General features: G+C 46.2%; 4 protein-coding genes across 4 annotated transcripts in view; 2 read left to right on the forward strand and 2 right to left on the reverse strand.

Annotated features, from left to right (window-relative positions):
* INPP5J (inositol polyphosphate-5-phosphatase J) overlaps positions 1–987 on the forward strand; it is a 9,250-nt gene extending 8,263 nt beyond the window's left edge. Inside the window, 3 exon segments of the mRNA XM_045534499.1 lie at positions 1–77; positions 220–279; positions 281–987. The exon segment at positions 1–77 is cut by the window's left edge and continues 28 nt beyond it. Of these exon segments, the coding sequence (XP_045390455.1) occupies positions 1–77; positions 220–279; positions 281–727 (584 nt within the window). The 3' untranslated portion in view covers positions 728–987.
* A 124-nt stretch (positions 988–1,111) lies between these two features.
* On the reverse strand, positions 1,112–6,713 carry PLA2G3 (phospholipase A2 group III). The gene is made up of 7 exons (XM_045534500.1): positions 6,062–6,713; positions 4,908–5,040; positions 4,471–4,605; positions 3,864–4,171; positions 3,055–3,184; positions 2,826–2,942; positions 1,112–2,209 (listed from the first exon to the last, which is right to left on the reverse strand). Exons 1-7 carry the CDS (start codon positions 6,573–6,575, stop codon positions 2,005–2,007), a joined length of 1,542 nt encoding a protein of 513 aa, XP_045390456.1. The 5' UTR covers positions 6,576–6,713; the 3' UTR covers positions 1,112–2,004.
* Positions 6,714–24,389: 17,676 nt separating this feature from the next.
* RNF185 (ring finger protein 185) lies at positions 24,390–60,292 on the forward strand. The gene is made up of 7 exons (XM_045534501.1): positions 24,390–24,512; positions 44,151–44,374; positions 47,311–47,329; positions 49,734–49,846; positions 51,267–51,321; positions 55,400–55,517; positions 57,781–60,292. The coding sequence occupies exons 2-7, from the start codon at positions 44,199–44,201 to the stop codon at positions 57,876–57,878; spliced, it is 579 nt and encodes a 192-aa protein (XP_045390457.1). The 5' UTR covers positions 24,390–24,512; positions 44,151–44,198; the 3' UTR covers positions 57,879–60,292.
* On the reverse strand, positions 30,546–31,866 carry LOC123625861 (calmodulin-regulated spectrin-associated protein 1-like). The gene has a single exon (XM_045534502.1). The coding sequence runs from the start codon at positions 31,688–31,690 to the stop codon at positions 31,160–31,162; it is 531 nt and encodes a 176-aa protein (XP_045390458.1). The 5' UTR covers positions 31,691–31,866; the 3' UTR covers positions 30,546–31,159.
* Positions 60,293–60,948: the final 656 nt, after the last annotated feature.

Raw genomic sequence — 60,948 nt, forward strand, 5'->3', positions numbered from 1 at the left:
AGGGCCATGGAGACTTTATCCTGGGCTACTACAGCCACAACCACAGCATCCTCATTGGCGTCACTGAACCCTTCCAGGTAAGCAGGCCAGACTGCAGGGTCTGCAGGGGGTGCCAAAAGACCGTGTTCAAATGCCACAGCCTCTACTATTGCTCGGTTCCAAGAGGCCCCAGTGGCTGGGTTGGGAAGTGGGGTGCCCCAGTGACCAGCATTCCCCCAGATCTCGCTGCCTACCTCGGAGTCGGCCAGCAGCAGCACAGACAGCTCGGGCACCAGCTCGGGAGGGTGAGGACGACAGCACTCTGGAGCTGCTCGCACCCAAGTCCCGCAGCCCCAGTCCTGGCAAGTCCAAGGGACACCGTAGCCGCAGCCCAGGACTGGCCCGATTCCCCAGTCTTGCCCTACGGCCCTCATCTCGGGAACGCCGCGGTGCCAGCCGTAGCCCCTCACCCCAGAGCCGCCACCTGCCCCGGGTGGCTCCTAATAGGAGCAGTGATGGCGGCAGCCGGGCCAGTAGTGAGGAGGGGCCCTCTGCGCTGCCTGGCTCTTGGGCCTTCCAACCAGCTGTGCCTCGAAGCCTGGGCCTGCTGCCTGCCTTGCGCTTGGAGCCTGTAGACCCTGGTGGCGGTGGCTCCTGGGGACCAGATCAGGAGGCCCCGGCCCCCGACAGCCTGTCTCCCAGCCCCCAGGGCCGGCAGGGGCTAGAGGAAGGGGGCCTGGGGCCCTGAGGGCGGAGCAGGTAGATGGGCCCAGGTGGCCCCCGCTCTGCCTCAATCTTTCGCAAACCCACCTGCCTCTCTCCTGCTGCCGCTCCAGCTGTGTCTGCACCTGCCACTTTGTCCTGGCTAGGGGTGGCCAACTAGGGTCCCCCAGAACTCAGTCCTGGCACCTCAACTGTGACAATCAGCAAAGCCCTGCCGGGCCCCCATCTGGGATGGTGTCCCCAATCCTGGAGGTCATCCATTAGGAATTAAATTCTCCAGCCTCACTGCCGGCTCCTTCCTAACTTGTAAGCAGTCTGGGGGAGGGAGAACCAGATGCAGGAACTAAAGAGGTGAGATAACGACAGACTGACATCACCAGGTACCACTGTATATGTTATACACGCCATCTTCTTTACTCTGCACCACAACCCTGTGGGTTCCGTGCTATTCTTAGACCCATTTCACAGGTGAGCAAACGGAGGCCCCTAAGAGGATTACATCAGCCTCTCAAGATCAGACACCAAAGCACAGTTTGGCTATATGTTGGAGAGAGCGAATGTTTACTAGGTTCTAAGCACCATGTATGTATTGGTTCACTTAATTTTCAATAACCCTATGAGGTAGCTGTTGTTTACAACTCCCTTTTTCAGAGGAGGAAACTGAGGTTCAGGGTGGTAGAGGGAGGTCCCTGCCCAAGGCACAGAGGAGAGTTGAATTTAGGTTTGGGGCAGAAAGAGTGGGCCAGGGCTGGGCCAGGAAGGCCACAGCAGCTGTTAAAAGAAGGGGCCCCCCTGGGAAGAGGGGAGCTGGGAAGCCCTCTCCGATGCCCATCCCTATCCTGGATTCAGACACAGGCATTTCTATGACACCCGTAATTCCCCACTTGCTGCCGCAGGCCTCGGAAGCCATGCTGTGGGGCTCCCCTAGGGAGTTCTTGATACATGTATTGATTTTGCAACACCGACATACGTGTGCCTCCCACTGGTACCTTCCCAGGGCTGTTGTAATAAATTACCCTCTCCCTGTTCCCATCTGTACGTGAAGTTCCCTGGCAAGGCCCAAGGACGTCAGAGTGAACCTCCTGAACACCACAGGCAGGCACAGAGGGCTTGTGTCACCAACTCAAGGTTCAGCATTTGGGCTTCGGGGTCCCCCCAATTCAGCCTCCTGGTTGTCCGTAAGAGCCTCTGCCATGCTTTGGTCTAACCCATGGAGAGGAGGCCGAGATGCCCAGGGCCTGGCAAAGCCACAAGCAAGGTCCAGGCGGGAGGCCAGGAGAGCTGGAACCGAGGTCACTGGCTTCAGGATGTCTGCTGCCCATCAGGTCTCTGAGATGCCTGGGTTAGCTGCACGCACTGGTTGTAGAATGACACAGGCGTCCCCGGGTGCTCCAAAGGCCATGCCTGCCCCTCAGCTGTGCCTTTATCCTGGAGCTGGAGTCGCCTCTGCTGATGCCTCCGCAAATGCCGAGCTGACACCTTGATGGCCCTGTGGTCTCTGGAACAGCTGTGTGGAGAGAGGAGTGGGGCAGGGGATCAGGGCTGGCAAGGACCCCACCCTCCTCTGAACACAGGTGGCCAAGGCCAGAGCCACCAGCGAGGTAGGGAGGGTTGCGTTACAAATAAACTGGGCTGGTACCAGGAGGCCTGGTTTCTGCCACTAGCCCGTCTGGGCCTCAGTTTCCTCACCTGTGAAATGGGTAAGTTAGCAAGGGGCTGGCTTTGAGAATGGAAATACAGATGAGATCGTGGATTAGGAGTAAGAGTGAAGCAAGCGTTTTATTAATATTGCGTGCTGGGCAGGGCGTGAGCTCTGTGTGTCACCCCGTCTCCTGGGCTCCTAAGGCCTTTTTGCAGATAAAGAAATGGAAGCTTGGAAAGGTGAAATCAACTTGTGAAAGTCACACAGGAACAGGAATTAAATGACAGAGCCAAGGCACAGCCCACATAGGCCAACTGCAGAGCTGGCCCTGGGGCACTGTGAGTAGAGGGATGATGACAATGGAGCTCAGAGGCCCCCTGACCCCTTGCCCTAGCCCCTTGGCCCAGGCACCCAAAGAGAGCATAGACTCCCCACCCCTTGGGAAAAGGCCCCCATCCCTCCTGGCTCTACTGCTACTTACTCTTTCCCCTCGGCACAGTCGAGTGGAGGGGCCAGCTTGAAGCAGGTCGTGCCCAGCTGCTCCCAAAGCCTATTGGTGGCCGCAGGTGGACTGTGGAGCCTCAGGAAGCGTGCGAGACTGGGGGCAGAGGCAGGCTCAGGCTGGGCTAGGCCCTGGCCACCCAGGTGCCCTTCCCACTGCCTGGCAGCAGGCAGCCCAGCCCAGCGCCAGGGGTCCAGGGAGGCCTCACCGGCGCGTGCAGTTGCAGTGGAAGAGGGGTTCAGGGGCGCTGTTGAACAGTTGGAACTTGGTTTCCTGGGGCCCGATCCGGTGCTCACACTGGTCTAGGCGGCGGAAGCTGCGGCAGGCCCGGCGGGCACCTGGGGGCAGGTGCAGTGGTGAGGGGAGCCCAGCCCACCGGAGAGACCCCGTTGATGGCCGCCATCATCCAGGAGAAACACTGGCACATGTGCTCAGTCACACAAACACAGTCTCCCTCTGTCTCATGTTTTTGGTGCTGTCAGCTCTGCTCGTATGGGAGTGTCTGCCACATGCACATATAGCTTTTCCCACTGTGGGGGAAGCTCAGTGTTGAGGGTGGTCAGGAAAGGCTTCCTGGAGGCAGAGGCTGCTAAACTGAGGCTGGGAGAGGAGAGTGCTGCAGGCAGAAGGAACAGCATGTGCAAAGGCCCAGAGGCAGGAGGAGAGTGCAGGCTGCTTTTGAGGAACCGAGTGAAGTTTGTGAAACCAGAGTTTCAACTGGGGGAATAGAACCTATGGGGCCAAGACTTGAGGGCCTGTGGGTATTGGGACGTCACTGGTTGAGGTGAAGAAGAGTCGTGGGGTTGGGGAGCTTAGTGGGCAGTGACAGGGTCAAATGTGTGTATTACGAAAATCCCTTGCTGCAGTGTGATTTGACGGGACAGGTTGGGAGATCCCAGGAGGCATTTGGAGCAGGGAAGGCGACAGCACACAGGCCCCGCCCCCACCCCGCACACGCACAGAGGCAGGGACACCCCCCTCCTATCAACAACCCCCAAGGTCAAGTTTTGCTCTCACCCTGAGGTTTTAGGCCACCCCGTAGGCCCTGAAGGCCTGGATGGGAGACCCCCAGCTGGGCTGTGGCGGCCTCATCAGGCCTGGGGGAGGCCAGGGGGACCTGGAGGGCTGTGGCGTTGGCTTTGCTGGGGAGCTTGGGCCCTTTCCGCTGTGGCGGCCACTTCCGAGGACGCTGGTTCCGTTGAGCCTTGGTGGGGGCTGGGCTCTGGGGACTGGGAGTCGGGGAGGTGGCCGGGGAGCTCCAGGAGGCATTGTAGTGGGTCCTGGGCTGGAGGCGAGCCAGGGGCACTGAGCCATATGTCCTACACCTGGGGGTGGCAGTTGGTGGCAATTGGTGATTTGGAATCCCCCCTTCCAGAAGCCCTCAGGGTTGTCTCCATGGAGATCAAGGTTCTGCCAGTCCCATCCCCCATCCCACTGGGTTGTGTGGGGCGGGGGCACCCAGGGAGGGTGTGCATTCTGGGCCCTGCCCTGAGGAGAGAATGAGCAAGACAAGCCATCATTCCCTGGAGGACAGACAGACAGACAGGCCTCCCTCACCAGGCTTGGAGCCCGAGCTCCCCCTCTGGCTGGGAAGGCACTCGAGCGAGGGTGGGCAGCCACGTACCCGCCCCACCAGTACCACGCCACACACGCCTCCTGCTGCTCCAGCACGAAGCAGGGGATCTCCAGCACGTTGAAGAAGGCCATGCCCACGATGTCCGAGATGGAGTCGCGCTGGTTCCTCAGGCATTGCTGGAACCTGGCCCAGAGCAGGCACTCAGGTCCCTGGCCACGGAAGGCCGTCTGGCTTCTCTCCCGGCCCACCCTGCCCCTACCTGCCGGTGGTTTGGGGTCCAAGAGTCCCTTCTCCTCTCAGGCCTCCGCTTTCCTACCTGCGCCGTGGGATCCAGGCTGGCTGATCTTTAAGATTCTCTGGAATCCCAGTGTCTACACCCGGGAACTGGGTAACTCCACCCTGTCCCTGAGCACCCAGCCCTCCCTGCCTGTGGTCAACCTGGTATCACAGTCGCAGTGGGAGATGGTGTGGAATCGGTAGTTAACCTGGTATCACAGTCGCAGTGGGAGATGGTGTGGAATCGGTAGTTTCGGATGCCGTAGTTGTACTGCAAAGGTGAGATGTTCTGTGGGCAGCTGTCGTGTTCCCGGCAGCAGAGATCGGGGCCCTGGAAGACCCCTGCAGGGAGGGGAAGGGACACCAGCTCAGTGGGGTCCTGGGCACTTTGCACCAGCTATGCCCACCTGGTATGAAGAGGGCAGAAACCTGATTCTCACCCAGCCCTGACACAAACTCCCTGGGGGGACCTCAGGGCAGTTGCTCCCCTACTGTGGGACTCACAATTTCAAAGCTTGAAGAAAGGACTGAGGTTGCAGCCCCTGTTGGGCTCTAAGTGCCAGGCAGCCCACCCATGAGCACATGGAAAGGTCTGCAGGGGAATTGGAGTCTCCCTCCAGGGTTCCCAAGCTCATGCCCCAGATAAAATTCCAAAGTTGTGAAAGTGTGCATCATGGAATGGAAACAGGCAGGGTGCACCCTTTCTCACCTGCACAGTGAGGCATTTCCAGGATGCCAACCTCCTCTGCCTCAGGTGCCAAGTCCTCCCCCAGCCCTCCACACACATGCACAGACAGCTGTACTGACAGTGCAAAACAGTCATCTATGTTTATCACCATCCAAGCAAGAGCACCCTTTACGGAGCATTTCCCACGTGCCTGGCGCATCCCACACCCAAGCTCACAGCAGCCCTGCCAAAGAAGTATCGCCTTCATTTTTACAGGTAAGGAAATTGAGGTTCAGAGAGGGTAAGTGAGTTGCTCAGCTTGGATGTGCCAAGTTGGGATTTGAACCCAGGCGTTTGGTCTCAGCACCCATTACACTGGCCACTCTGTGCCCATAGAGCCACCTCTTGGGTAGAGCCTTCTTGGCTCAGCCAACCCTGGACCCACCCCAGCCTGCCCCCTCCCTCAGATGGTGATCAGTGAGGACTCCCAGGTCTGAGTAAGACCTTCCCCTGCCATGACATCATTTAAGCATCCCATGATGAAACTCATGTTTACCCCCATTTTACAGATAAGGAAATTGAGGTTCAGAGTGGTTAAATCACCCCCCCCAAAGACACAAGCCTGGAAGAGTAAGGGCCTGGGCTGAAGTCTGTTCTTCCCCCACCAGAACCCCAGCCCACAGCCCTGTGGCTTACCCAGCTCCGAGGAGTTCCCAGCGGAGTTGCCAACTCCACACCACAGCGTGCCAGGCACGGTCCAGCCTCTCTTCACGCGCAGGTGGCCTCTGCCGGGTGCTCCACTCTGCCCTGCTGCTCGTTTCTTCCTGGCCCCTGCCGGCCCCTCCCCCGGCCCTCGGCAGGCCTTCCACTGGCTCTGAAGGCTGGCCAGTGCTCTCTGCAGCTCGGGTCCAGGGGAGTGGATGAAGGAGCCCTGGGTGGTCCCATGAGCACAGAGGGCACTGAAGGCTGTAGTGAGCTCAGGTTCATCCTGCCGGCTACACGCCTGCAGCCTCCTGTGCGCATCCCAGCGGGCATGGAACAGGGCCAGTCCCTGAGCATCCTTGCCCAGGAAGCTCAGGGACCCCAGGGGGTTGCCAGGGATGGGCTTGGCCAAGTGGCAGGAGGTGCTGTCCCAGGGGAGGGCAGGGGAGCCCCCCAGAGCCACTCCCAGGAAGCCCAGCATCCCCAACAGCACTGCCAGAACCCCCATTCTGCCCTGGCCCAGCCCAGTCAGACAAAGCCCCCGGGATGCCTGCCCCTGGTGGCCCCACACGGCGGCAGCTGAGCAGTGGAGGAGCGGGGTGGAGCGGAAGCAGTGCCCAGCAGGCCCAGTGTGGCCGGGCCAATGAATGGAGCTGCGGGAGGAGGAGGAAAGAGGCTGGAGTATGGGGTGATCTTGGGCTTGTAACCGAATCCACCGGCCGGGCAGGCTGCTGATTGGCTGAGGAGTGCGCTTGCCGGGGCCCACACCCCCACTCACCCTGCCCTTCCCAGCGCTCTCCAGTCACCTGCTGCCAGCCCCGCCTGGATGGGGACAGTGGGAGCCAAAGCCTGAGGCCACCGGGTGGGGTCCAGGCAGGGGTCTGCATCTCCCGGGGAAGGAAGAGGGTTCAGGGCTTTGGAGGAGGCCCCCAGAAACCATCCCTCTCACCCTTTACCCGCCGGTGGCTGCCGCAACCACCTGCATCAGCCTGGCAGGGGGCCACGCACCTCCGCCAGGGCTGGAAGAAGGAGGTGGGGCAGGGCTGGGCTCTGAGGCTACCACGCTGGAGCTCCCAAGTCTTCTGGGAAAGGGAGTGCCCATCCACAGGCCACCTAGGGTGCCACCCCCACCCCAGTCTTGATTCTTAGAAAGGCTCTTGGCATACTCAGGGGACTGGGCTCCAGGGCTCCCCACTTCCTGGGACTCCAAGCCTGGCCCCGCAGCAACCCTCCTGGGCTGACAGACAGGGAGACCGTGGGAATAGGCTTGAGAGCAGCCTAGGGCAGGCCCTATGCTCTGGATTTGACGGAACTGTGGGCCCCAGAGTAGCAGAGTGGCACAGGAGGCTAGGTGTGCAACTGCCTCTATCCCTGGACTGTGGCCACCTGGGGTACACAGCAGGCATCATGTGTCTCCCAATCAGGGAAGGACTATTCTTGCTCCTGTATCCCAAAGCCCAGGTTCCAGCCACATGGTGAAGCTGGGGTGCTTATACCCATAATGCAGATGAATAAACTGAGGCTCAATGAGGGTGGGAAAGCCTCAGGTGACAGGCCCTAGTGGGAGAGGCTTACGGGCAGGGAGTGCAGCTCTGGGGCGTGGCTAGGAGTCAGGGCTGGCCAGGACAGTGACTTGTCAGTTGTCCATCTACCCATCAGCCTGCTGCTTCCCCAACATCCCCCTCACCCCAGTCTCCATCTGAGCCTCTTCCAGGAGGCTTAGTCCCAGTAAGACAGAGCCAGGGACAGAGCTGAGGACAGAGAGTCGCTGTGCAGGGGAGGGTCATAGCTGGGGACAGTGAAGAGAAGGGAAAGAAGGTAGTGCTAGCCCAGGGGCCAAACCCCTTCTCTCCAGAGGCTGGGGAAGGGGGTGTGGAGTAGAGCACATGGTGCCAGGGTTGGAGGGGTGGAGAGACCTGGGGTCCCCCAAGGCAAGGACACAGCTGAACAAAGGTGAGGCCCTCTGGGAAGAATTCTGATGTTTGAAAAGCCATCATTCTGGTACTTTCTCTCTCTCGTAGTAGGAACTGCCACCCAGCTCTGCCCCCTTTTCCATATTACAAAGCCGGTCCCTGCCTGTCACCTGAGGAGGCTGGGAGGTTTCACAGCAGGAACCCAGCTCTCAAGGTCAGACAGACCCAGCTTGGGTGTCAGTGTCGTGTGACACCAGGCTGGGAAGTCTTGACATCTCTGAGCCTTGGTTTCCTCCTCTGTTTGATGGGCACAACTGTAGTAGTCATCTGCCTGGGATATCTGGTAAGACATCTGAGCATCTAAAACACTGTCACTAAAACCACAGGGTACCCCTGGGCAGGAAGCAGTTTACGTAGGAGAAAGCAAGACCCAAGGTTTTCAGGCCTCAGCGTGTGTAACGCCTGCGAGCTCAGCCTGGTCAGGGTCTGTGGGACTAGAGGCTAGGCCACTGCCTGGCTGTGGAACTTCAGGCTTGTCCTTGCCCCTCTCTGGGCCTCAGTTTCCTCCTCTGTACTGTGAGAAGTTCAGTGGCGTTGACCTCTGAGGTCTCTTCCTGTCTAGGCCCAAAGGGAGGCAGGCTGGAGCCTGCCTGGGCCTCGAGGGAGGGTGTCACTGGGTTTCTGTTCATACTCCACCCGGGAGCCACGTCAGTCGGGCTACAGGACAGGCTGGGTGCCCTGCCTGCCACCGGAGTGCCCCTCAGAGGCCTCATATCGGAGGATCGAGGGGACCAAACCAGCAGGGCAGGACAGGGTGGGCCCTGCAGGTGGAAGGGGCCTGTCTGGGTGGGGCAGGGTGCATGGTGGGTGCCAATGGGGAGTAGGGGTGGGGGTCTGTGGGAAAAGGCGTTCCCTCCTTCCTCCCTGCCTGATTGTCTACCCCTGTCTGCCGCCATCGGTCCCCATCCTTGTTTGTCTCCTTTGGCTTCTCTCTCATCTCTGTCTCTTGGTCTCTTTTTGTCTCTGGCTCTGATTTGCACAATTTCTCTCTGTCTCCTCCATTACCTCCTTATCTGCATCTCCCTCTCTAACGCCTTGTTTTTCCTTTTTTTTTTTTAACTTGAGATAGGATCTTGCTCTATCACCCAGGCTGGAGTGCAGTGGCGTGATCATAGCTCACTGCAGCCTCCAACTCCTGGGCTCAAGTGATCCTCCTGCCTCAGCCTCCCGAGTAACAGGGACTACATGACACCTGGCTAACTTTTTACTGTTTTATAGAGACGGGGTCTCGCTATGTTAACTCGGCTGGTCTTGAACTCCTGGCCTCAAGCAATTCTCCTGCCTCGGCCTCCCAAAGTTCTGGGATTACAAGTGTGAGCCACCGCGCTCAGCCCCGATTTCTTTCTTAATTTCTCTTTCTTGCCGCCTCATTTTCTCTCCCTTTCTCTTAGTTTTCCTCTGTCTTTCTGTTTCTCTGTGTCTTTTGGTTTCTCTCCTCCCTTTCTTCTTTCCCCTCTCTCTCTCAGTCCCTTCATCAATCATCGTTTCCTCTGTCCTGTGTTTTTTTGTCTGTATCTCTCTTCCTCTCTCCTTTTGTGTTTCCACCTCTCCCTCTCTCCTAATTCCTCCCTCTTCCTCCCTTCTCTGTCTGCTCTCCCTGCACACCCTGACCCCAGGCCCAGGACCTCAGCAGCCGGTGTGTCCCGCCCTTTCCCACTGCTGGTTTCCCAGCCATGACCTCATCTGAGGCTCTCAACCCCTGCCCTTCCCTGGGGAGACAGGCAGGGTGGGGCTTCTCACCCTGTCATGGATGGAGGTGGATGGAGTGAGGCCCAAGAAGAGGCCTGACTGGCTGGGAGTCACCCAGCAGACGAAGAGAGAAGCCAGGTCTGACTTCCATGCCTGTGTGTGGGGCCTCCCCCAGGGCCTGGGAGACTCTCAGCTCCCAGGGCCTTCCTCCCCACTGGCCTGAAGGGAACCTTCCATCTGCCCCTTGGAGCCAGCACTCCCAGCCTTACCCGGAGGGCTCTCTGCATCCCTCTGTGCCTGGAGAATGGGGCAGGCAGTGCCTAGCTCCAGAGCATTCTGTGTTCATACAAAAACAAATTGTCTATAGAAGGAACAGGATTGAGGTTAAAAACAAAAACAAAAACAAAAAAGCAAAATTGTTACTGAGTCTATGTGCCAGGCACAGGTTGAGACCTCCTACAGAGCATGCTCAGAGAGAGGGGCAGGGAGGAGGAACAGAGCGCTCAAGACGGGGAAGAAGAGGGAACCCATCCCCTGGGGGGGACTGGGGTCTGGCTGCCAGAGAGGGGTCGGTTAGGTCCTCCAGGAGGCTGCTGGTAAGACGGAGTTAGAAGTACAAGAGATTTATTGGAGGAAATGCCTGTGAAAGATAAAGGGAGAGGGGCCGGGCGCGGTGGCTCACGCCTTAATCCTAGCACTCTGGGAAGCCCAGGTGGGAGGATCCCTTGAGCCCAGGAGTTTGAGTTTACAGTAAGCTATGACGATGCCACTGCACTCTAGCCAGGGTGACAGAGCACGACTCTGTCTCAAAAAAAAAAAAAAAAAAATGAAAAAGAGAGAGAGAGAGGAAGCAGGACTGGGCAGGGAAAGACTTCAGACCATATTTCGGGTGTGACATCTATGGAGGGAGAGGAAGAGGAAGGAGGGGTGGGGGAGAGCTGCAAGTTGCAGAGCTGCTCTGAGAAAGTCTGGGCTGCTAGCAAGGAGCTCTGATGCAAAGATTGCCCATAGAAAGGGTCTGAGGAGACATTTCTCAAAGGAAAATATGCAAATCGCTAATAGGTGTATGAAAAAATGCTCAACATTGTTAGTCATCAGAGAAATGCAAATCAAAACTCCAATGAGATATCATCTCACCCCAGTTAAAATGGCTTTTATCCAAAAGACAGGAAATAATGAATGCTGGGGAGGATGGGGAGAAAGAGGAGCCCTCCCACACTGTTGGTGGCAATGTAAATGAATGCAACCCCTATGGAGAACAGCATGGAAGTTCTTCAAAAAACTAAAAATAGAACTAACATATGACCCAGCGATCCCACTGCTGGGTACATATCCAAAGGATGGGAGGGACTTCAGTACATCAAAAGATATCTGCACCCCCATGTTTATTGCAGCACTATTCACAACAGGCAAGATACGGAATCAACCTAAGTGTCCATCAATGGATGAATAGATTAAAAAATTGTGGTGCATATGCACAATGGAATATTATGTAGTCACAAAAAAGAACGAAGTCCTGCCATTTGCAATACCACGGATGGAACTGGAAAACATTGTGTTAAGTGAAATAAGCCAAGCACAGAAAGACAAATCTTGCATTTTCTCACTTATATGTGGGACCTAAATATTAAAAGCAATTGATCTCATGGAGATAGAGAGTAGAATGACAGTTGTCAGAGGCTGGGAAGGGTAGTGGGGACAGGGGGATAAAGTGGGGACAGTTAATGGGTACAAAAACACAGATAGTTCGAATGAATAATATTTGATAGCACAACAAAGTGACTATAATCAACAATAAGTTAGGGCATACTTTAAAATAACTAAAAGAGTGAAATTGGAATGTTCCTAACACAAAGAAATGTTTGTTAAATGCCTGAGGTGTTGGATACCCCAATTACCCTGATTTGATTAATTCACATTGTATGCCTGTATCAAAACATAACATGTACCCTATAAAGGTATATAACTATTATGTACCCATAACAATAAACAATTAAAAAAGAAAAACACAAAGATTGCCCTTAGAAGAGCCCTAGTTGGGCAGAAATGGCCAGGCCCTGGTGCCCCAGCTGGGCCCAGTCACTGGCTGGGGGCTTCCCAGGAAGATAGTGGCCTACACTCCACTGCTGCGGCAGATCCTGAAGGTGCTACAGCTGGAGGCCATCAGCTACCTGCTGCCACATCTGGGAACTTACCCATCCTTTCAGCTGAGGCAGCCCCCACTGCAGACCAGGAGATCCCAGGGCTACGGAGTGGGAATCTGTGGGTACAGAACCATGTCTGTAGGATTTCCAGGGAGGAGTTCAGGCCCTACACACCTGCCATCAACTAAGCCCAGCCCTAGGTCTGAGAGAATAAATAAGAGACCCAACTTGTGTCTAAAACTAAACATCTCAGTGGATGGGAAGAAACTCCATTAGATTCAATTCAAATAGCTTGTTAACCTAGAATAGAAGAGAGGGAGAGGGAGAGTCAGAGAGACTGTTAATACAAAAACCATTCCACCTCACTGAGCAACACGAGAAGGTGTGGTGATTTGAAACGATGTGCCCAAATTCTTTGACATCCCTCACTTCAAATAGTGGAGCCTAATACCTCTACCTTGAGTATGAGCTGTGCTTAGTAACTTGCATCTAACAAATGAAATGGGGGAAATGGTGTAACTTCTGAGACTAAGTCATAAAAGGTATTGTGTCCATCTCCTTGGTGTCTCTTTCTCATCACTTTCTCTGGGGAAGCTGGCTCATGTGTCACAAGGACATTCAAGCAGCCCTAGGAAGACGCCCATGTAGTGAGGGAAGGACTCAGGAAGACTTCCTGTCAACATCCTTGTGAGTGAGCCCAGAGTACTTGGAAGCAGACCCTTAAACCGCAGTCAAGCCTTCAGATGAGTATAGCCCCACCTGACTTTTTTTTTTTTTGTAACAGCTTTTTTTTTTTTTTAGACAGTCTCACCCTGTTGCCCAAGCTAGAGTGCCATGGCGTCAGCCTAGCTCACAGCAACCTCAAACTCCTGGGTCAAGCATCCTCCTGCCTCAGCCTCCCGAGGAGCTGGGACTATAAGCACACACCACTATGCCTGGCTAATTTTTTTTATTTTTAATAGAGACAGGGTCTTGATCTTGCTCAGGCTGGTCTCGAACTCTTGAGCTCAAGTGATCCTCCCGCCTTGGCCTCCTAGAGTGCTAGGATTACAGGCGTGAGCCACCACATGCAGCCTGTAACAGCTTTTTTGAGATATAATTTACATACCATACAATTCACCCATTTAAAGTATACAATTCAATGGTTTTTAGTATGTCCATAGGTTTACACCCATCATCATTATCTAATTCCAGGACATTTTCATCATCCCCAAAAGAAATCCTGTGCCCAGTAACTGTCATACGGCCCTTGTCCCCTTACCCCCATTCTGCTGCTAGTAACCACTAATGTTTAAGTCTCTATAGAGTTGCCTATTCAATACATTTCATATACATAGAATCATACAATATGCAGTCTGTTGTGATTGGCTTATTTCACTTAGCATAATGTTTGCAAGGTTCATCTGTGTTGTATTTGTACTTCATTCCTTTTTATGACTGGATACTATTCCATTGTGTGAATATACCACATTTTGTTTATCCATTCATCAGCTAATGGACATTTGGGTTGTTTCCACTTTTTGGCTATTATGAATAATGCTGCTGCTATGCACATTCATGTACAATTTTGTACATATTATTTTATTTCTCTTGGGTGTATATATATACTTAGGAGTGAAATTGCTGGGTCATGTGCTAACTCTGTGTTTAGCATTCTGAGGAATTGCCAGACAGATTTGGAAAGTGGCTGCACCATTTTACATTATCCCCAGGAGTGTATGAAAGTTTGGATATCTCCACATCCTTGCCAACATTAGTTATTACTGTTTGTCTTTGCAGTCATTCTATTTTTGAAGTGTTATCTCATTGTGGTTTTTACTTGCATTCCCTGATAGCTAATGATATTAAGCATCTTTTCACGTGCTTATCAGCTTTTTGTATACAGGTTGAGTATCCCTTATCTGAAATGCTTGGGACCAGAAGTGTTTTCAGATTTTGGATTTTTTCAGATTTGGTGATATTTGCACTATATTTACCGGTTGGGCATCCTTAATCTGAAAATCCAAAATCCGAAATGTTTCAGTGAGCATTTCCTTTGAGCATCATGTTGTTACTCAAAACGTTTTGGATTTTAGATTTTTGGATCAGGGATACTCAACTTGTATCTTTATAATCATAGAATCAGCCCAACCTGGTTCAACTTTGTGTAATAAAATGGTGAGATGTTTTTCAGTTACCATGAACCCCTCAGGTTGCAGGTCATGTAAACTGAGCATGCCCGGATGAAGCAAGTGTGCCCAATTTGTGACCCTGGAGCCACCGGGAACTAAAATGTCAACCATAGGCAGAACCAAAGTGCTTCAGTTGAGAAACAGGGACTGAATTATTAATAAGAAGCGAGCCTCAGCATCAGCTCATGGCATGATCCCATCAGTGATCCTAATTACCTTCTGTCTACAAAACATGCCCCAGACTCCAGCTTGGGGTGACAGATTTGAGCATTGCCTCCTGTCTCCTTGCTAGTCAACTCACAATAAAGCGTTTTTCCCCCTCCTCAAAAGCCAGTGCCATAGTATTGGCTTCTCTGCATGTCAGACAGCAAGCCCATTGCTTGCTTGGTAACATCTACTTTGGAGAAATATGGCTGACATCATTACTGTAACCTCATGAACCCAGAGCCAGAACCACTGAGCTAAGCTATTCCTTAATTCCTAACCTTCAGAAGTTGTGTGAGATAATGTTTGTTATTTTGAGACACCAAATTTGGGGATTTTTTTTTTTTACACAGGAATAGATAACTAACATAGAAACATTCCATCAAAATCAGGAACATGGGCTGGGCGTGGTGGTTCACACCTGTAATCTTAGCACTCTGGGAGGCTGAGGCGGGTGGATCGTTTGAGCTCAGGAGTTCAAGACCAGCCTGAGCAAGAGCAAGACCCCGTCTCTACTAAAAAATAGAAGGAAATTAGCTGGACAACTGAAAATATATAGAAAAAACTAGCTGGGCATAGTGATGCATGCCTGTAGTCCCAGCTACTTGGGAGGCTGAGGCAGAAGGATTGCTTGAGCCCAGGAGTTTGAGGTTGCTGTGAGCTAGGCTGCCACCACAGGCAATAGAGGTAGACTCTGTCTCAAAAAAAAAAAAAATCAGGAGCATGTCATGGGTGCCTACTATTAATGCTACAGAAAGTCCCAGCCAATGCAATAACACAAGAAAAAGAAACACAAATTGTTGAGTTTGGAAAGGAAGAAACAAAATTCTCATTGTTTGTAGATTAATTTTCTACCTAGAAACTCCAGGTGTAGCCAGTACTGAGGGAGTAGGGAAAGCAGAATGGCAGAATGGAATAAGCCCAGGACAGGCACAAATTTGAGTCCTAGCTTTCCCCTTACTTTCTGTGTGATCCTGGGAGAGTCCTTTTGACTCTTTAGGCCTCCTTGGTAAAGCAGAGATAATAATAGCGCATATGCCATGAAGAGTAATGTGAGTATAAGTAAAGTGTTTCAGTGACTGACACATAGTAGCATTTGACAAATGGGATCTTCATTTAAGGAGGGGACTTGAGGACAAGATGGCAATGTGACTGGTTTGATGCCTAGTTCCCCAGGCTGTAGAAGATGGATTCCTACCATTTCCCGGATGACTCCAGCCTGCTAGTGGGGTCCTAAGGGGCCCAGGAGATCCCTATTCACACCCTGGATTGAATCCAGGTTCCACTTCCCCTCACCAGGCAGCCTTGGGCAAGTCACTTACTTTGGCTGAATCTCCATTATGTATTCTACCGATTGGGATGCTCACACCTACCTTTGTTACATCTCAGAGGTGTGGTGAGGATCAGAGGAGGGGAAAGGAGCTCACTGAGGGGAAAGCCTCACAGTACACCAGGAACTGGAGGGAAATCCAGTAGAAATGAGGAGCAGAAGGGGCCCTGAGGGTTCTATCAAGCTGAGTGACAGGGCCACAAAGGGCCTTGAGGTATGGGACAGAATGATGCTGAGTGCAAGATTCAAACCCTTCTTGTTCAGAAGCACTTGACATTTACAATCCCACAATGCCCCAGTAGTAGGGTTGCCAGATAAAATAGAGATGCCCAGTTACATTTGAATTTCAGAAAACAATAATTTTAATGTAAGCGTATGTCCCAAACATTGCAATTATTTTTTGGTTATGTGAAATCCTAATTTAACTGGGTGTCTTGTGTTTTTTTGGATTTTTTTTAAGACAGAGACTCCCTCTGTCTGTTGCCTGGGCTAGAGTGCTGTGGTGTCAGCCTAGCTCACAGCAACCTCAAACTCCTGGGCTCAAGCAATCCTTCTGCCTCAGCCTCCCGAGTAGCTGGGACTACAGGCATGCACCACCGTGCCTAGCTAATTTTTTCTATATATTTTTAGTTGGCCAGATAATTTCTTTCTATTTTTAATAGAACTGGTCTCGAACTCCTGAGCTCAAACAATCCACCCGCCTCCGCCTTCCAGAGTGCTAGGATTACAGGCGTGAGCCACTACACCCAGCCGGTGTCTTGTGTTTTTATTTGCTACATCTGGCAACCCTACTCCCTGTGGGTAAGGTGAGGACCTGCAGCACAGAGACCCCTCACCCCATTTCACAATGGAGGCACAGGAAGATCAGACTTGCCCAAAGCTCTGCTACTTATCCATGTTTTCATTCTACACGGAGCTCCTTGGCTGAGATTTAAACCTGGGCTGTTAGTGTTGGCTCTAACTCAGGGACACATAGTTCACATACCCTCTTTCCCCACATTGCCCTGGGCCTTGGGGCCCTTGAAAGGCCCTGGGGGTCTAACTCAACAAAACAAAGAGGGTGGGTGGGTAGGGAGAATCAAGAGGCTCAGCAGCAGGTCTGACTACAAGATTTGGCTCCTGGTAGACTAAATAATAATGCTGATGGCCAGGTGCAGTGGCTCACACCTGTAATCCTAGCACTCAAGAAGGCCGAGGCAGGAGGATCGTTTGAGGCCAGGGGTTCGAAACCAGCCTGAGCAAGAGTGAGATCGCGTCTCTATTGAAAATAGAAATATTGGCTGGGTGTCGTAGTGCGTGTTGTCCCAGCTACTCAGGAGGCTGAGGCAGGAGGATCACTTGAGCCCAGGAGTTTGAGGTTGCAGTGAGCTATGATGACACCACTGCATTCTACCCAGGGCCAGAGAGTGAGATTCTGTCTCAAAAAACAATAATAATAATACCAGTAATAATGCAGTCATTTCTACAGCCAAGGATTCAAGTTCTCAAGCGCAGTTTTATCTGTGAATTTGCCCAAGGTTAATGGCAGAGGGGAGCTGGAATTAGGACCAGTCTCTGAGGCTCCTGACACTCAGACCTCTCCTTGCTGCTGTGGCGTCTGGACAAGAGTGCTCCGAGAGCAGCCTCTTCATGCCCAGAACAGGGTGATGGGAACAGGAAGTCCGTGGGAAAGCGAGGTAGGCCAAGTCCTGCTGAGCACCTGGAGTTTGATGTAGCCTCTGCTGCCACTTAGTGGACACTCAATGTCGGCACCTCCTTGAGAAACTCCTGGACAAGGTGATCTTTGCCTCTTTCTGGTCCCTGTGCCTGCCTAGTCCTTCTTGTCTGGGTTCTATCCCTCTGAGTTGCTATGTCAACCTCAACAAGCCCTTTGTTTCTCTGGATCTCAGTTTTTTCTCTTAGAATAGAGACTCTCCAAATGGCAGGAGGCCCAATCTTTCTAAAACACAAAGCCAGGTCCTCCACTGTCTAAATCCGTTCCCCAACCCCTCTGCTCCTTAGGCCCTGCAGGATCTGAGCCCAGCTGACCTCCCCTACTCCCCAATTCACTATTCCAACTACACAGAGCTACGTTCATATCCTCGGTTAACAGGCTCTCTCAGGGCCTTTGCACATGCTGTTCCCTTTGCCTAAAATACTCTTCCCCCTCCTTTGCCTGACTTGTTCCTACTCATCCTTAAGATGTTTGCTTAGCCATCCCCTCCAAGAAGCCCCTGTCACTACTCCCATGTCCCCACACCAGGATGGGTGAATATATTTTAGGTCTCCGCTGAGGATTGGATGAGGTTTCAAGAGGGGATATGACTCTGGAAGAGGTCAAATGTCAGGCCAGGAAGCTGAGGGGAGCACTGCAGATAGCCATGGGCTCAGGGTTCAAACTGGCCTGATTTCCCATCCCACTCTGCCCTGGTTGGGCAGTGGGTGGGACTGTCAGTCCATGATTTCACCTCTGCGAGTTCCTATATTACAGATGCATAAATCAGATTACATCTATACCAGCACTGAACAGAACTCTAATGTGAGCCACAAATGTAATTTAAAATTTTCTAGCCATAGTTTAAAACATGAAAGAAACAGGTGAAATTAATTTTTTTTTTTAAGAGACAGGGTCTTACTTTCTCACCCAGGCTGGAACTCCTGGGCTCAAGTGATTCTCCTGCCTCAGCCTCCCAAAGTACTGGGATTACAGGCGTGAGCCACCACACCTGATCTGAAATTAATATTTATAGTATATTTGATGGAATCCAATGTTTAAAACATTATGTCAACATGTAATCAATATTTTATAATTATTAACAACCCATTTGATATCCTTTTTTCATACTAAGTTTTTGAAATCCTGTGTGTATTTTATACTTACTGTGCATTTCAATTTAGATTCTACATTTCAAGCACTCAGGCACATGAGGCTAAACACCACTGTATTGAACAACACAGTTCTATATGTTGATTTGTGTAGTGGTTACATGGGTGTGTATTTATGTAAAAATGTGTGCACCCGAACACCTAAGACGGTGCCCTTTTTGGTATGCAAATTCTATCTAGCCTTGGGGAAAAAAGAGTGATTCCCAGGTTTCTGGCCTGAACATGGGTAGACAAAGGGATGGAGAAGCCCTGGAAAAGTCTTCAGTCACCCATCTGGGAGCTGTGTAGACCTTGGCTTGTGTAGAGCCTGGTGACCTGGTGCTGATGCCTGGGCCTTCGTCCTCTTTGAAGCCTGAGAGAGTGTCACAATGTCACCCACACTTCTCTCCTGGAGCCCACAGTCCTAGGCTCTGCGCTTTCATGCTGTGGCCATTCTCTCTAGCTAAGATTACCAGGTTTAGCAAAAAATTAAAGTCACTGAGTTCATTTTGAATTTGCTGTTTATCTGAAATGCAGATTTAACTGGGAGTCCTGTATTTTATCTGGCAATCCTCCTTCTGGCCTATCCTCTGTGACTTGGAAGCACTGAACCTGGCTCTGCTTCCTTGCTGTGTGATTTTAACCACATTTCCTCACCTCTCTGAGCTTCAGTTTCCTTCTCTGTGAAATGGCCAATAATTCTTTCCTCAGTGAGCTGTTAAGAGGATTCACTGAGGGAAAATATAAAAGAAAGGACCTCCCCATGATTCCTGGCACATAGTAGGCCCTGAGCAAACATTTGCTTCTTCCTTCCTGGTCTCCCAGAGGTGCAGGGCAGATACGCTGTACAGTGAGTGCCCTGCCTCTCTCCCCACGTTGCCCAGGGATTGGACCCCATGATTTCCCAGTGCCCTTTCATATTCTCCTTCCCTTTCCTAATTTTTCCTTTCCTTAGTTTCCTGAACTTTTGTCCATGACTCATCTTTCTGGGACTATCACCAAATCCTCTGGGAAGAGTCTAACCTTTAGGAATAGTGTCCTCCTGACCCAGCTCTCAGAAGGTTCCAGAATATGACCCTGATATCACCTGGTGGCCATGTCTCAAAACAAACAGTACTGCCAGACCCGAACCTGAAAGTTCAGGCTTTATCCCACCCCTGACCGGCAGGGCCACTGTGCAGACCTCTGGGCCAGGCCCCAGTGGGAGGCAGAAGAAATGGACCCTGAGCTGTCCTGGGGCAGGGGTCTTGATGGAAGGGGTGCAGGGGGCTTCAGCCTGACCCCAGGATCCACACGCAGAGCATGAGAAGAGCCTGGCTCAGGGGCTGGGTGACATGTCTGAGGGCACATAACAAAGATTTGCTCATTGGCCCCAGATCTAGTGACTAACCAGGCCATACTCCTAACCTGCCCACCTCCTCCGTGGAAGGGTTGGGGTTTAGGAGAATTAGGCAGTGCTTTCTCGGCTTATTCTTACTGTTGTCTGCACACATGGTCTTCGTCTCTGAGCCTCCTGTACCCATGAGGAGAGACTAATGTGGGGTGGGGATGGGGGACAGGCCAGGCCCAGGGAAACTTCTCCTCCATGCCAGGTGAGGAGGCTGGAGGAGAAAGTGATGCTACCTCCTCCCCACCTGCCAGAGCTGGGTAGTTCCTGGAATGCCGAAATCCTCTCTCCCTGCATTGAAGAGATGATAAAATTGAGGCCCAGAGAAGGGCAGGGACCTGTGAGTCCTAAAAGATCAAATAGGCCAGAAGGTCCCCAGACTCCTTGCCTCGTCACCTGGCAGGTAAACACCTGAGGCCTCAGGTCCTTAATGACACCCTTCTCCCACCCGATAACTTACCCTTTTCTACTCTTCAACTTTGCTGGTCCCCAAAACCCCATTGGCTCAGACCCCTCCTTCCCCTGAGGCTCTACAATGGCCTCCTATTTGTGTAGTGTTTCCAATCTCCATCCCTTCCCTCTTTCCTCCGGAGAGAATCTGAATGCCTCTGCATGCCTCCCTCCTCCACCGCCCCAGTCCCTTCCTTCCTCTCCAGCCCCATCCCTCCCTCCATCCCTTCACAGACCCTACTCTCTGTGCCTGGGAAGTGAAGCAGCATTTTAACAGGAGCAGATTTTACAGGCAAATTCCAATCTTGAGCCTGATTCCTACCAGCTGTGTAGCCTTGGGCATGTTGTTTAACTTCTATGGTCCTCTAGCTCCTCATCTATAAAAATACTTTCCTCACAAATGCTGGGGTGAGGATTAAATTACATGAAGCCCTTAGCACAGCGTGTAGCACATTATAAACATTTAATACATATGGGGCTGGGTGTAATGGCTCACACCTATAATCCCAGCACTTTGGGAGCCCAAGGTGGGAGGATCATTTGAGGCCAGGAGTTCAAGACCAGCCTGGGCAACATAGTTAGACCCTGTCTCAATCAAAAAATAATTTTTAAAAAATTAGCCAGGCTTGGTGGCATGAGCCTGTAGTCCCAGCTACCTGGAAGGCTGAGATGGGAGGATAACTTGAGCCCAGGGATTCAAGGCTACAGTGAGCTATGATCACACCACTGCATTCCAGCCTGGGCAACAGAGTGAGCCCCTGTCTCCAAATAAATACTACTAGGATTATTACTCTTTTATTATTATTAAAATAATAATAATACTGGGATGCTCAGAGCAAGCAGAGGGAGAAATCAGAACATTTCTATTTTTAAAATTCTTTCCCACTAGAATATTTTTTATTCAGAACAATTTGTCGTAGGCATCAAATAATTTTTAATCTATGCTGGGTACTAGCAGGATAAGTGCCAACATTATCAACAGAGCTTGCAGGGACTATAAGTGCCTTAGTGTGCTAAAGCAGAGAAGATGCTGCTTGATATATTTTTGAAGTTGAAGTGCTTCCAAGTTTGGTAGTTCCAATTCTGTTATTTCTTAGGAAAGTTTTTTTAATAACAAGAACATGAAGAAATAATCAGTGCTGGTTCCCTAATGCTAGAGTTTCAGGAACTTGCTTTCCAGAAAAGACCACAAGAATGACCTCATTGCTGACCAAGGAAAAGAAAAGTTGAACTCTCTCCTTAAGTCTGCCTTATGAACCCAGCAAAAAGAGCAGAGTGGAATATATAATCAGTGAGCTGATGGCTTCAACACCTTTTCAGACCTTTTTCCTCATATCTTTTCATAATGATGACACTCTGTGACTTTTTCAAAGGAGGTAGTAGCTCAAGTAGCAATTTTTTAAAGGTATATTGAAAGATCACTCTGTGCTGAGCCTGTTGCAAGTATCCTCACAACCTTCTGAGGTAGGAATACATTGGAACATAGCTGTAGTTAACCAAGTTGGGTTTACTGCTTGTTATAGGGTGGGTGTGGGGGAATGCAAATAATGAGTAGCAATAGGGCATCTCAATAACAGAGTGTTACACATATGGAAATAAAACTCATTGGAAATCAAGCAGATGGGGTGGGGGAAGAGGGGATGAGTAAATTCACACCTACTGGGTACAATGCACACTATCTAGATGATGGGCACACTTATAAATTTGACTCAAACTGTACAAAAGCAATTTATGTAACCGAAACGTTTGTACCGCCTAATACTCTGAAATAAAATTAAAAAAATAAGATGATAGAAAAAAATAACAGTGTTATAAAGGACACATAGAATTTGGGCTTGCATTAGGTGATTTGGGGAAGGGTTTAAGGAAGTGGGGCTTTGCTTTGGATTAGATGCAGTTTGTGAGTGAATATCTTCATGAATCTTATCTAGAAAGAAGGGAGAGTAGACTGAGGCTAAAGCTGTAATCTCTCCTTTTTTTTTTTTTTTTAAGAGACAGGGTCTCACTCTGTCACTCAGGCTGGAATGCAGTGGTGCGATCATAGCTCACTGCAGTCTCAAACTCCTGGGCTCAAGCCATCCTCCTGCCTCAGCGTCCTGAGTAGCTAGGACTACAGACACAAGCCATTATGTCCGGCTACTGTTTTTTGGTTTTGGTGGGGTTTTTTTTTTCTTGGTAGAGACAGGGTCTCACTATGTCACCCAGGCTGATCTCAAACGCCTGGCCTCAGGCAATCCTCCCACCACCACCTCCCAGAGTGCTGGGATTACAGGTGTGAGCCATCACACCTGGCTTAAAGCAATAATCTCTATATGAGCCAGAACAAGGAAATGTTTGGTCATTTTGGGGGTTTGGACAATGTTCATGTTTTGTCTGAGTGCTGACATGTTTACAGAGGGGTATTGTTATTGTCTTGATCCATCATGGTCACAGGATGGCCTTGTTTGATATTGTTCTGTGAAATTTTTATGTTCAACAGGAGAACACCAAGGTCTACCTGTGAGTGCCAGCTCCTGGATGTCAGGGACTGCTTTTCTCTTTCTCAGAGCATGGACTCAAATCCAGGTTTGTGTGACCGGAAACATCCCCCACGTTACTTCCTGTTCACAGGAACCTGAGAAGGTGGCTGGCAGACCCTAGTCTGAGTTTATTTCATCTACTATGTTCACCTCCTATTCAGGCCCAATCCCTAACAATCCTTGGGATAATTGTAGGCACTTAATAAATGTTTGTTGAATGAATGGAACAATGGAAATGGCTGTCAAAAACTCCAGAGAATGACGGCCTGGGTGCAAATTGCAGCTCTACCACCTATTAGTATATGATTTGATACAATGTATATATTAACAGCTTATCCACAATTCATATTCAAATTCCATTTACTTGACCCAATACCATCCACTATGGCTATTCTGTCACCACCACCACCCCAGTCTAGGGCCCAATTTAGAATTGCATACTACATTTTGTTGTCCTGCTTCTTTTGTCTTTCTTTCTTTTTTTTTTTTTAATTTTTTAGAGATGGGAGTCTTGCTATGTTGCCCAGGCTGGTCTCCAACTCCTGGCCTCAAGTGATCCTCCCACCTCAGCCTTCCAAGTAGCAGGGACTACACACAGCATGAGATACTAGGCCCAGCTTTTCCTCTTCTTTAAGCTGGAATGGTTCCTCAGCTTTTCTCAAATTTTCATGACAAAGAGTTATTTTGTAGAGTGTTCCTCATTTGGTGTTATCTAATGCTTCCTCATGAGATTTGGACCATGCACTTTTGACTGAAATACCACAGAAGAGATGTTGTGTCCTCGAAACATCTTTTTGTTTGTTTGTTTTAGAGACATGGTCTCACTCTGTTGCCTGGGCTGGCCGGAGTGCAGTGGCTTTATCATAGCTCACTGCAGCCTTCAATCCCTGGGCTTAAGAGATCCAGGCGTTAGCCTGCCTGCAGGCCCTCAATGCACCTTATTAGGAATAACATGATTTTGACCCAGTATTGGTGATGTTAACTTTGATTCCCTTATTCGGCTACGTTACACCTCTGTAACATTACTATTTTCCCTTTGTAGTCACAAGTAATTTATGGGAGACACTTTTACTGTGTAAACGTCCTATTTCTATAGTTTTACCAGTCATTAGTGATTTTCTGACTCCATCATGTTTATTAGTTGTCGTTCTACTAAAAGGAAGAATTTCCCTTCTCCTCATTTATTTATTCACGTGTTTATGTCAGTAAAGACCCATGGATTACTACTGTATTCAATTAGTTATATTCTATTACTCTCATGTTGGTATTTCGATGCTGAAATTTCCCCAATTTGGCCAGTGGGATCTCCTTCAAGTTAGTTCCTGTGTCCTTTGACACATTCCCATCACTCTTATTACCATCATTCTTACATTCCGGTGCAACCTGCTATGTTCCAAGTTTATCCGGTATTTTCCGGCGTCAAACTTTTCTTCCAGAAGCCCCGACCCCAAGCTCTTTGAAAAGCCCCCACACAGACCCCAAGTTTCTCCGCTTCCTGTCCGCAGGCGGAACCTTAGAGCTCCGGACCCTGGCCGGAACAGTGCAGCGGTGCAGCCTCTTCCGGTTGAGGCCGGAAGTCCCTCCGAGAGGGGCGGCTCTGCGTCAGGTGACTGGAGTCCGCGTAGGAGGGGCAGAAGGTCTTGCCCAATAGATTGACCTGACTGTAGGACTGGCCAGTAGGTCCACAGATCGATAGGCTGGGCGCCCCGGGCAGCGTTAACTGAGCGGAGGCAGGTATGTGAGGGGCTGAGGGGGCGGCAGGGGTCGAGGTTGGGGAACGGGGGCGGGAGACCGAGTTCTGCCTTTCCCAGGGTGCACGGGCTACGACGCTTGAGGGGACCCAGAGACAACAAGCTTGTCCTTGTCCCGGGGCCCTCCGCTTCAGAAGAGAGGTCGGGCTGGCGTTGTGGTCTTCCGTCCCATGATTACAGGCTGGGGCAACTGAGGCCTTGAGAAAGGAAAGAGCTCATCCTAATTCCCTTTCCGTCCGTAGTACGGGGCCGCCTCTCTCTTGCGGGAGTGTGTTTAACGTGTTTGCCCTAAGTGGAGAGGCAGAGGCCGGGGAGCATGGTGAACAGATTTGGGCTGAGAGTAAGAGACCCCGCTTTGAGACTTTGTCACCTACAGCCAATCGTAGGTTCTGGGCCAAAACCTTTCCTCGTGCTGGGCCTCAATTTCCTTGTTTGCAAACCGGGGCAGTGTTGCTTAAAATGTGGTTCTCACACCATCTGCTTTGAAATCCCGTAGAATGCCGGTTTTACAGTGGGGGACTCATATCAGACATACCTGAGTTAGAATGTGGGTAGGAACCTGGGAAACTGCGTTTTGAATTTATGCCTTGGAGGTCCTGTACATGCTGATGTTTGAAGCCCATTGATCCTAAATGCCTTCCTGCTGTGAGTACTAGATATCCATTCTTCATTCTGAGGCAGCTGGAGCCAGTTCAGGAACTTTGAAAGAACTGGAAGGTTTAGCCCAGAAAAGAGCACTGGAAAGCACCTGTTTTCAAAAACTGAAAAAATTGTTATGGCGCAGAGGCCTTCCACTTCATCTTTGGGACTGAAGGAGGCAGAACTAGGACTAACAGGTAGATTCTACAGGAAGACAAGATTTTTACTTAATAGAAGAATCGTTCGAGGTGACCAGTGATGGAATGGATTGCCTCCAAAGGAATGCCTGTCGAGGGAGGTGTACAGGTATTAGATGAAGTCCTTTCCAACTTGAAAGTCTCTAAGTAGTTATTCTGAATATCTGTGGTGCTGACTGTGCTCTCAGAGTAAATGTGACTTTTCATTTTTCTGCTCTCTTTTCTTGACATTTCCATACCCTTAGCCTACATCTCCTGTAAGTGAGGCCAACACATCTGACCTTATGTAATCTTTTCCTGGTTGTCATGTGCACCATCCTTCTTTTGGAGGACTTTGGAATGACCCAACATCTGGTAGAGGTGCCTTAGATGTTTGTTGAATGAATAAGTAAACAGGACCCCACCCCCTGGGTTAGTAGCTTTTTTCTTAGAACAATTTGGAAATGCCTCTGAAGAATTTTCTGTTGGATCAGGAGAAGCCAGTGAATTCCTTGGATCATAGAATTGAGAAGTCTCAGTTGGGAGGGCACCTTGAGGTTGTTCAGGCCTGCTTTCTCCCTGTAACATAAACCCCTCTTTAATCCTCTCTCCAGCCATGTGTGTATAGATGTAAGAGAATTTTGCAGACTGTAGCCTAGCTTTCCATCCAGCATATAAAACCAGTCCTCTTTTGGATTTGACTTGCCAATTCATCCTCAATTGCATATAATCTGCAGATGATGCAACTAGCATATCTTTAGTTTTCTAATCAAACATCAAATTTCTATGTTTTGTGCTTTATAAAACTCTAAATCACTTTTCAACACCTGTTAGAATGCTTAAGAATGCTTGTGTTGTCTTATGGAGCAGAGGTTCCATATTATGACCCAATTTTGTTTACTTATTCTCTTCCCCCCCAAAATGGTTAGGGTTGATTTTTTTTGCTGTTGTTGTTGTTTTGGAGACAGGGTCTCGCTCTGTTGACTGGGATAGAGTGCAGTGGTATCATCATAGCTCACTACAATCTCACACTCTTGGGCTCAAGTGATCCTCCTGCCTCAACCTCCTAGTAGCTGGGACTATAGGCATGCACCACCACGCCAGCTAATTTTTCCACTTTATGTAGAGATGGAGTCTTGCTCTTCAGTCTGGTCTCGAACTCCTGACCTCAAGTGATCCTCCCCTCCTTGGCCTCCCAAAGTGCTAGGATTACAGGCGTGAGCCATCATGCCCGGACCCCAAACTCTCTGTTTATCTACTTGTTTGTGTTTCCTAAGATTTAAAAAAAAAAGTTGTGAAATGCTTATTCAGGTGTTGAATAAAATGATCTTAATTTGTTGGAGTTTTAAAAACTTCTCAATCTGAAAATTTCCTTTTAAAGAAGTACATGAATTGGCATTTTCATAAGTATGTTTTTCCGGCCACTGGTCTGCCTGAAAAAAAGGGTTTGATGGTAAAAATAAGTTTGGGGAAAGCTACATACTGTCATCCTTTCTTGGAGCTTCTCAGTATATATTAAGAGTACTACGTTAAAGGCACTGCAAGGCCTTGCAATAAAGAAATGTGCTTTACAAGCCAAGATAATAACTTGTTTCATTTGTTTAATCTGACATTGCCAAACTTATTTGATGTGAAACCTTTTTTTTTGTTTGTTTTATTTAATTGAAGCATGCGTTGGCAAATTCTGACCTAGAGCAAGGGTCTGCATATTATAGTCCATGCTTGTTTTTGCATGGCCTGTGACCTAAGAATGGTTTTCACATTCATAAAGGTGGGGAATAAATTAAAAGAAGAACAGTATTTCATGACATGTGGCAATTATAGGAAAATCAAATTTCAGTGTCCATGTTAGCCACACCCATTATTTACATAGTGTCTTTGGCTGCTTTATTGCTACAGCAATGGAGTTGAGTAGTTGCCACAAAGATCATATGGTCCACAAAACCTAAAGTATTTACTATATGGCCCTTTACAGAAAAAATTTGCCAACCCCTGGACTTGCATCATGTATGTTGTTTATTAACTTTTTATTTTAAAATAATTTTAGACTTGGAAAGAAACTTGTAAAAATAATACACAAACTTCCTGTACACCCTTCACCTAACTTCCCCTAATGTTAACACTGTACATAACTATATTGAAATTATCTAAACGAGAAATTTAACGTTGATATAATACTACTAACTAATCTGGAGACTTTATTCAAATTATGCCATTTGTCCCACTTACAACCTTTTTCTGTCCCAAGACCAATCCAGGATCCCACATCACATTTAGTTGTCAGGTCTCCTTAGTCTCTTCCAAACTGGGACAGTTCCTTAATCTTTTTTTGTCTTTCATGACTGTAAACTTTTGAAGAGGACTGGCCAATTATTTTGTAGAATGTCTCTCAATTTTCTTTTCTTTTTTTTAGATATAATTCACATACCATAAAATTCACCGTTTTAAAGTGTACAGTTCAATGATTTTTAGTATATTCACACAATTTTACACTCATCACTGCTAATTCTGGAGCATTTTATTACCCCAAAAAGAAACCCTGTACATGGTAGCAGTCACTGTCTATTCTCTCTTCCCATCTCCTGGCAACCACTAATCTCCTTTCTGTCTCTGGATTTGCCTATTCTGGACATTTAATATAAATGGAGTCATACAATATGTGGCCTTTTGTGTCTGGCATCTTTTATTAAGCATAATGTTTTCAAGGTTCATCCATGTTGTACCATATATCAGTGCTTCATTCCTTTTTATTGCTCAATAACATTTCATTGTAAGGACATACCACATTTTGTTTATCCATCAGTTTATTCATTAGTTGATTGACGTTTAGGTTGTTTCCACTTTTTGGTAATTATGAATTACCAAACATGAACATTCATGTGCAAGTACAAGTTATTTGAACATATTTTCAGTTCTTTTGGATGTATATCTAGGAGTGGAATTTCTGGGTCATATGAAAACTCTATTTTTAACTTTTTGAGGACCTGCTAAAATATTTTCCATAGCAGCCACACTATTTTACATTGCCACTGACAATTTATGAGGGTTCCAGTTTCTCTACATCCTCAACAACACTAATTGCCCATTTAAAAAAATTTTATCTGTCATAGTGGTTATGAAGTGGTATCTTGCTGTAGTTTTGATTTGCATTTCCCTAATGACTAGTGATGTTGAACATCTTTTCATGGGCTTATTGGCCACCTGTGTATCTTATTTGGATAATTGTCTATTCAGATCCTTTGCCCATTTTGTAATTGTGTTATTTTTCATCATGTACAATTTTGAATATAAATATTCAAAAAGTTTGCAGACCCCCTGAAGCCCCTTGAAGTAACTCAGAGTGAGCTGAATTGCAGAATCTGAGGCAATGTCAGTAACTCCCTTATCTGAATGTAGTTGGGTTTGGACATGCTGAAGCACAAAATAAGTTGTCCATTTGAGGCTTCTGATCATGCAGAGTTGGAGTGGCCATGGTCAAGTGAAAGGGATACTACTCGTGTCCAGAAACTACAGCATCATCCAGGATATGATAAGACCACTTGGGAACCCTTCTGTTTCGGAACTACTCTGGTGTTTGATTATAGGCAGGGAGTAGAGGAGTCAGTCATTGGTGGTTTGGAATGCTCGGGATAGTCTTTGGCAGCTAGCTGCTCGTGACTATAGAACTTCTAGAGCACCAGGCCTATCTTGACTCCCCAGCATTTGGCTGTAACCAGACTATCTTGGACATGTACTTTAAAACAAACAAAAACCCTAATAATTTAAATTGTGAAAGTAATATATGCTCATTTTAGACATTTTGGAAAATACAGAAAAACTTCCCTCTCCCTCACCGTAATCATCCCTAGCTCCAATATCTAAGGAGAGCCTTTGTTGGGGTTGCTATATTTCCTTCTTGTTTCCCACCACCACTGGGCACATTTTTAATGGTTGAATCATTCACCGTGTACAGTTGCATATCTTACTTTTTCCTATTAACGTTGCAATGTTAATGTCTCCATGTTTGCAAAACTCTTCTGTAAGCTTTACTTCTTTTGAGACAGGGTCTCACTCTATTGTCCAGGCTAGAGTGCAGTGGTGTCATCATAGCTCACTGCAGCCTCAAACTCCTGGGCTCAAGCGATCCTACTACCTCAGCCTCTCGAGTAGCTGGGACTACAGGTGTGCACACCTAGCTAATTTTTCTATTTTTTTATAAAGATGGAGTCTCACTCCTGCTCAGGCTAGTTTTAAGTCTTATTGTGTAGACATAATGTGTATAACATGCACTCAGCATGTTCTTAGTAAACTGTAGTTTTGATATTTTATAAGGAGCACAGATTTTCTTTAAAAAAATTTTTATTGCGGTAAAATATACATAACATAAAATACCATTTTAACCATTTTTAAGGGTACAATTCAGTGGCATTAAGTACATTCACAATATTGTATAACTATCACCACTGTCTATTTCCAGAACTTTTTCATCACTCCAAACAGAAATTCTGTACCCATTAAGCAATAACTCCTTGTTCTCCCCTCCCCTCAGCTCCTGGTTAACCTCTAATCCACTTTCTATCTCTATGAATTTGCCTACTCTAGATATTTCTAAAAAGGGAATCACACCATATGTGACCTTTTGTGGTATTATAGGAGTTTTTCCCAATTTTTTTATTGTAGTAAAATACACGTAAAATTTGCCATCTTAACCATTTTTAAGTGTACAGGTCAGTGGTTTTAAGTACATTCATATTTTTGTGGAAACATCACCACCATCTATCTCCAGAACTGTTTCATTTTGCAAAACCAAAACTTTACACCCACTAAACAACAATTTCCTATTCTCTCTTCCCCCAGCTTCTGCCAGCCACCATTCTGCTTTCTATCTCTCTGATTTGACCACTCTAAGTATCTCATATAAGTGGAATCATACAGTATTTGTCTTTTTGTGACTGGCTTATTTCACTTAGCATAGTATCCTCAAGGTTCATCCACGTTGTAGCATATGTCAGAATTTCCTTCCTCTTCTGTTGCCCAGGCTAGAGTGCCAGGGCATCAGCGTAGCTCACAGCAACCTCAAACTCCTGGGCTCAAGCAATCCTTCTGCCTCAGCCTCCCGAGTAGATGGGACTACACACATGCACCACCATGCCCGTCTGATTTTTTCTATATATATTTTTTAGTTGTCCAGCTAATTTCTTTCTTTTTTTTTTTTTTGCTTTCAGTGAACTGGTATTTTCAGTAAACTTTTTCTGAGCAGCAGGGAACAAGAATTTTTTCAGAAATCTTAGACTTGGATATAAATGTTGGCAGTAGACACAATCAATAAATATCATACAACTTCTCAAATGAAAAAGATTTCCCACTATAAATTCCTTCGCTAAACACATTCAAACACCCGACCCAGCGTGAGTCTGTCCTACACTCGCAGGGGCTACAGCCGGCCGGCACGAGGGTGCTGGGTGATGTGCAAAGGGGCAAGGTGAGAGGCAGGAAAGCAGAGTGGATTGCATTCAACTCGTACTGACAGAGAACTTCAAGTAAGGGAGGCTGGCGGCCCAGGGGTCTCGCCCATGGGAGCCTCTCCTCGGGGGCCTCAGTGGTGAGCGGCGACCGCAGCAGCAGAAACCACTGGGAACACGGCGTTTGTTCCTCCATCCTCACGCCGCCTGGCAGCCCTGCGTGAGCTGGGAGCTAAGAGAGGGGTTTTCCTTATTGTCTAGAAGCCTCTTTGCAAAAGGTCTGTTGTGACTTTGCACACTTCGTACCCAAATGGATGAAAATAATAAATAAGAATCCCGCGGGCAGGCCCTTCAGACACTTGGCCGTGTCTGTGTCATTTACGAGTCTGGGTCTTCTTTGGCACCGCGGGCCACTTGGGCTGCCACAAGTGGTTGTGGATCGTGAGCGCATCCACGCTGACGGACATGGTTTTGGCAGGGATCAAGTTAAACTGTTTTCGGTCTGAGCTGTATTTATACAGCTTGTCAATCATCTTCTTGGTGATGTTCTTTGGCCCCGTGCCAGTAAGTTTGTAGATTTCTTCAGTGTCGGGGTAGTAGCAGTAAAGCGCCCTGAACTGGCAGCCAGCGTCGCGGAACAGTATGATGATGTAGTGGTTGGCGTCACACTTCTCCAGCTCCTCCAATATTGAATTCTTGTGCGGTTCATTCACTTTTCCAGCCAGACAGCAATGGGATATCGCATTGTGAATGATAGGCTTGTTTGATTTGCTACTGGGTTCCTTAAAGAGCTTGGGACCTGTGTACTCTGCCACGGAGGCCAGGGAGGAGGCTGCAGAGGCGGTCTCCCAGTCTCGGTCCGTGCTCCTGCTGGGATTGCGGCTTAGTATGGGCAAGGCCTCCATCGACTCAACTCGCTGGGAAGGTGTGCCCCCCGAGTGAACGCTCTCTGGTTCCGTCGTCGCCGCGGAGGCCAAGGACAGGCTGGACCCAGAATGAGTCTGGCTCAGGTTGTCAGGCGTTGAAGAGCACTTGGTTCCCGAGTCACTACACGACTCTTCCCGGCGGACTGACTTTGGCCGTGGCCAAAGTCTCGTTCTTGCTCAGGCTGGTCTCGAACTCCTGACCTCGAGCAATCCTCCCACCTCAGCCTCCCAGAGTGCTAGGATTACAGGCATGAGCCACCACGCCCCGGCCTTTTTTTTTTTTTAAAGAGATAGGATCTCATTATATTGCCTAGGCTGGTCTCAAACTCCTGAGCTTAAGGGATCCTCCCACCTCAGCCTCTTGAGTAACTGGGACTACAGGCACACACCACGACTGCACCCAACTTGAATTCTCTTCCTTTTTAAGGCTGAATAATATTCCATTGTAAGTATTTGCCTCGTTTTGCTTATCCATTCATCTGTTGATGGACACTTGTATCGCTTCCATGTTTTAGCTTTTGTGAATAATGCTGCTGTAAACATGCATGTACAGTTACCTGTTTGAGACCTTGCTTTCAGTTCTCTAGGTGCATACCCAGAAGTAGAACTACTGGATCACATGGTAATTCTGTTTTTAATTTTTTGAGGAACCTCCATGCTAATTTCCACAGCAGCTGCACCATTTTACATTCCTATCAACAGTACACAAGGATTCCATTTCTCTACGTCCTCACCAAAACTTGTTTTTTTTTTTTTTTTCATTATAACCATCCTAATGGGTGTGAGGTATTTCACTGTGCTTTTGATTTGCATTTCCCTGATGAATAGTGATGTTGAGCACCTTTCCATGTGCTTTTTGGCCAGTGATATATCTTCTTTGGAGAAATGTCTATTCAAGTCCTTTGCCAGCCTTTGGGTTTTTGTTGTTGAGTTTTAGAAGTTCTCTATATATTTTGGATTTTAATCCTTTATCAGATATATAATATGATTTGCAAATAATTTCTCCCATCCTATGGGTTGCTGTTTTACTCTGTTTATAGTGTCCATTGATGTACAGAATTTTAAAGTTTTTATGAAATCCAATTCATCTTTTTTTCTTCTGTTATCTGTGCCTTGGTGTCATTCCAAGAAATCATTGCCAGAAATGTAGTTTTTAAAGTAGGGACCAAGTGGCTTCTGGTTTAAAATTCTCAGAGATGGCCCTAACTGCTACCTGGCTGTCATTACCCTTCTCTACTCTTTACATCTGCTAGAGATGACATGGGTCTGTCCTCATTTCATTGGCCATTGGGAACAAAGCACCTGAGTGGTGGGTCCTTGTCCCCCAGCTAGCCTAGGGACATACAGAAATCAAAAGCAGCACTTCTATGGTCATTGAGCTAGGTTGTACCTGCTTCTGTGGAAATGGCCTAGGGGACCAGCTGGCCATTCCACCCTGGGAACCAGTCACGAGGTTGATTCCCAACATAGTCTTTATACCATTTGACTGTTTAATATCCACTCTCCCAATTGCTCCTCAGAAGTGCCTTGTGATGTAGGTATGGTGGGGGGGGGGGGTTTAAAGATGGACAGCTCTCGGAATACAGAAGTGGATCCTGGGCAAAGCCCAAGAAAGTGTCTTGTTTTTTCTTAACACTGTCATATCCATTGAGGCAACTCTCAGTATGAGAAGCTTTTTTTTTTTTAAAGGTTAAATTCTGACTTGAGGGCGGAACCAGAACCTTCTGTGATTTATTTTTATCATTAAGCATAGTAGTTTGCATTCTCTAAATGTTTGCCAAACTCTACTGTCAATAAACATAATTAATGGAGGTGGCTCAGGACACAAGCCTGATTTGTAAAAGTTGATATTATATATTATTCAAAATGGTGTCATTTTGGTTTTATTATTTTTAACACAATCGGTCCTTCTCAGGACCCCCTATTGAAAGAAGTGAGATTGTTGTTTTGTCAAGTATATGCTGGGTGTTATTAAACTCTTAATTTTCTTCTTAATTGGTTAAATCTTGTCAACCTCATTCATTTTTTTATAGTCTACCTTCAGAATATTTTAGAGGTCTTTAGTTCAACCTCAGGTGAAATCCGGATGAATGAGATTTTTATAGAATCAGAATTAATGAGGTTTCTCTGATTGCAAGAAAACAAAAGTGAAACCCTTATTTTGTAAACTTTTGTCATAACAGAGGGAGGGCAGGAACAATTATCCCCATTTGCTGGTGAAGACGCTGGGCTAGTGAGTGGCAGAGCTGAGCCTCAGACTAAGTCCTCTGGCTCCAGATTGTCCCTTCCACTGTGTTATACTAGAAATCCACAACCCTTAGCTAGAGGTTGTCCAATCTGAAGAGCTTTTCTTTAATATAATATTTTCCTCAGCTATATTGGTTTGAATTGAAATTGGCAAATCCCATCATTCATTCACATAAATTTATCAAACATCTACTTCCTATCAGGCACTGTGCTATTGGCCCTAGGAGGTAACTCACTAGAGTGGGCGGTAGTTTAATGAATAATTAATCTTTTGTGTGAGTAGTGTTATTTCTAATAGAGGTGGGTACCCATCCAGGAAAACTTGAACCTTCTGGTTGCAGATCCCTGATTTTGTTTTTTTCATTTGCTTAAGAGTTTTGGGCAATATTTTTTTTTTAAAGTACTAACTCTAAAACAGTTTTGTAACATTTCTAGTTCTGACAAACATAATCACTGAAGAATGTTTTGGTCTTGTAAAACTGATTTTCTACAACTTCAGTTGGCTAGATTGATTCATATTGAGTTGTGGGGTTCTAAGTGCTCCTGGGCATCAGCTCCATCAATCAATACACATTTATGAGGTGCCTGGCCCTGTGCTGAGTAAGGCACCTGGAAGCTGGGTCTGGGCTTGAGGAGACACACAAGAACAGATCACAGAGGTTAAGCACTTTGCCTTGGGGTTGGGAAGCTTTGCCTCTGACTGGTTCTGTGACCATGGGCAAATGATCTGACTACTCTGAGTCTTAATTTAACATCTTGAGGGATGCTAATGATGATATAGTAGTGTTTACCTTGAGGCGGACAGTAAAGTTTAAAAGAGATAATTCATGTAAAGGGCTGAGCAAAGTATTAGCTGATGTTATTCATAGTGATAAAAAATATAACAAGTGCCCCTGATTTCAACACTTTTGGGGAAAATCTGATTTTGTCTGGATCAAACTGAGTGTGTCCCATTCTAGATTTCCTTTCGTGGCATAAACATCCACAGTGCTGATGTCTCATCTACTCTGCCTTCAAGGAACGATGCTTATTCAGAAAGAGAAGTTGTGACTCATTCATTGAACAAATTAACCAAGTGCTTGCTGATTGCATGGCTCTGTGGGGAATGTAAAGAAGGAACACACTTTCAGTGAACTCAGAGAGAGCCCTTACAAGGGAGTGGGGTTAACATTTCTTGAGCACTTAACTATGTGCCAGCCCCTTACTGTTTTTGTCTCTTTAATTCTTAGAACTGTCTTGTGAAGAAGGTAATAGCCCCATTTTCACAGATCAGTGAAACAAAGGCTCAGAGAGAAAATAGCTTGTCTGAAGTCACAGAATAAGTGGCAGAGCTGAGATTTGAACTCAGAGCTATCAGATTCCTCTGTGCCATGCTAGTTTTTAAGGATGAAAGTCCATAAAAAGTTAAGGAACAGTTTAAGGTAATGATACAAGGATGACAAAGACCAGTCTCCTGGATGACCCTTAAAAGTTTGTGCCAGTGGTAGTCCAGATCCCATTTCACCCTTTTTTTTTTTTTTTTTTCATGAAACCTGGTAATCTTTAAGAAAAATCATTGATGCATAAAACTCAGCAAATGAACAAAACACCCTTTGGATTCAGAAATAGTGGAAGAAAATATGAAAAAATAGGAACAGCTGACCCTAGAATCCCTACTCAAATATGTGTTATAGTTGGAAATTGCTGTATCTCTAGGGCCTAGCATAGTGTGTGGAACATAATGGATCTTAATAGCTAATTAGTAAGTGAATTAGTGAATTTAAAGTATTTTCCCCAGGCTGCCAAAATTACACCATATTTGTCATTTGATTTGGCATACATTCTCTTTTGAAAACATCCATGTCATTGTCAAGGGTGTGGGGAAACAAACAGTCTTATGTATTTCTCATGGGAATGTAAATTGGCACATCATTTCTGGAGGGTGTTTGGCACTATCAAATTTACAAATATAGATACAATTTAACCCTGCAGTTCTACTTCTAGGATTTATCCTAAAGGTATATCCTAGCATCATTGGTCTCTAAGGTGGGAAACAGGGAGACTGGGTGCCAGAGATGGGAGAGAGACATTGCAATCTATATCCTTTTATACCTTTTGAATTTGAGCCATGTAAATGCGTTACTTATTAAAAAACTAAATCATTAACATTTTAAAATGCTAAAATTTTTGAGATAGTCTCTACTCTAAGGATCAATCACACCTAATCAAATTGCTTTCCTTTTTGAACTCTACTGAAGATATGGGACCTTTAACATTTTTCCTTATTTTTTCTGAGTATTAACAGAGTACTCAGCCTGAGCAACAATAGTGAAATCCTGTCTTTTTAAAAAAAGTTTTTTTTTTTTTAAATTAGCTCGGTGTGGTGGTGCATGCCTGTAGTCCTAGCTGCATGGGAGGCCGAGGCAGGAGGATTGCTTGAGTACAGGAGTTTGAGGTTGCAGTGATCTGTGGTCACGCCACTTCACTCTAGCCTGGGCAACAGAGTGAGATCCTATCTCTTAAAAAAACTGGCCAGGCACAGTGGTTCACACCTGTAATCCTAACACTTGGAAGACTGAGGATTGCTTTGAGGCCAGGAGTTTAAGACTAGCCTGGGCAATATAGTGAGACCTGGTCTCTACAAAAAATTAAAACAAAACAAAACACAGTGCTGACTATGGAAAAAGTAAGAAGTAGAGGTAAGTTTTTAAAAATGCTTAAGAAATTTATCCATAATTCCATAGTCCAGAGACCACTACAGTTAATATTTTTGGCCTCTTTTTTTCCTTTTTAACTTGTTGATATCATATAATATGTTCAATTTTGTATATAATTTTGCATCCTGCTTTTTTCACTTAAAATTATGTCATATAATTAAGATTCCTATGTGAGCAAAATCTATGGAAACATTATTTTTAATGGCTGTGTAATCTATCATGTGGATGTACCAGTTTACTTAGCCAGGGAGTGGGAGCTGGATGAGTAGAGAAAGAGACGTTAAAATCATGGAGCCCTTTGGAAAGTTAGTGGTCTGGTTGAGGTGTCCCAATAGGGAGTATAAGCTAGGCAGGCCAGGGCTAAAGGGCACTAGGAATCTTTTCTTCCTACTTCAGTCCTGGCCCTTGTTGCCTTACCATCCCTATATGTGCCCTGGCCCCCAGCTGCACTGAATTCAGCACAGTGAATTGTCCTCTTGTCCCATGGGCTGTGTCTACATTGTCCCCATCATCCCCTGCCCTCAAGTACTGTATACACACCTCTGTCAGTGCCCAGTACACTGGGTTGCCTTGTTGGTTTACTTGTCTGCAGACCTTTAGACTGAAACCTTTTATCTATGTATTATCAGTGCCTGGCAAATAATAGAATCTTTAATAAATCTTTGAAGGTAGGAGTGGAGTTGGTTGAGTAAATAGAGAGATTAGAGAGTACCAGAGAAAAGGACCAGTGTAGCCCCAAGGAAAAGAGGCCAGTCCTCTCATCCTTCTCTGTTCTTCTGGTCCTGAAAGGCCCTTCATGCCCTTGGTCCTATAATTGAGGGCGAGGTCTCTGTGGGCTAGCCCAGACACCATTTAGACTCTAAAATTTTAGAACTGATTTCTTTGTGTACCAAGTTCCAATCAACTTACATTTCTTCCCACTCCAACATTCTGTGAGTGTGATGTAGACATTCTTGGAATGCAGGTCCCGTCTCTGCCTGCATGTGGCATAGCAGCAGTCTAATGAGTGGCGCAGACAGTCTCAGGTATGCCAAGGTTCCTGGCAGAAAGCTTCTGTATGAATAAGCATGTGCCCACAGGAGCACCTCTGCTGGGATCGTGCCAGTTATTTATCACTCAAATTTGTAATCTTCATAACTAAGATCAACATTTCTAGGTGCGTCTGTGCATCCTGGTCCAGGAATTCTTAAAGATGTAGAGAAGACAGATTATGAATTCCTTCAGTTCTCTAGAACCTGAGAACTGAACACAAGAATGCTACGAAGAGATTTCCTCATGTGGTCAAGTTTCCTGGTGGTTCCTGCAGGAATATTCAACTCGTGTTCCCTCACTTGCTCAGTTCCTGTGAGGTGGGCCAGGGCAAATATTAGTAGATCAAAGGCCAGTTCTGGAAAGGTAATAGGTGTGAGGGTTTTGGGTAAGTCAACTTAAGCTTCCAGGCTCTGCGTTCATAAGAAATCATTAAGTACTGCAAATCTGCTTTAGTCCCAGCACCACATATGTCACCTTGGATGTCTCAAAGTTAGGAATGTTTATCAAAACTAGGTGTAAACTTATTAAATGATCAGCTGTGTCCCAGAAGGTCCAAATGCTAGGTGTTCTGAGATCTGAGCAGACTTGTCCCCTACTCCCCAAGTTTATCTGACCTCACTTATAGTCCCTGTGGATTGTAGATGGGGTTGTACATTTTGAAGGGCAAGCCCTGAGGTTACTGTCTCTCTCAGACACTATTTTTTGTGCTGATATTGCTTTATGCTTTTAGTAGAATTCTGTCCTGTTCTAGAGCTTGGTTTCTGAAGCTGTTCATCAGAGAATCATCTAGGGTGGTGGTGGTGGGGACACATTAAAAATATATAGATTCTTAGGCCCAATCCAGGTCCAGATCTATTTAAATTACTGAAGAGTTTGGCAGCCAGATGTCTAGGGGGTGAATGAAGGTACTTGTTTAGGATAAACAAGCAAAAAAACAGCTGAGTTTGTTGGAGCCCCTTGTTAAGGATTCTCTCAATTATTTATGGGCCTTCTTTAGCTTCTATACTAGACTCCAGGGCCTCAACTTTGTCTTGCTCTTCTTTATGACTCCTCCACAGTTGGTAACACCAGACCTCAAATGTAGTTGACCCTGGAAAACTGTTGGATGAATGGATGAGTGATGAGTTTGCTCTACATGCACTTCAAAGAGTATAAAAGTTACAACATTGCACAATGAATTTGAGGGAAAACAAAGACCAGGTATTTAATTTTTTAAAGCTGCATATAATGGGGTAACATACAAGAGTGAAAAGAGGCCTGGCTTAGTGGCTCTTGCCTATAATGCCAGCACTTTGGGAGTCCGAGGCAGGAGGATCACTGGAGGCCAGGAGTTCAAGACCAGCTTGAGCAAGAGCAAGACCTTGTCTCTACAAAAAAAATAGAAAAATTAGCAGGATGTGATGACATGTGCCTGTAGTCCAAGCTACTCAGAAGGCTGAGGCAGGAAGATTGCCTGAGCCCAGGAGCTTGAGGCTGCAGTGAGCTATGATGACACCACTGCATTCTAGCCTGGCCAACAGAGCAAGACCCTGTCTCAAAAAAGGGGGACGGGGGCAAGGGGGAAGAGTGCTGATGCTGTGTTAGGAAGTATGAATTTGTTATTGTATGGTAGCCTGGCCTTAGGCAAGTCATCTAACCTCTAGTCTCATTTTACAGATGAGGACATTAGGCCTCATCTCCTCAGATGAGGAGCAAAAGCAGTGATAGGTGTGAATATGATTTGAAAAGTGGAAAGTGGATTCAGTCAGGGTTGAAGAATGGGCATGGTAGGTACAAGGACACAGAACCAGCCACAACAAGGTTGCTATGTGGGCAGGTCAAAGTCCATAGGCCCTTCAGGGATCAGGAGAGATTTTAGCAGACGGCACCATGGGTATGCTCAGGGCCTGACTCTTTTTTACTTTGTCCCATCCTGAGCTGACCAGGGAGGGCCTTCTATTCTTTGGGCCATTGTCCCAGTCCTGCTGGGCCCATATGAAGCTGTGGGTACATTCGTTTGTTCTGCAGATGCTCAGTAGACAGTTTCCAGGGAAGGCTGCTCATCTCTGCCATGCAACCCTGATGTGGTGAGATTTGTGTGCCTGGGGGTAGGGAGGAGGTGAGGCTAGGGACCAGGACCAGTGTGCGGCTCTGGGGCCCAGGATATGTTGCAAAGAGAGGTTTGTGAGCAGCAGGCCTGGGAGTTGACCAAAACCAGTCATGCATGCCCACACCTACTCACTCAGCAAATATTTAAGTGCCTACTAGGATGAGCCTCTACAACCCAGGTAGGGACCATATATTTAGTCTTCTAAGAATTAGAATGAAAAAGAAAAACAAACAAACAAACAAAAACCTTAAAGCTGAAGTTATTTTAAAAAAGTAAAGAGAATGAGAATGATGAGGTCTACCTGGATTTGAGGCATGTAAGCCTGCCCCAGTGCCAGGGCTGCCACTCTTTGCAAACTCTGAGCTGACCTGTTAATGTCCCCTGACCTTTCCCACTCCATCATCTACCTTGACCCAGGTTGTCTCCTTATGCCTGAGTGTAGGAGTATGGGCTGTACAGAGCCTTGTTGGGTCTAGGGAGTGTGGATGGCAGTGGACCAGCTAAGTGATGTGTGTGTATACCTCCCCTGCAGCAACAGCACCCTCCTACCTTGGTGGACCCTGTAGGTCCCTGTGTTATCTCATATGCCCACCTCAGGAGCCATGTAGGAGGTATGATACCCTCATATTTCAGGTGAAAGAGAGTGAAGCCATCGAGGGATCTACCAGGGCCGCATGGACCATCTGTGGTGGAGCTAGGATTTGAACTCAGAGTTTAGGATTGGGGAAAAGTGGGACATTGGAGAAATTTTTTTTAAATGTTAGTATTTTGTCTGGTTTCAATTCAAAAGTAATACATGTAAAGATGTCAGTTTTGTAAACTTGGAGGACTTAGAAAGTATAAGTCATAACCTGTAAGCTCCTACCAATACAAAGATAATCCCTATTAATAGGTTGGTATGTTCTTCCACATTTTTAAAGACATTTTCTAATATTTATATTCATTATTGTAACAAATGTAATATACTTAGATTTTATGATTTCCTTTTTAAAGATGTTATGTAGGCCGGGCGCGGTGGCTCACGCCTGTAATCCTAGCACTCTGGGAGGCCGAGGCGGGTGGATTGCTTGAGGTCACGAGTTCGAGACCAGCAAGAGCGAGACCCCGTCTCTACTAAAAATAGAAAGAAATTATCTGGCCAACTAAAATATATATAGAAAAAAAATTAGCCGGGCATGGTGGCGCATGCCTGTAGTCCCAGCTACTCGGGAGGCTGAGGCAGGAGGATCGCTTAAGCCCAGGAGTTTGAGGTTGCTGTGAGCTAGGCTGACGCCACGGCACTCACTCTAGCCCGGGCAACAAAGCGAGACTCTGTCTCAAAAAAAAAAAAAAAAAAAAAGATGTTATGTAAAAGTAATATTTGTTATTAAATATTAAAATAGGACAAGAATATAAAAATTCAAAGCTCCCTATCCCTTATAATCCCAGAAATAACTGTAGATAGTTTAGTGTGTGCCTTTTAGGCATTTCCTCTGTGTGTGTGTGTGTGTGTGTGTGTGTGTGTATGTATGTGTGTGTATACACAGATACATATATATATATATATATATATATATATATATACACACCAATTTCCGTACTTTGTTTTTACCAAAATGAGTTCATATACATATCTTCTGCACTCTGACCTTTTTTTGAAAATACCTTTTATTATGGAAGTTTCAAAAACACACAAAAATAGACGAGTACAGTGAACCCCCATTCATTATCTAGCTCCAACAACCAACTTCCTTATTCTTGTTTTGTCTTTTCTCTCCACTTTTATTTTTACCTCTGGAGTACTTTAAAGCAGATCCCAGGCTGGGTGTGGTGGCTCACACCTGTAATCCTAGCAGTTTGGGAGGCTGAGGCGGGAGGATTGCTTGAGACCAAGAGTTTGAGACCCTGGGCAAGAGTAAGACCCCATATCTACAAAAAATAGAAAAATCAGCCAGGCATCGTGGTGTGTGCCTATAACTCGGGAGGCTGAGGCAAGAGGATCACTTGAGCCCAGGAGTTTGAGGTTGCAGTGAGCTATAATGATGCCACTGCACTCTAGCCGGGGCAGCAGAGTGAGACTCTGTCTCAAAAAAAAAAAAAAAAGCAGATCCCAAACATCTTATCATTCCTTCATTAATAAGTATGTATCTCCAGCAGATGAGACTTTTTTTTTTAAAAAGTTACGCAATGCCATTATTATACACAACAAAATTAACAATAATTCCTTAATATCAACTAACACTTAGGCTAAATCCAATTTTTGTTATGTCACAGATATATTTTTTACAGTTGGTTTATTTGAATCTGGTTCCAGTGAGATCCACACACTATACATAGTTGATATGTCTCCTGTGTCAATGTTTAACTCCAGGCCCCTCCCATGCTATCTATTTTTTGGAGAACTTGGGTTACTTGTCCTGTAGACAGTCTCCACATTCTGAATGTGGCTTATTACATCCTCATGTTTAATACATACATATATCCTCTGTATTTTCTGTAAATGGGTAATTCATTTTAGAAGCTTGATTGATGTGGTGTCATACACTTACTGTTGCATCACATCAGGAGGCTGCTAAGATTGACCGGTGAACCTGACTTTATGGTTGTCTTTCTGCATCTGTATACATAGTTCTTAGTTTTAAAAGATTTTTTAAAAAACAAAGAAACACATGGGTGGGGTACTTAGGGTACTTGAGGTGGAATGATGAGGAAAGGCCACAGTGAGGCCCTCAAAAGCAGGCTCTATCCGGAGACAGAGAGCAGGTGTGTGCAGAGAGGAGATAGCACTGGATCAGGGAGAAGGTTTGGAGCTGAGGCCAGCAAGGCACTGGTGCTGCCAGCAGCCAGCTGTCCTTCTGGGACATTACGTAAAATGATGTAACTGAGTGAAAAAGTAGCAGTGAGCTGGCGGCCTCTCCCTGCTCAAATCACTGAGCTGCTGTCGTGGTGAGGGATGCTCGTGAGGCCGGAGCTCTAAGTCCACTGTGTAAGGGAAGACAGGCTTCTTGGTCTGAGAAGCTTTTTGGTCCTTATCTCCTCATACTTTGGAAGCTGAAATCGGGTGGACTTTTGGTGCTCCAGTGGTGAGTTCTGGACTTGTGGAGGGGCCACCCCACTTTGGAGATGGTGAGATGATGTGGAGTGGCACAGTCTAAGAGCTGGAAGGGGGCACATAGGAGACCATGTAGTCTAAGGCCTCATTTTACAGAGGAGAAAACTATGGCCAGAAGAGGAGAAGGGAGGTCCCCCAAACCGTGTAGCAAGCTGGAGGCTCGGCTGAGGCCAGCATCCAAGCCTCCAGTTTTCTGACTATGGTAATCAGCCAACATTTCCTATTTGGCATTTCTGAGATGCTGAGGGTGGCCAGATAGGCTCCTTGACAGATTCTCAATGTGCACCCAGGATTTCTCTGCATCCCTTACTGTTGGTCTCATCCTCCTTGTTCAACTCCTGGCTGAGTTCTTTGACTTGGAGATGGTAGTCAGCAATAGTCTGTCTCTACCAGCATTTGGTGGTCAGCTTGTTCTGTGGTGCTTCGGTAGTTTGAATACAAACAGGATGTTGTGAGTCCCAGTCTCAGTTCCACATTAGTCAGCTAGCCTAGGTACCTCAGGCTGCAGTTTCCAAAAGAGCTTGGACCAGATCAAGATTGCCCAAAGCATAGTATGAGTTTGCCAGATTATTTCAGGTGATATGAGGATAAAACATTTTTTTTCTTCATTATATTTATATTTATCTTTCTATTTAAGATAATTCTGGTTTTCTATTTACAGCAATGACATAAGCCTTCACTTTAAATGTATTGAGGGCAAAAAATTGATAGATTTAGACAAAATAAGTTAGGTAGTATTCCAACATGGCACAAGGAGGAATGAAAAAGATTGCAGTGTGGAAGTTGTTGGACCAGATGAACTTTCTGGTCGTTCCTAGCTTGCTAACCTTTCATAGTTATAGGAACTTGTTTATGTTCTTGCATATACCAATCACAACCTTCCTGCTTGAGCAGATTAACCCACCAATATAGAGTCTGTCCAAAGTTAGAGGACATCCTGAGTGTTCAATTTAATTGAGCATATCTTTACCATCTAGATAGCTTTCATGGGAAAATGTAAAGACAAGTGAGATAGGGTCCCAGTTCCTATAGAAAACCAAATCTGGAGGCTGCTCTGTATTTGTGCAGTTGTAAATCCGTGTGATATGTTCTGGGTCTTGTTCATGAGAAGTTTCTGAGTCATTGCCCTCTAGGTAGTGTGCGCCATGAATGTCATCCTCTGCAGCCCTTTGCTCAGGGCTTCAGTCATAATCAGCTCTGGAGCTGAGAGAAGATGGGGGTGTTGGGATGGAAGCTGAGTAGTGGCCTGCAGAAATGGGCAATCAAAGGCTCTCTGTATTTCAGGATTTCCCTGGGGAGAATCTTCGCTCAGAGCTTTGCTGACGGCCAAGGATGGCGAGCAAGGGGCCCTCGGCCTCTGCATCTTCTGAGAACTCCAGTGCAGGGGGTCCCAGCGGGAGCAGCAATGGTTCTGGCGAGAGTGGAGGGCAGGACAGCACCTTCGAGTGCAACATCTGCCTGGACACAGCCAAGGATGCCGTCATCAGCCTGTGTGGCCACCTCTTCTGGTCAGTATCCCTGTGGCCGACCCAGAGGACACACTGCTAAGTTTCGAGAGCCTGTGGCCCTGGGCAGCTTTGGAGCAGAGGGCTTCCCACCCACTTTGGGTCCTGATACACTCAGGCCCAAGAGACAGGAGACCTGGGTTCCTATCCCAGCTGAGCTACTGATGAGCTGGGTGACTTTGGGCAAATCCTGTCTGTGCTGTGGGCTCCTCTCCCCATCTCAAAAGTAATAATACTTACCATTTACTACCTGCCACTTGCTGCGCTGAGCCTAGAGGCAATGTAGCATAGTGGTTGTGAGCAGGACTGTGGAGCCAGACTTCCTCCCTCTGAACCTTGACTCTGCCACTTTCCTACTGGATGACCTTGGCAGGGTGCTTACACACACACACACTGCCTCATTTTACAGGGTTGTTTGCAAGTATTAAATGACTCAAAATATGTAAAAGGCTGAGAAAAGCACATAGTATGCAATAAATACTATGTGTTAGCTATGACCATATAATTGTTACTGTATTTTATATTTGTATATATATCAAATTGAAGTGGTAGGATCAGTGTCCATTCCAGCCTTAGTGATTGCAGAAACCCCTCCTGGCTCTGAGAACCTGGGTGAATGTGGAGTTAAGTTTTTTTTCTCTCGAGATTTTGAGCTGAACCTTGAAGGCTGAACTGAGAGTGCCAGGTAAGATGAAGAGTGTGTGCCACCCCAAGGCAGGCAATTTCTAGGGACAGGCATGTGCTGTTGAATTCATCTGAGACCCTGAGGCTACTCTATGCCTCTCATAACACCCTAGATGAGGGACTGGGCGTGTTAGGAAATAAGAATGGTTGTGGGAGGGTTGGGCCAAATTATCAAACCCAGATTTGACTGAAAGGACATAAAGCTAATGAATATTTTTGAGCAGGGAAATGGTGTGAAGAAAGAATCATTTTAACAATATTTAAGGGAGTTTAAGTTGACAACAGTGTAAAAGATAAATTTATTGGTGAATTAATAGAATGGAGCAGAGATTTTTGTTCTTGAGGCTCATTGCACTATGTAGAAACTGTGGTGATTAACCCTCTCCTAGAAATTGGAGATAACTTCAAGGTATCATCATAAAACCAGTCTTGAAATGAGTGACAAAATTAAGAGGCAGGGTACTATTGGAAAGAACATTGCCTCTAATATGAAACAGACACTTCCAGTCTGGATGGTGTGTCCCTGGGAAATCTGCTAGCTTCTCTGTACTTCAGTTTCCTCATCTGTAAAATGGAGATAATTCCACCCTTCCCCCATAGGTTAATGTGACCATCCAGTGACATTAACAAATAAAAAGCTATTCAGCCACAGCCTGGCACACAGTACAGTCTTTCACCACATGGTGACATTTTGTTCAACGACAGACCGCATGTATGATGGTGGTCCCATAAGATTATAATGGACCTGAAAAATTCCCATCATGTAGTGTTGTAATGTAGAGCAATGCGTTACCTTTTCTATGTTTAGATATACAAATACTTACCGTTGTGTTACAGTGGCCTACAGTATTCAGTACAGTCACATGCTGTATGGGTTTTAGCCTAGGAGCAATAGGCTCTACCGTATAGTGTAGGTGGGTAGCAGGCTGTACCATCTAGGTTTGCGTAAGTACACTATGATGTTCGCACAATGATGAAATCGCCTAATTACGCATTTCTTAGAATGTATCTCTGTCATTAAGTGCCACATGACTGTAGATGCTAAATAAATGGGAGGAATCACTGTCATTGTTACAACCCTGACCTTTCTCCTAAGGGTCATCTAGTCACCATCACTTCTCCCCTACAGCCTTTGAGGGAAGTTGCCAGTGGAGATCTGCTATGATTTGAGGTGTTCTCCACTCAGTTTAGAATGGCATCACGAGATTAATGCTGGATTCAGATGTGAGGCATGTTATGTCCAGGAAGATTGTGTATCTGATTTGTGAAGCTTAACTGTGATTCAGAAATTGGGCAAGGAACTATCCTCTGAGTCCAGGGTTTGCTTAGCTAGAGAAGATACATGGTATGTAAGGGACAGAAATCATGTCTGCATTTTCCACTCTCCTGGCACATAGTAGGTATACCGTAGATATTTGTTGAATGAATGAATAAGAGAGAGAGAAAAAAAAATCTGGAGTTGAATAATTTTTCCTTCAACTCTGTAAATGTCATTTTTTATATGCAGTGCTAGGTGACAGAAAAGGCAGTGACCTGAAGTCAGGAGATGTATATTTTAGTCCTGGTGCAAGTCATTTCATGTTTTTGAGCCTTGGTTTCCTCTTGAAAATTGAGAGATTGAGCAGTAGCTCTCTAAGCTGAAGGCAGCCTTTTCTGTCGAGTAGCATCCCCGTCCTTTCCCTTACTTAAAGATGTGGAGTAGACCTGAACTTTTAAGCTGCTTCCAGCAGAGCTCTCAAGGAGGACAATCTGAAGATTTTGTTAAACTGCATCTGGACTACCTGAGAGTCCACACATCCCTTGTGAGCCTGAGGAGGCTATGAACCCACTGAAATCGAGTATAAAATAGTATGTGTGTGCACGTGCATAAGAATGTTCCCATGAATTTTACTGCACAGAGGGTCCTTAGCTTTCATTGAATTCTTTCAGCGGCTGTAACTTCTCAAAGATTGGCTGGTAGAGAAGCTGGGTCTGGGTGGTCTGGGCCCTGTGGGTCCTCATGTGTAGTGAGATCCCAGGGGCAGAGACTGGGGTCTTGATTCCATTGCTTCATTTTTCCTATGATTTTAGTACAGTCTTAGCTAATTTCTGATACCAGTAGTCCCTACAGAACCTCAGTGGGGTTATAGTGCCCCACAGTTTTCTCCCTTCTGCTGCTCCCACCCCACCCATCAAGTGTTTTGCTAATAAAAGCATTTTTCTTCCTTTCCTCCTTTCTGCTCCTTGATGACTGGTTGCCCTGGGGACTCTGACAGTTGGCCGTGTTTACATCAGGTAAGATGTATTTCACTTTACTTTGTCTTTCATCAGCTATGGTTGCACAAGGCAGCCCTGGTCTCAGGAGACTGCTGTCAGAAGCTGCAATCTCCCCTGCTTGTGGGCTCATTGGCCTGCTTACCCCCAACCCTCTTTACAGTACACACCTGCCCACTGAAAGCCACATGATGAAGGAAGGGGTTTATGTGATACTCAGAATGGTCCTAACTCTGCCACTGATGCCTTTGTGGCCTTGGCAAACACCACCTCTCAGGGTCTCAGTTACTCATTTATAAATTGGGTTGCATTTGATAGTATGTTAGGTCTATTTTATTTTTGAGATTCTGCCTCTGTAAAGAGTACCTCCTTCACCTCTTCTGGAGCTGCTTGGAAAAAAAAAAAAAGAGTACTTCCTATCATATCAACATTTCCCCTTACCCTTAAACCTCTTAAAAATGTTAAGAAGGAGAAAACCTTTTTGGTTTGGGGGTGAGGGTTTGTTTTCCTAGCTTTAGCTTATTACGAATACCAGTTAGTGTTCACCAAGACCCAGACACCTGCTTGGTAAGGCAGAGCTGGGACTGGCATTTACAACTGGCTGTGAATAATCACTGCCAGCTGAATGTCCTCACGGTTGTCAGCAGTAGAGCACCATGTTGGATGTGGCCTAGGAATGTGGGGGGAGGACAGAAGTTCCAGATTGCTAAAGCCACAGAATCTGGATGGGAAGAAGAAGGAGGGGACAGGACTGCATATTCTGACCCCAGCAGGACCTGGTAGAACGTATTGGCTGTGAGTTTATGAAGAGCATGTAACATATAAATTTTGGAGCCATTGACAGTAAGATAAAGAAAGTAGGATGTAAAATCATTAAATGTTGTTGTCTCCTTAGCCCTGAAGTCCTGGATTCCATGTATATAATAAACCTCGTAGTTTTGTGTCTAAAGATGTTATTTATGTTCTAAATTAAATGTTGAAAAAATATACATACAAAATTATTTATTAAAGACACTAACATGTTTTATCACTTTTGTTTTTAAGAAGGTTAAGCAAGGCTGGGTACGGTGGCTCATGCCTATAATCCCAGTGGTTTGGGAGGCCAAGGCAGGATAATTGCTTGAGGCAGGAGTTTAAGACTAGCCTGAGCAACATAGTGAGACCCTATTTCTACAAAAAATTTTAAAAATTAGCTGGATGTGGTGGTATGTGCCTATAATCCTAGCTCCCCAGGAGGCTGAGGAGGGAGGATTGCTTGAGCCTATGAGTTCGGGGTTACAGTGACCTATGATTGCCCCACTGCACTCCAGCCTGGGCAACAGAGTGAGACCCTGTCTCACAAAAAAAATTTTTTTAATGAAACAAGTTGAAAGGGCCTGGGAAACCCCAAACAGGATTTTTTAAATGTATCTTTTTATTTTTTTGTTTGAGACAGAGTCTTGCTCTTACTTCAGGCTAGTCTTGAGCTCCTGACCTCAAGCAGTCCTCTCGCCTTAGCCTCCCAGAGTGCAGGAATTACAGGCGTGAGCCACCATGCCCAGGCTTTTTTTTTACATTGAAAGAAATAGTTGAATGCAAGACTCAAGGAAAGTACATAAAAAACATTAAGCAAATTTAGATAATCAGTGAAACCTATCCTTTGGCACATAGTAAATAACCAGAAAATGATCAGCTTTTCTCCAAATGCTGATGTCTGTGATACACAGTTGTTTGAGAAATGGTATAAAAATGAGAGAGTGGCCAGACTCCTGTAATCCTAGCACTTTGGGAGGCTGAGGTGGGAGGATCACGTGAGTCTAAGAAGTTTGAGCGAGACTCTGTCTCTACAAAAAAATAGAAAAAATAAGCTGGGTGTGGTGATGCACGCCTGTAGTACCAGCAACTTGGGAGGTTGAGGCTGGAGGATCACTTGAGCCCAGGAGTTTCAGGTTGGTGTGAGCTATGATGATGCCACTGCACTGTAGCCAGGGCGACAGAGCGAGATCCTGTTTCAAAAAAAAAAGAAATATCACAGAAAGAAAAATATGACTGACAGGATAACATAGTTGCTCCTTCCAGGAAGGTGGAGATTTAAAGTTCACTGCACTCATACCAGCAGCCTAAAGTGAGGCTAGGTATATCAGACCCCTCGACAGCCTGAGGCTTGTCATTTCTTCCTGCTGTGTTACTAGGAGCCCCTGGAGAAAAACAGAGCATGAAGAAGCCTGTTTAATTATGATGGTATTTAAAGGCAATTTTGATTTCACCACTGGTAAATATTTATTGAGTGCTAGGAGCAGGAGTCACAGGGTCAGATTCCTAACCCTGCTCTTGTTGGTATTTCCCAGTTTGAGGCCTCTGGCCTGTGGTATTCTCCTGCAGACTCTGACTGACCACTCTGTGGTGGGCCTTGGACCATTCATGCATTTTTCTCTCCTGCTTGCAGTGGTTGGAAACCAGACCTAACAGACAGGTGTGTCCAGTTTGCAAAGCCGGCATCAGCCGAGACAAGGTCATCCCGCTGTACGGCAGGGGCAGCACTGGGCAGCAGGACCCCAGGTGAGGACTTGGGGTGTCTATCCCACCTACTTCTCCCCTTGGACATAAATTTACTTTCATCCAGCATCCCCAACGCCACCCTCTGCTTAGTGCTCGATGATCCCTAAGTTCTGAGGCAATCTGATCCAGATGGGACTCTGCTGGGAGGGATGGCAGGGAGCCAAGTTGCCACTTGCTGGGCTGTAATACAGATACCCCATTGGGTGTCATCTGCCCTTAGGCAGGCAATGTGCTGGGTCTAGGGACCCAATTGTAGGGTCAGAGTGCTGTGAAAGAGCACCTGTTGCAGCCTAGGAAGGAGGATGTATGGCAGGAGAGTCTACAGGGAGTGGGGTTGCTACAGTGGTGATGTGTAAAGTTCGGGGGGAAAGAGAGCAGGGAGTCTGGGTAGCTTGATGGAGTTTGGGTCTTCTAGAAGTGGAGATGTGGGTGGGTTCAGCATTCTGCAAACACAAATACTAAGAGCCCTTCATGGTCTGGCACCCCCCAAGTTCTCCAAAAGCATCTCTTACCTTCTCCCACCCACTCGGGCATACCCTATATACCAGACATATTAGACTTCTCTTAAAGGGACTTGTCCTTTCACATTCATCAGCCTTTGCATTTTCTCTCTCCTGTGCCTTGTCTGGCTCCCCAGTCCTACTCAAACCACCCCCACCCTTGCTGCCTTTTCTAACTTCTACCCATCTTTTATGAGCAACCCTAAAGTCACTTTCTGTTTGAAGTGGTCTTCCCCATGTTAGTTGCTGTCACCGTGTCCCCACTGCACTCTATTAAATAAGGCCCTTCCCACGCTGTCTTGTTATTGAACAGTATCCCCCTTGAAACTGTAAATACTCCAAGAGTAGAATTTGTTTTAAGTATTGGTAGCATCCTGCCTAGTGCCTGATGTGTAACAAGCCCTCAGTCAAGCTTTCGTGGGATGAGTGATTGGAGGGGCTGAGAGTCAGAGGTGAAAAGAATAGCACTGGGTACTTACCCAAGAGTAGTGGGAATAAAGCTGAAGTTATTAGGGACGGATCAGAGAGCCACGAATCTCAGCCCTCTCTCTGACAAGCCACCCTCTGTTTCAGTTTGAATTTGGGATTTCTGACACCCATGGCACCAGTATCTTCCAGGCCCAGGAATGGCATCTGGTCATTCCTAACCAGTCTGGGTCAGGATCTCTGTGAGAGGCTGTAGTGCAGTCTGATGAATATATCCTAATAAGCTGATTTTCTCCCTAGTTTTCTATATAGTTGGGAAGAACAATTGCAGGTAGAATGAAGAGCAGTTAGTATTTGGTTTAATTCAGCATAAGCCCTGTCTTAGACAGGAACGGGGGCATAGCCCCAACCTATTGGTGAAGAGCTCCCAATTCTCACAGGGAGCAGCTCAAAGCATTTTGTAATAGACTTACTTTATGCCATTTCTGTTTCAGAGAGAAGACTCCTCCCCGCCCTCAGGGACAGAGGCCAGAGCCAGAGAACAGAGGGGTAAGGAACATTCTAGGAGAAGCTTCTAGAAATGAGCCTATGGCTTTAGAAGTTTCCCCCTTGACCCTACAATTTTCTCCTTGATTAGAAAAATAAAGTAAAATTTGTAAAATACAGAAAGGAAAAAGTGAGGGGGGGTTACTTATAACCACACCATCCAGAGATAACCACTGGAAACATTTTGGTCTATTTTCTTTTTCATTTTTCTATTTTTTTCTGTAATTATATATATATATACATATATATATAAATTTTATAGATATGTTTATATGTGTGTATTTTATAGATGTGTATATGCTTTTTTATTTTTTTCGCAATATGTGGCTCCTGTTTTATAACTGTCTTTTAAAATCCCATCATTTTTACAAACATTAAATGCCTCCTGTCAGTGACTATAGCAAAGATCCCTGCCCTAATGGGATCCCATTCTCAGAGTGGGAGACTTGCAGCAATATATTTTGAGATTTTACATTTGGGCAATATTTTGCTTATTGGCTGTTTTGTGTTTAGTTGTATGGACTTAACATAATGTATTTAACTCATCCTTTGTTAGACATTTAGTTGCTTCCTTTTCTTTTTTCTATTTTAAAAATACTCTGATAAACTTACAGATAAATTTGTGAGCAGATTCACCATTATTCTATTAGGATAAATTCTTAGAAGTAAAATTACTGGCTCAAAAAAAAATTGCACATTTAAATCAGCTGTTAGACTTTAAAAAAATTACTTGTTAAAATCTTATTTCCCCATGTTGTCTTCATCTGTATGCTGTGTATGTGTATTTTTATGTAGCCATCACCATTCGGTTTGCTGCCTTAAAATTTAATCTCGGCAGTATTTTCCATAATGCTCTGAAGTATACTCTTTATTATTTTTAAAGGCTGTCATTTATTCCATTGAGGTGGGTCTTTTTATTTTTTTAAGACAAGATCTTGCTCTCTCACCCAGACTAGAGAGCAATGGTGTGATCATAGCTCACTGCAACCTCAAACTCCAGGGCTTGAGCGATCCTCCTGCCTCAGCCTCCCAACTAGCTAGGACTACAGGAATGCACCACTACACCTGGCTAATTTTTAAATTTTTTGTAGAGACTCGGTCTCTCTGTGTTGCCCAGGCTGGTCTTTACCTCATGACCTCAAGCAATCCTCCCACCTCGGCCTCCCAGAGTGCTAGGAATATAGGTGTGAGCCACCGTTCCTGGCCCTTTATTGAGTTTTGATGCATTATAATTTAGGTTTGCCTAATTGAAGGACTTTTTAGTTGCTTCTAGATTTTTCTATTTAAATTATACTACAGTGACCATATTTGCACTCTTTTTTTCTTATTTGAATTATGGCATCTCCTGAGGATTCCCAGGAGTAAGATTATTGAGTCTGGGATCTTGATAGAAATTGAAGGTCTCTTGTCCAGATTACCCTGAATAATATTAGCAGTGAACATTTGTTCAATAGCTATTATTTGCAAAGAGCTGTAAGTCAGTTCTATATGTTTAGCGCTTTATATGTCTGATGTCATTTGAGCCTCACATCAACCCATTTGACAAAAGGGGAAACTGAGGCCCAGAAAGGTGAAGTCACCTATTCAGGGCCACAGATACAGGGCTGAAAGTCAGATCGGGCTGGTATTAAATTCCCTGCTCTTGGCCACCAGACGATACCACTTTAACTTTCCCAGGCTCTGGTTCCTCACAAAGTATTAGCAAGAGGCCCCAGGAAACCAGAGGCCTGGCCTTGATGACTGCGGTGCACACTTCTAGCATTTATAAGCACCTGCAGCTGATAGTGATTTTTTGGTATACTCTGCCCCAGAAACATAAACCCACCAAATGTGAGGGCTTGTGGGATTATATAGATGTTGCTAGAAGGGAAGTAAGAAGGTCAGTACTCAGGATTGCACTGAATTAATCTGTGGGTCCTGATGAAACAATTGCACCTTCCCAGGTAAGGCAGCCTCAGTCCACTCAACCACGTTGGGCCTGAGTAGGAGACATTTCTGCACTGAGGAGATGGAAACCCATTCTTTTCCTTGCCCATAGGTTTGCCCTCTTATTAAATCAGCTATTAGGCTTTATAGGTAGTGCCATCCAGCAAGAAATTTGGAGCTGGATGCCAGGCTGCTCAGTATGGGACAGGGAGTGGTTATTTTTGTGACTTGCAAAAGACTTACAAATGAGGGCCAGTCAGCTCTTTCTGAAGAGCACAATATTCTTTTTATTATTTTTTTTTAAGTCATTTGTTCTAAAGATCTCGCTAGGGATACAGAGGAAGAGAAAAAAATATTTGTATGATGTGCACAGTAATTAAGAACATGAGTTTTCAGATCAAACTGACCTAGTTTTAAATCTAAACTCTACTCCTTGGTAAAGTTACTTCACATCTCCATGCCTGAGTTTGGTCATCTGTAAAATGCAGATGATGCTGATGTAAGAATTAAACACAATTCGTGTGTCCCAGGGCCTACTGCTTGGCACAGAGTTCACACTTAAAAGAGGGAAGTTACTTATTCATAATATTATTGTTCCTACTGGATCTTTTCATGTGAAAGATGATTCGGTGTAGAACATGCACAGAGGAAAAAAACCTGAGGATAATACACCAAACTGCTTGGTGGTTATTTCGGGGGTGGGAGGGAGTGGCTAAGTCTAAGTCTCTTGGCTGCTAAGAGCTAGGAGGCTGAAAAGGAGATCTCCGACTTTCTTTGTCAATTATTCCTATAATGTGTGACTTTCTTATAAGAAGCATATATTATTTTTATAATCAGAAAATTAGTGTTTTAAATTTTTTTAATTCTGTGTAACATTAAATTTTTGAAGGAAAATTCTTGTCTGTATCTTACTTAACATACTTAAATATTGTCAGCCAGGTTCAGTGGCTCATGCCTATAATCCCAGACCTTTGGAAAGTCAAGGTGGGAGGATCACTTGAGGCCAGGAGTTTGAGATCAGCCTGGGCAATATAGTAAGACTCCGTCTCTACAAAAAATAATTTTTAAAAATTAGCCAGGCATGGTGGTGTGCACCTGTACTCCCAGCTACTCAGGAGGCTGAGGCAGCAGGATTGCTTGAGCCCAGGAGCTCGAGGCTACAGTGAGCTATAATTGTGCCACTGCACTCCAGCCTGGGTGATAAAGTGAGACCCAATGTCTTTAAAAAAAAAAGAAAGAAAACAAAATTAAAATAAAAATTATCATGTACTTATGACCATGGTGTTCAACCAATTTTGTCTGATAACTTGGTCACAAGAGTGTTTTCGTGTTACTGCATAATGGTCTTTTGAGAACATGTATCTAGGGGGGTTGTTTGTTTGTTTTTGAGGGAGTCTTGCTCTGTCGCCCAGGCTAGAGTGCCATGGTGTCAGCCTAGCTCAGAGCAACCTCAAACTCCTGGGCTCAAGCAATCCTCCTGCCTCAGCCTCCCGAGTAGCTGAGACTACAGGAACGTGCCACCATGCCCAGCTAATTTTTTTCTATTTTTAATAGAGATAGGGCCTCGCTCTTGCTCAGGCCGGTCTCGAACTCCTGACCTCAAGCGATCGTCTTACTTTGGCCTCCCACAGTACTAGGATTATAGGCGTGAGTCACTGTGCCTGGCCAAGATTTTGGTCTTGACTTCTACTGTTGGCTAGTTAGGGTTCCAGCATTTTTGCTACTACAGATAACGTGAAGCTTGTTTTGATGCTCCCTTATAATTGGGCATGGTGGTGGTTGCCAGTGTTGCTGCTATAATGCACGTAGAAAATGTTACTGGCTAATGTGGGGAATCCAGAAAAGAACCTAGATCCCTGAGAGACTTGACTTGTGTAAGCAGAGTGTTTCATGTTGGGTCAGAGCCAGTCCTTTTTGGCCCATTTATAGATCCTTAGCTGGGAGCTAAGGCTAGAAGGGCAGAAGGGCTGCCAGAGTTCTCTGCCTTAGAGTCTGGATGGGAGGAAGAGCTGTCCCCCCTTGGAAACATTTGGCAGAGAGCAGGGAGGAGAGGCAGGTACCTCATCCAAGATGATACATGAGGTATGTTGTGTTTGACAGGCACAGGAGAAACCTGCTTGTTTGTTCTCCTCTTAATTGCATTTCTTCCACACAGGGATTTCAAGGATTTGGATTTGGAGATGGTGGCTTCCAGATGTCTTTTGGAATTGGGGCATTTCCCTTTGGGATATTTGCCACAGCATTTAACATAAACGATGGGCGGCCTCCTCCAGGTAAGGCCTTATTTCCTTGAGAAATCAGGAAGATATCTTAGTAATCCTGCTTGAAAGCTCCTTGTATTCAGCAGTATATAAGTTACAGATAATTGTCACTACTGGGATAATAAGCCTTTTTAAAATGTCTTAAACTGTTTTCAGATCACTAATAATCATGCTAAACAATACTGAACACTTACCAAGTGTTAGGCACATGCAGAACACTTTCCATTCCAAACTCGGGATCATCACAACCCTGTGGAAGAGATGTGTGATTAGCCCCATTTTACGGATCAGAAAATGGTTAATAATGTTTGCCAAAACATGCCCCATGTCTATAAAATGAAAAACTATAAATGATACCCAGCTGAAGAAAAGCTTGGTTCTGCACATGTACCCCAGACTTTGACCATGTAGGGGTAGGGAGGGACGAGGCCTCCCAGAAGGAGTCAGGGCATCTCCATTCTCTGGCATCTCTATCCAGCTTCCCTCAAGACACACATGGGGCTGGTCCCAAGCCTCAGCCCTAGGGGAACCGTGCCTAGGTCTGCCACCTGCTGTTGTGTTTCTCCCTCCAGCTGCTTATGAGTGTCAGCTGCTTTCAGTATAGAGCAGGGCAGTAGGATGGGTGCCCTGTACTCTTCCACAGTCTGACACCTGAGTCAGGATCCTTACCTTGAAGCCTGCAGGAGAGCCATGATCAGTGGAGCTCTGCTTGCGCTCATTGGAACCTAGTGTGCACTGGGCACAGTGGGGTACAGAAGTGATCAGTGCATGGTTCTGGTCAGAGGCTTATGCCCTAGAGATGGTAACCCACTCCTGGGTCATCCCAATTGTTCCCTTCCCCACCCTGGTCCTTGGCACATAGCAGGTGATCGATAGTCTTTATTGACTGCCTGCCTGCCTGAATCCATTAGAGCACCCAACTGAGAATCTCAACAGGAGATCTTAGGAATGCCCTTTCTTACCCTGTCTACGTCAAAAGTTTCTCCTCTGTTCACATGTTGTTTTCTCAGAGGAATAAGACCCCAAAGGGCAGGTTGTGCTCTGCCCTGAAGGAAGGACAGGTCCCTGCCTGTTAGCTTGCTTCCTTCTAACCTGGTCCAAGGCTCACCCTGGATTCCCCAGTTAAACAGAGTTCTACAGCCAGGCCAGGCTCTGGATCACTTTATCCCCCACCACAATCAGTTTTCCCTTGTCATGTTTGGTATAGTTTGCGCATCCTGGATGTAGATTTTCTTACACTCCTTCCCCCAAAGTCAGGACAGGGAGCTCTAAATGATAGCTTTTCTCAAAGCAGATAGAAGTAGACACCTAGATTCACCCTATTTCTGCCTCTACTTTGCGATACCTTTAGGGGGACAAGTCATTCTCTGTGTCTGGGTCCTAGTGCTCTCCTGGAACAGGAAGGTACCCCCTATGGGGCCCTGGGTAGGGGAGTGTGTGGAGAGGCTGGAGAAAATGACTGCAGAGCTCTGCCAGTAACCACAGGCCTTGAGATCTTGGGCAGTTCACATCATACTTGTGCTTCAACTGTTTGTTACGCAAAATGGTAATAATAGTATCCACCAAGTAATAATGTGTATAAAACACTAACACATAGAAGATGCTTAACAATCAGTAGCTTTTCTTTTACTATTTCCTTCAGGAGTTTCCTGTTAGTCAACTGATTTATTTGCACATGCAGGCAAAACCCTTTTATGATAAATTGGAGACCCTGTCCTCATTGTTATTGTTCCACATACTTTTTTTGTTTTGCCTGATATTATTCGGGGTTTGGCAGTCTTTTTTAGTGTTCAGGATTCTGTTGTCATAATAAAGAAATAAAGACTAAGGCTTTCGGCTGGGTGTGGTGGCTCACGCCTGTAATCCTAGCATTCTGGGAGGCCAAAGTGGGAGGATCGTTTGAGCTCAGGAGTTCGAGACCAGCCTAAGCAAGAGCGAGACCCCGTTTCTATTAAAAAAAAAAAAAAAAAAAAACCAGAAAGAAATTATCTGGACAACTAAAAATATATAGAAAAAATTAGCCAGGCATTATGGCGAATGCCTGGAGTCCCAGCTACTCAGGAGGCTGAGGCAGAAAGATCGCTTGAGCCCAGGAGTTTGAGGTTGCTGTGAGCTAGGCTGACGCCATAGCACTCTAGCCTAGGCAACAGAGTGAGACTCTGTCTCAAAAAAAAAAAAAAAAAAAAAGACTAAGGCTCTCAAATTCTGGCCTGCATGGGTACTGTGTATAGCTATAGCATTCTGACAACCTCTCTTCTCCCTCCTGTCTCTCCAGCTGTCCCCGGGACACCCCAGTATGTGGACGAACAGTTCCTGTCACGCCTCTTCCTGTTTGTGGCCCTGGTGATCATGTTCTGGCTCCTTATTGCCTAATCCTGGGCTTCTGCCTGCATCCATGGCAGGGCCTCTAGACTGGTGATACGCCACCCCCACTCCTGATGTTTGGCTTCCTGGATAATCCTGACCCTTGGAATCAGTTGGTTCAGTAACACATCAAGGAGTCTTGCTTCTCCATCAGAGCTTTGGAACTCAAGACCAGTTGGCAAGGACCCCCGAGTGTCACCACTGCTGTAAACACCCTACTGTAACCTCAGGCCTTGGCATTGAGTCCCCTCTCATGGATGACACTATGAAATCTTGTTTCAGCCAGCTCAGCAGGTTCTGACTCTGCACAGGGAAGAGGTGGAAAAAGAGAAACTATCAGAGTACAATTTCACCTGAGTTTAATATTACAAAAACAAAAGGATGAACCAAATGGTATTTGGAAACTTTCTTTCATCTCTTTAAATACTCCTTGGTAAGTGGCCTCCAAAGCCGATGGGGATTCCTCATACAATGAGGTTCCCCTTCCACATCCCAGTGCTGCTCTGTCTTCTTTCCTTCCCTTCCCACTCCCCCTCCTCTTCCTCAGCAGAGATGCAAGAAATTGCTGCCCCATAAAGATCATAATTGCAGCAGCTAAAGCTGGAGTCACTTCATAAATTCACAAGAGAACCAAAGATCCCTTATTGGCCCTGAGCCATGCTCAATGTCTTTGGCCCCAGAGAGCAGCTTGAATGACCTCCTGGTTTCCTGGCATAGATTATCCCTGGTGAGACATGTGGCTTCACTCACAGATTTCCCATCAGCTTTCTCCCTACAACTATGTGGATCGGTCTGTCTCTACCAGACAGCAAACAACCTAGACTACTACTGAAGCCAGCACTGAGTGCTACTCGCTGGGAAAGACCTGGAGTCAGGGCTTTGGTGGGATTTGGAGCTCTGATGCAGGAACAACCAAATAAGCAGCCCTGTTGCCTAGGCTTCAGAAACTCAAGTGCATCCTCTCCCAGAACCGGCCCAGAGGAAAATGGGGGCTTTGTCAGGTCAGCCCAGCTGCATATGGAAGACCACCATCCTCAGAAGCCAGATTGTCCTTTGTGAAGAGGCAGGGGGAGGGAAGACCTGCTTGTACCCTTGATTTTGCTAAGGTGTGATGGATTCCCCTGAAAACTCCTTTTACATGTGCTAAAACCAGGAAAGCATGTGACCCCCAAGGCAGGCAACCCCTGCTGATTTGCAAAGCCACACAGCAGGGCCTGGGGAGCCCCAGCACAGTGATGTGATATGATCTTCCTTCCTATGGCATCCAGAGGAAATTATTCTTCCCAAGCCCTTGATTTGTTTTTCAGTTTCCCAGCCTTCTTCCTCTGAATCTTATCAAAGGAGTGTGATGCCAGGCAGGTAGGACAGTTCACCTGGTGGAATGGTTCTTGCTCTGCCTGTCAGTCCTCATCCTAGAAATCCAGCCCTTTCCTGGAGACCACGAAGGTGGGAGGAGATGACTTCCTCTGGAGGCCTTTCTCTTCATCAGTCCACACTGCTCCTGGCTAACCCCCAGCAATCCAACAAATGGTAGGAAGCCCCACCTAGTGCTTTTTTCCAGATATGGCTCTGCATAGTTTGTAGCAACAAAGACGTTGAGGAAGATGAAGGAAGCTCTCCCTTCTCTACAGCCCCACCCCTTCGCCTTTGCACCTATCAATACCAGAGTTCAGTGTTTAAACAGACAAAATATAAAGTATTGAGTAGGAGATTCATTTGCCGAATCCACTTGGTAGGAATAAGCCACTGGCTGTACAGTGTGCCTGATGGATTTTAAACATTCCTGGGCACCCACACAAGAGTGCTCTTTTATCACCTTCTGGAAATCCCCAGAGTCTGAGAGGCCCCTCAAGTTTCTCTACTCTAGAGAAAATTCATGGGATTGCCTCAGTGCAATAGCCCCAACTATTAGAAGAGAGGACTTCAGTCAGATGGGCCAAGCAGAAATGGTTTCCAGAAGAAAGATTAAAGAAGAGTTGTGGGTAAGAAGACTGAATCATTTGGACTCTGTAACAAAATGGAGTGAGCCCAGGAGAGCTCCACCAACAAAGGCATCCTGGGAACCTGTTAGCAAAGCCAGGTTGGCCACATGCCCTTTTATGTCCCCACTCACCCTCTGCCAGTTGCTGGGGCAGAAGAGCTGGCTTGGGACTGCTGGCTTGGCCCGGACAGGCATCCCCCTACCTCTACCCCTACCCCTGTGCAGGCTCACCACTTATCCCTCTGCCAAGGCAGCTCTCCTTCCTTTTTTGTGTGTTTTCTGTGTTCTTGACCTCCACCCTCCTGCCACTTTGTGGACTAGAACCAGGTCCTGACCACAGTCAGAAAATGACAATATGTACAATGGCACACCTTAACCAGTCACTAATTTTCACTGTTGTGAAAGTGATTTGATTTAGAATTAAACAAATGGTTTTACATTACCAGGAGCTTAGACTTCTTGTCTCTGTCATGGACCGTGAATGGGTGGGGAGAGGTCACACTGGTCTGGCCTCTGGGAAGCAACTGTGTGTCCTTGGTAATGTCACAGTGAGGATGAAAGTCTTCAAACAGCCATCAGTAATTAGAGATGAGAAGTGTAGGCTGGAGCCCTGCCCAAGGTGTAACCTGTCCGACAGGCAGCCCCAGTCCTGACAGGTGCATGGAATTCCTAAACTTGCCAATGAAAAGCTGCCACAGTGGAGCTTAGCTTGTGGCCCATCAGAGCTTTTAGGATGATCACAGGTTATGCAATGTCAGCATCTCCATATGGTCAGTGACTGGGCAGGTGGGCCCTAGCTAAGTCTTTTCCCTGGAGCAGAGGGTGTGTCCCTCGCTGAAGTTCCTCAGTAACAGGGTGTGGTATGAGGTGAAAGATGGTGAAGTTACAAATCTGGCCCAGCCTCAGGCTCCCCAACATACCAGAGCTATAGGTCATTCCTCGGAAAACAGCTCTTTTCTTCCTCTTAGACTTTGACCTAACAGTTATCAAGTTGAGTAGTGCCAAGATAGATTGGGCAATGCAGTGGTTAGGGAACTTCAGGAACTCATAAGTCCAATAAGAAATGAACAGAGTTTTGTTTTCAGTGGAAAACAAAAC

The sequence above is a fragment of the Lemur catta genome, chromosome 21 (genome assembly GCF_020740605.2).
Source record: "Lemur catta isolate mLemCat1 chromosome 21, mLemCat1.pri, whole genome shotgun sequence".
In the NCBI taxonomy this organism is placed as follows: Eukaryota; Metazoa; Chordata; class Mammalia; order Primates; family Lemuridae; genus Lemur; species Lemur catta.

What these genes read in the sequence shown, in the direction of transcription:
- LOC123625861 (XM_045534502.1), bottom strand. Translation starts at nt 31,690, where the DNA reads ATGGAGGCCTTGCCCATACTAAGCCGCAATCCCAGCAGGAGCACGGAC.
- PLA2G3 (XM_045534500.1), bottom strand. Translation starts at nt 6,575, where the DNA reads ATGGGGGTTCTGGCAGTGCTGTTGGGGATGCTGGGCTTCCTGGGAGTG. An exon ending in TGGGAACTCCTCGGAGCTGG is followed by an intron (nt 5,041 to 6,061) that starts GTAAGCCACAGG and finishes CCCTCCCTGCAG; the next exon opens with GGGTCTTCCAGGGCCCCGAT. An exon ending in CACTGCAACTGCACGCGCCG is followed by an intron (nt 2,943 to 3,054) that starts GTGAGGCCTCCC and finishes CTCTGCCCCCAG; the next exon opens with TCTCGCACGCTTCCTGAGGC.
- RNF185 (XM_045534501.1), top strand. Translation starts at nt 44,199, where the DNA reads ATGGCGAGCAAGGGGCCCTCGGCCTCTGCATCTTCTGAGAACTCCAGT. An exon ending in ACTGGGCAGCAGGACCCCAG is followed by an intron (nt 49,847 to 51,266) that starts GTGAGGACTTGG and finishes TTTCTGTTTCAG; the next exon opens with AGAGAAGACTCCTCCCCGCC. An exon ending in CGATGGGCGGCCTCCTCCAG is followed by an intron (nt 55,518 to 57,780) that starts GTAAGGCCTTAT and finishes CTGTCTCTCCAG; the next exon opens with CTGTCCCCGGGACACCCCAG.